Below are 72,089 nucleotides of genomic sequence, written 5' to 3' on the forward strand. Positions count from 1 at the left end.
ATCTGATTTCAGAATAGATTTCCGCACAAATATCTGCATTTAGCGCTGTCAGCCACAAGGTGGAGGCAAAGATATTTTTATTTGAAGCAGGCATGTCATCCCGAGGTTTTTCATGGTGCAGCATACAGGCTTGCAAAGATCCATTTTCTGGGATTGTAGCATGAGAAAAGACACCTAATTCATTGTTGGAAACTTTTTTACTGGGCAGAAGCAATATAGGGATTCCAAACCCCTCATCTGTGGATGGGTAAGTAGGTACCATTGTTAATTGCCAACTAGAATTTGCTGAAAAGCATTAGCTATAAAATGAGGAGACTTGTGGTGGTGCGTGTAGTGGAAGGAATAGTTGGGTACTTTCTTGGCCTAATGGGGAAACTATCTCAGATCCTGGAAGAAATGGACAAGGAAGAAATAGCCTCTGGGAAAGGTCATCTTTTGACTTGATTTTCTATGACTGGGTTTTCTTTAATGGGAGACAAAAATTTCATTCCACAATTGACAGCATTTTCACAATGCAATGGCAGACTGAGAGAAAGTGATGTTAAAAATTCACCCTTGCCCAGTAACCATTTAGCCATCAGGTCCTTTATTGGTTGATTTCTGTTGCTTCTCTTTTTCTAATTTGGGTGAGGGTGCCAAGCCTTTTTTTTTTTTTAAGTTTTTATTTATTTGAGAGAGAGAGCGTGACAGTGAACAGAGGGAGAGTGAGAGGGAGAAGCAGACCCCTGCTGAGCAGACACTCCCCTGCTCCCCACCCCCCCTTGATCCCAGGACCCTGAGATCATGACCGGAGCAGAAGGCAAATGCTTAATCCACTGGTCACCCAGGTGCCCCAGGCGCCAAGCTTCTAAAGCAGTGAATTAGAGGCTTTTGCACAATAGGTTCCATTCAAGACTGATTAAACCCCAATCTCTGAGAATCGCTGGTCTATAGATTCGGTGAAGGTGAGGCTTTGGTGGTGGGGAGAGGTACACAGAAGGAAGACCGGAGTCATAAAAACACAAGCTTCTAAGTCTTCTTGTTTATTTTTAGCTATTTGAAAACTGGGTAAACGGTCAAGTTGACTCAGTTGTTTCGTTAGAGCATATTGCTGTTGAATTAAATGACGTAATAGAAAGGCTCTCCCCTTATGTTTTTAAATTAAAATCTCCATAAAAAGGAGTGTTGTTTCTTTTACGAATTTCCAGGAAAAGGTATTAATATACTAATCCTGTGTAGACCATTGAAGGTGATGGTTCTCAGGTGATAGTTTAAGAATCACTTGTGGAATGACGTAGGCATCTAGAAAAACACAGGGGGTTAGTACTACAATTTGAAAGACATTCAGTCTTGGAAAGGACAATGCAACTTACAGAAGTTTTGTGTGATGGCTAAACTTTATGAGTCAACTTGACTAGTCTATGGTGGCCATTTGTTCAGTCAAATGTTAGTCTAGATGTTGCTATAAAGGTATTTTGTAGATGTGATTAACATTAACCACCAGCTGACTCTAAGTAAAGGAGATTACTACCCTTGACGATGTGGAGAGTCCTCATCCAATCAAAGGCCTTAAAAGCAAAACTCTACCCAGAGTACATTTCTACCTCGAGGCTGCAACATAGGAACCCTGTGTGAGTTTCCAGACTCTTGGCCTGCCGCGTGGACTTCGGATTCGCCAGCTCCGTGACTGCGTAAGTCAATTCTGTAAAATTTCTCCATTTCTCTATCTCCTTTTAGTCCTATTTGCTTGGAGAACCCTTATTGATACTCTTTGTGAGTGCCATGTTTAGAAACAAAGAATTTTGTTTGTTTCTGTCATGGTGAGTACCTCGTTTTTGGAAGAAGGTGATAGGTAATGCTTAAAAAATGGAGGATTATTTATATATAACAGACACTCAAAAGTAAACTCAGCTACAGTTGACAGTAGATGGAAACTCAAAATCATCTCTTTAATGATGAGAAACACCTAGGAAGTGAGTGTAGATTTTGGCAATATCTTCTCAAAAGATCTCTGCTTCCCATAAAGTGGAGTAAAAGCAGGGATAATTATGTATATAAGTCTAAAATTAAAACTTGTATTAGAATGATGGCATATTTGGGTCAGAGCTCCTTAATATAAAAGAAACTGATGAAAGTTCAGAGTTTGCTGGAAAATATATTCGGGAAACGATGAAAACACTACTTCAACCCATCATGTAATATTTATCGAATACTTAGTGACAAAAAACACTCTGTTCTGCTTGGTCAGGCATAAAAATGCTTGACCAAAACGGGCTCGTTTGTAGCGGTTAATGAACAATTTGTAACTTCTCAAGAACGGAGCAGAATTTTCCAAGATTAATTTTACAGAGCAATATTTCTGGGCGATATCCAAAGAAGAAGGGGTCAGTGTTTCAATTTAGGGAATAGTAAATTGTACACAGTCACTTGTGACTCCGAGGGAGATATATTGTTTCCAGAACTAATTTCATCGGGAAAGCGTTCTCCAGTATGCCCATTAATTTTGTATGGCATACTGGACTTAAAGGCTAAGTTTTTGCTTGGTTCTTCGCTGTTACCATGGGCCTTTTTGGGGTTTCACTCTCATTTTTATCAATGACGTTTACATCTCAGAGTTGGTTTTCAAGCTTCAGCAAGGTACTTTTGGAAGTGAGAAAGAACTTTAAGAAATCTAAAATCCTGCCTGAATATGTAGTATATAGTTGTCTTTCCCACCCCTCCCCCCCTTCATGGTAGCTGAAGAACTTTCTATTTGAGGTTAATTTCCCATTTTGGAATCTTTGTGGGAGGTAAGACTGGAGCCTTCTACAGAAGCTGCAAGGGGACAGGCATTTTATTTCCCGGTTACTGGCAGCTAAAGTCTTGAGCATTTCACCTTGGCTTAGGTAATAAAATTCTTCCTGCTAAGACTTAGAATCTTAAGGCATGACCAGGGATGATTTTGGTTAATGTGACTCCACTTATATTTGCTCTAAAATCCGCTTCATCTCTACCATATAACTCTACATCTACCATGAGATAAATGTACGTTCCTTCAGGCAGTTAGTTATAAATACAGAACGTTTCCTTGGCTTGTATTGGTTTCAGAGAGGCATTTATTCTAAAAGTATGATCATTTTTTTCAAAATAAAACCTGTTGAATTAGAACATTCATTTTTCCCTGAGCAAAGAAAGCACCTAGAAATAGCCTATACAGTGTACACGTGGTAAAATGAATTAAGCTGAAATCAGGTTTTTAGAATTTTCACCCAATAAATAGCTCTGAGTAGTTGTCTTTAGCAAAGAGAAAAACGTTCAGACCACAGAGATTTTTATGCAAGGCAGATGTTACCTACTTAATGCCACACAACCTGCAGCTGGGAGCACAAACGTGTTCTCAGGAAGGTGGCGGCGGTGGTTCTTTAAGAAGGGAGCTCTCCCAGGCTATTGATGACAGAAGTCTGGCTAACTTCTCCTTAATGGTGCCTATTAAGCCTGAGAAGTAATCAAGAAGTGGAGCTTAGTGTGTTGGGAATTTGAAAGTGGATACTTAATACTGTGAATCTTCTAGAAAGAGCAGAGAGCTAGAAAAAAGCAGGGGCTCATGAGCATGGGCCTGCCTATTGCAGCATCTTTGTGAAAATCACAGGGACCGAGCTGAAGATCAATGCTGTAACATTATCCTTGGTAACATTTACGGTCTGCTTCATATTTATTTTTTTTTAGCAAATTATCAATCTTATCATTGTATAAAGATACTGTCGCTGATAAAAAGCAGGGAGTATCCTACTGGTCTCCCCAGGAGCTCTGGTTTTGCTTAGGTTAGGCCATCAGATGTTCCCAGGCGGTTCCAACACCAGATCTAGAAGAGTCATGAAAATAAATGTTAGAAAAACAGCTAATGGGCGACAATCATAATACTGCTCAGCGGATGTTTATAAGGGCCAGTTATCCTTATGTTTAAAGAGAGAGCTGTCTAGCATGACCCATATTATCCACGATGACCTGATGGGTCCAGGATGAAAATGTAAGAAATTCCCAAGACCTGTATATAAGGCCATCACTGTTGTTATGTCAAGGTACATCATAGCTCTTCTTTTTCTCTTTGAATGTATGTTGTGTGTGACTTTGTGCTCAGAGAATGAATGGTTATGGCTGAAACAAAAAAATGCAGCAACCAGTAGCGCATGAGGCTCCCCAGTCATGGGATTGAGATAACAGGTTTTTTGTTTTTTTACTAAAACACTTAGTGTAAGTTTTTATCAAATCCCCCTCTACTTTGTAATGAGGCAAATACACCCCCCACCTTGGTTACCAAACCCGCCAAGACACGACAGCAGAGTTATACCGTACTTCTATTTGCACAGTGCAAGAAATTCCATCTTTCTTGTCCTGAGTTTATGCCTTTGAGGATGAGAGGGAGACCCATTTGTGCTTTCCTCACTGGTTTCTCACATGGTGTAAGCACCTGGCTGTGCTGAGTGTGATTCTGGTACTGTTTTCTAACCAACTTGAATCTGCAGTGGGAGCCTGTTCCTTTATCTGTTGGCGGTCCAGGGAAGACTATTTCCGAAGCTGAAGAACAAAGCTAACTGGCTTCGTGGGATTTATCAGGAGACCATAATTCTCTCTCTAGTGAGGCATGTCACAATCAATTTTGGGGCTTGAAGAAAGAAAGTGGTCCAGGGGACCAATAACGGTCAAGAGGACAACTCAGGTTTATAATATGATTTTAGTTAAGAATGAAATTGCATCACACTGTTGGCTGGAAGCCCTGAATTGTAGGTGTACTTAAGAATGAGGACACCTGGAGACCAAGGCTTCGGCTCCTCTATCTGACGAAACACAGGCTTTCGTCGAGATAGAAGGCATAGGCAACCACAGTCGGTTTAACGGTTTTAGGAACTGCTTCATACTGAGCAGACAGTGCGTGCCCGTTCTGCCGCGGGAGAGCTGACATGCTCTTGTAAGAGAAAACTCAGAAGAAAGTGGATCTATTGCAGAGCAATTTAAAATAAAAGCCTGATCTATCTGGGGGGAAACTTGTTAGAGTTTAGATTCACATTATCTGTAGTAGAAGCAGCTTTGCTGGTATGACTGCCATTTCCTAGGCATTTTCTATACACCCCCCCCCCTTCATCATTACAACAATGCTGAGAGATAGATATTGTAATATTTTCTTCACAAAAAAAGGAAACCGAGCTTTAGGGAGTATAATAACTTGCTCACAAAGATAGATTCTAATGTAGAGTGGGTAATTTCAAAAGTTTCTGGGACCACCCCCATTGTCCGGCCTCTCAGGATGTTAGTTTTCTTTTTTACTGTTTTATATTCAAAGAGTTTATATTGAAAGCCTGGATGTGATGGAATGATTTAATTTCCTTAGTCAATGGTCTTTGCTTCCATATCATTTTGAGGAATGTTGTCAATAAATCAGCAAAATAACCATCTTAGAGCCTTAAAAAGCCTCCATTCAATGAAGGTCTGAAATAAACCAAAATGATTGTTTTCATCATTTTTAATCTCAAGTAATATATTTAAAATGAATACAATTAAATCTGGAGAGAATAATTTTGTTACTGTGCAGAGTTGAGGTCCCCTTCAGTTTAAGGTATGGGGTTCTACTCTATGCTCTTAACATCATTGTGCATTTTTTAATGGGTGAAAGTGTAATATCTAAAATGATAATACTTCAAACATGTTGTTTTAATTTGAAAAATGCTTCTTTCCTCTTAAGAACCCTGTTGTCTTTAAGATTTGATGGACTCTATCTTTAAATGGAGTCTTTAAACTTTGAATGCATAAAAATTCCTGAAATGATCTCCATGTTGTTGTTATCTTAGATGTGAGCTTGTAATGGATATAGTACCAAGCTGGGGACCTGAATTCGAGGCCTAAATAGTCAGAAGTTGGTTGTGTATAGGCGTATAAGCTTCTTAACTTTTCCATATGTTTAATGTTTTCACTATAAAATGAGTTTAAATAGAGGATAGTTAGAAAGGAGACTATTAAAATTCTCGAATTTTAAAAATACAAATCTGGGTTCTTTGCTGCCTCTAAAAACTATACTTACCTAAGACCACACACATGCATCAGGACTATAGCATATTTTTCATTTCAACATCAATCTGAAATGAAAAAATGTCTTCTAAGTCATAAAGTATTTCATAGAGACTTGCAGAAGGTATACACAAATTTGAACCTTGCTTAGGGGAAAAGATTCTTGTCAAAACATAGCTTTATATTAAACTTTTTATTAGCCATCATTCACATTTATTTGTTTTTATACTGTCCTTGCCCTTAGAATTTACAGTGTTCCAGGAAAAATAGGCAAGAAAGAAATGACAATAGTTAGTAAGTGCCAATTACTGGGTGTGCACAGAATAATATAAGGGCTAACGAAGAGCTTGAGCGCCAGGGAAGGATTCCCAAAGGAGGTAGGTGAAGCCTAAATTGAATCCTGAGACTTGACGAAAGATTTAGCCAGGTTGGAGTGAGCATTAGCCAATCTGGGATGAGTCATTATGTGCAAAATCCTTGAGGTAAGAGCAAGCTGAATATACTTGAAAAATTGCAAGTAGTTCAGGAGAACCAAAGCAGGGGGAACAAGAAAATGGTAGATCCGACTGGAAAGGAAGTCAAGGGTCCAAAGTCTCTATTACAAAACAAAACTTTAGATGCAATGGAGATAGAGGAATGTACTATTTTGTGTTTTACAAAGGTTATTTTGACCTCTGTATAGAGATGAGGTTGGGTGTGAGGCATGGAAGGTGGGGGGACTGGAGACGAGAGACCAATTGGGACATTGTAATTCAGGCAAAAGGTTGCCTGAATTTAAGTACCAGTAATGTAGAAGTAAGTGGGGAGATAGAGATACTGAGGTGTTAGAACTGATAGGTTTGGGGATTTGGAGGGGTGTGTGTGTGTGTGTGTGTGTGTATGTGTATACATGTGAAATCAAGGATCACTTGTTATCTTCAACAATGGATGAATGGTGATATTCATAAATTTAGGAAACAAGAGGATGTTGTAAGGGGAAGATTTTGGGCATGTTGAAATTAAATTTCTTGTGGGATGAGAGAGCCCCATGAAAAGTTGGATAAAATGCTTGGTTGGGAAGGAAGAGATCCTGGCTAAAGGAAGAGATTTGGATATTTAAGGCATGTCCATGGCTGAGAACACTCAGGAAAAATGTAATATAATGAAAAAGAGCAAGGAAAAAAAACTCTGGAAAAGAGGAAGTTAAAGGATGGCTAGAAGAGGACAATATGAAATAGAGGAAGGAAAGAATCCTAGAAGGACAAAAGGTAGAAAATGATAATATAGATACCAAAGAAATTGTTCCAAGGGGGAAGGGATAGTTGTGGGTATCAAGTGTTTCTGTAGAGAAGGCTGGTAAGGACTGAGAATTACACTGCTGGTTCTATTTGCTCTTCATTTGAAGATCAGGATGAGGGGTAGGGATAGATCACCACATAATGCAACACTGATTTTGTCTGGTTCAGAAGTGCCTTTTGCCATTCCTCCAGCGGCTGTGCCAAGTATGTTTAGAATGGTAGATAGAGGTGGATCCCTGGATATAAATGACTTGGAGTCAATGTAGTAGATGGGCATTATTTTTAAGGAAAAATCTGTCAAGCAAATAAAGGGCAAGGAGGTTTAATAAATTATATCCCAAATATTACAGGGTGACAGGACAAATATTTACACCAAGCATTGAGAATCAAAGTGAATGTTGTTGTAACGTGAAGTCCCAGAGGCCAGCTCATTAACCCAGCTGTGAGATTAGTGCAGAAAGACCATCTAAAGGGCTAATGCAAACAGCAGAGGGTCTACTCTCCCAGTGCTCCAGACAATCACATGTGCGCAAGTGTCTCAACTCCATCTGTCTCCCTCTTCTCTAGCAATTACTGAAAGATTGGCTATTCAGCAGCACTGTTCTACATTTGCTGGTTATAAAGCAAGAAAATCGTTATAAGCCTGCCTTTTCATCATCGTAATTGAAAATACAACGTTTTTAAATGGCAGTATGTTACAATAAAAAATCTGAAAAGCAGCTCAAAGAAATGAAAAGCATTAGAATTGAAGGAAACATTTGTTGCGTGCAGTTGTTCAATTTGTCTTGTATGATGTCAAAAAGGAAAGTGTGCATATGGATAAGCATAACAAAGAGTAGAAAAGGGTTACAAAACTGATGCTTTTTGACAATGTAAAAAAAAAAATACTTAGTCCTTTTAATAACTGAGTGAGACTCTCAGCAAAATCTGCTAGAAACAACTTCTAGGTGAGGTAGTTTTATTTTTCTGGGATAAAGCAACCTAATTCAGCTGTTGTAGGTCAGTAGTAAAGGAAGGGACTTGTCAGTTGATTTATGCTGAGCGTTTTAGTGCTGAAAATGATCAAAATATTCTAGCAAGCCAGCAAGCCAACTCCTCCGATTTTTATGTTTAGAACCTCACTTGGCCTGAATTTTCGTGAAGGTGAACATGGTCTATTTCTCAGCAGAATTGAAAGAACAGGCTTTCATTCTTCCTCTGGAGTTCTAACCTTATAAATTGCTACAAACAAGATGGGCTAACAGGTTTGGCCCTAGGGTGTGAATGTAGAAATTTGAAGAGAAATCAGAATCTCCCAGGGTATTAAGCAGAAAAACAAGGTGCCGGAGCTCAGTTTGGCAAACTAATTAGGACTTTGTCAGGTGCAATACAGTCAAAAAGAAACAAAACTTCACTAAAATGTTAATACTCAGAGCCCAGACGTGCCTGGCTTTTAAGTTTTTAAATTCCAGTTAACGTGCAGTGTGATATTAGTTTCAGGTGTATGCTACAGTGATTCAGCACTTCCCCACATCACCCAGTGCTCATCACATAGTACTCCTTAATCCCCAACACCTGTTTAACCCATTTCCCCCCCCCCCCAACTCCCCTCTGGTGATTATCAGTTTGTTTGCTAGAGTTAAGAGTCTGTTTCTTAGGGGTGCCTGGGTGGCACAGCGGTTAAGTGTCTGCCTTCGGCTCAGGGCGTGATCCCGGCGTTATGGGATCGAGCCCCACATCAGGCTCCTCTGCTAGGAGCCTGCTTCTTCCTCTCCCACTCCCCCTGCTTGTGTTCCCTCTCTCGCTGGCTGCCTCCATCTCTGTCGAATAAATAAATAAAATCTTTAAAAAAAAAAAAAAAAGAGTCTGTTTCTTGGTTTGCCTCCCCCCAACCTTTGCAAGAGTCTGTTTCTTGGTTTGCCTCCCCCCAACCTTTGCTCATTTGCTTTATTTCTTAAATTCAATATCGTGAATTTAGCTCCAACATGTTGTTGCAAATGGCAAGATTTCATTCTTTTTTTATGGCTCTTACCTCTGAATCACAATAGAGAGGAGGTGCGTTGATGGAACAGCACTTGGAGGCAAAATCTGAGCGCCTGTCGATCAGCCCTTGGAGATCCATGGAGCTGGCATCAGGCAATTGAGCTCTTAATCGCTCTGCTAGTCTGAAAGACCATATCTATGTAAGGTTTTACTAGATGTATTTTATAAACCTTTCTGATGCAAGATGACAACCCACTTCAAGTCTTTTACAATTAAAAAAAAATGGAAATAGTTGCTCTTAAATATCAGATCTGTGGAGTGATTTTCAGTGACTCAATTTGAGGTAAGATAGTGAAATCTCCATCTCTTTTAAGCTCTTAAAAGTAAAATTAAAATTTGCTGGATTTGAATTCCCATCTTCCCCCTTTCATTTGTTCAATTATATTTATATGGACCACTTCCTCTCCTATTCCTGACTGTTCATCTTCTCTCCAGTGCTAGATTTCAAGCTCCTTAAAGAGTATTTCCCTCATGGGACTTGGTCACCTTGATCCTTTTTCTCTTCTCTCATTTTATGCAATTTCCCCCTCAGTGTGCCTCCTTCTCAACTGGCTATGTTGGAAAACACAAGGTTAGAAACTTTGGCTCTTGTTTTTAGCTCTACTATAAGTTAACTTTCCATCTAACTTTCAAGATAATTCTAGGACTTGTTCTCTGTATTCCCTCCCAATTTGAATGGTCTATATTATCTTGGTATCTCTCTATGCTTATAATGGGCAACTCAGCCTGTTTTTATGACCTTCTCCAGGAACTACTTGCCAGCCTACTTGTGGGCAATGAGAGGTGGTAGAAACCCAAATTTATCTCGGGGGAAGGTAGATGCTGGGAAAAGACGAGAGGGTGAGAGGGACTAGTTTGCTCATAAAAACATTACTGAAAGGAGCAGGTCCCAGTTGGAAGGGGAGGCAAGTCAGACCAGAAGGAACTCAGAGAACGGAGAAAGAACAAGTGTGGGTATGTGTATGTGCAGGATTTCAAATACCTGGATGCAGTTGTTAGGGATTTGATTTCATAACCGCAAATGTCAATTCTATTCCATTGCTATTCTTAATGTATTGAGATTCTATAAATTGTCAGTTGCCCAATGCAACACTGGAGTACAAAACTTGTGTTATCTGCTTAATATTATTGTATACTGTTCTCTGATAATTGGGAAATAAACATTTTGACTTAAGGCTTTCACAATTTTTCATTTTCTTATAGAGCTTTGCTAAACTAGGCTTCATGGGCGTCACTGAAGGAAGTGACCTACTTTTGGGATTCTTAGGTCTCTCTGTGGAGTTCTATTCGTGCTTGCCTTTGGCTCATGCTGATCAAGATGATTTGGAATGGATCTAAGAAATCTACTTACTGAAGTTGGGAATGCCATGGGTGTTTAGGAACCCAGTAAAATTTGTTTCACTAGTATGGCCTTTCTTCTCGTGCTTGAGAAACATGACTATTGACTGTTGTACAACATTACTAATGACGAGTTATTTTCGGTTTATAGAGAACTCATGCTGGTCGTGGGTGGTACTACACTTGATTGAAAGTTTGGCTTGTCTTGTCAGACACAGTATGCAATGAAGTTAGGTAACCTTTTTTGGCAGTTTTACAGTTCCCCGTTATGTGTAGCGACATTTACATAAGCTTTAGGGCACGAATGTTGATGAACTCTGGGCTAATTTGGTATTTTTTGAATCAAGTTCCTGCAGGTCTTGTAATTTGTACTTCTGTGGCTGTGTCCTAATTGACCTCTCACCTGATACACATGACCTTTTTCCCCTCTGAAAAGGACTCCATTTCTTCCTACATAGGTACTGGATTCCACTTTTTAAAGCTCTTGATAGCACCTCTTCTTTCTATTGCTCACTTAGCACATCTTAATCTTCAACTGTACTTGCAAATCACAATACCAAACTATTATTGATAAAATGTAGAGAAAACAGCCAGAAAAGTGCCTTACTTTTTCTTATACTCAGTAAAAGTGTTTTCTGAATAATCTGCACATAGTTTTTGTCCTTTGTCAATGAAAGAAGATAACTCCTTTTTCAGTTGAGGGCCCTGTGAGAAAACAATTACGTACAAAATTATTTGTCTTGAAGCATTGTTCTAGAAGACCTTAAATCAGAATTCCATTTGATGTATTAGTATGTGTGTTTCTTACTTATACCACACATTGGCAAACATTTTCTACATAAGGCCAGATAGTAAATATTTTAGGTTTTGTAAACTATATATAGTCTCTTTTGTAATTACTCAACTCTGCCAATATGGCACAAAAGCAGCTATAAACACTGTGTAAACAAGGAGGAAGGCTGTGTTGTAGTGAAAGTTCATGAACATTGAATTTTGAGTTTCACATTTTTTGTCATAAAATTAAAAACCATTTAAAAATATAAGCCCATTCTTCGCTCACAGGCCACACAAACACAGGCGGTGGGTCAGATTTGGCCCATGAGCTGCAGTTTTCCAACCCTTGGCTTCTACCAAGGTTGGTCAAGAAAATGAAGCGAGTGGTACCTGAGCATTCATACAACCAGTGGAATCTTCAGAGTCACAGCATTCGGAAAGGCTTTTCAGGGTTGGCTCAAGTATTTTACTGAGGAATACTTCTGGAAGATGTGTTCTCCTACTTAGTTCAAATGTATACCTGGCATGAGAGGGAAAGGAGAGAATACTCTTTAACATGAGTAGAGTTGGGTATGTGTGTTGTGTTTGAAATCGGACCTCTGTTTTAAAGGCTAATCACCTGGCTTCTGCCTGGTAGTTAAAAATAATAGATTTAGGTAAAACTGACTCCAAATCAACAGATTTGGGGTTAACATTCTCATCGAAATGCAAATTATTAGTAGTTGCTTTGGAGCTATTCTGATTAATACTGAATTAAAACTCTGTATGTCCTATACATACACATATGTATATATTCTATATAAACATGTCTATTTCAAATGCATATGGAACTAGCTTTTGTGGAACTGTAATACAATGCACCCCACATAAAGCATCAAGTAGGCACCTTGAGTAGCTTTTCCGTGAAAGTAGATTTGTGTAACTCCTTCCATTGTCTTATTCCTTTGTTCTCTCTGCATTTAGGAAAATATTTAGACAAATATAAATTAGTCTAAAGTTAGCCTAAATTCTAATATTGGTAGTTTTCTGACCTGTTAATCCAACTTATTTGTGAAATATTTCTATGCCATGGGTATGCATATGCTTGTAGCTTATGCAGCTCATGGTCTATGAACATATGGCGTATTTTAGTTCTCCATTGGATGAAAACAGATGAATGAGAAGAAATGGTAAACCTTTAATTTCTTTGTCTTTTAATGCTAGTGAATATCAATACTGTCAAGAAAGAATTAGTCCGATCAACTCTACTTACTGATCTATGGCTTTGGTATTCCCTTTCTCACACGCGTCGGTACTTGTGGGCAGCTCAGCGGCTGGAAGCTCAGGCGTGGGAGCAGCTGGCATGAAGTAAGTGCACACAAACACGTCCATGGGGGTTTTTTCTTGACAACAGTCCTTAAACTTAGAGTTCTTTGTGGATAAGTTGTCACAGATTTTTACTGTGTATTCAGGCAGCTATAAAAGCAATTGTGAGTTTGTGCAGCGTTAGTATCTGGTTGGCCTCATTGGAAATAAGGAAGGCTTAGGTAGGCTTACGAGCCCTGGCACGGTGTATATGAAAGGTTCCAAGTCAGGTTGTTGGAAAACGTCTCTAACACAGACCTGTTTTCTTAGTGGAAAAAGACCAGGCACGACAACATACCTATTTCTAAAGAGGTCCACAGACTTGGAGAAACCTTTAGGTAAAGCAACTGTGCAAATTCACATCCACTGGAAAGGATTATTTAAATGAAAAAATGGTGGGGAAAAATTGACCGAGTTATAACAGGTATAAACATGAGCAGTTTCCAATAATCTAATGGTTGCAATATTGTTCAATAGAACTTTGTGATGAAATGATTTGTATCTATACCGTCCAATACTAATGAACATTTGAAACGTGGCTCGTGGGGCACCTGCTGGCTCAGTTGGTACAGCGTGGGGCTCTTGATCTCAGGGTCATGGGTTCCAGCCCCATGCTGGGTATAGAGATGACTTAAATTAATTTTAAAAAGAAATTTAAAAAATGTGGCTGGTGTTACCAAGGAGTTGAAGTTTAAATATTAAGTTTTAGAAAGTATAATTAAGTTAAATAACTTAAGTTTAATTATAATTAAACTGCATTGGGCTGTGCAGGTAGAATAAGGTCTCAGGAGTTAGATGATCTTGGCCTTGTGTGTGTACTTTGCCACTTACTAGTTGTAAGACTTCAAATTATTCACCCTGGTTGATCTTGTTTCCTTATCTATGAAATGGAGTTAGCAATACTCTTAAATGTCACAAGGATTCATTGAGCTGATGTGTGTAAAAAGCAACCTCGAGTGCCTGCCACTCAGTACGTGGTCCAGGTTGAGGATTCTCTTACCTCCTTGGCCATGCAGTCCTCAGAGGGGGACTCACAGCACTTGGAGAGGATTGTGTTGATCTCTTCAGCTAGTGGCAAAACATCCTCCAGTTCAGCAGTTGGCACTTTCTGGGCTAGTTTTATGAGATGGCTAAACAGTTAAAAATGAATTGTTAGCTCAGCCACATTCCATTTTCTTGGTTTCATTATGAACCTACACCCCCTGGAGGAATAATACCATAGTTTCAACTCTTTGTCCTCAATAGCTGCATGGAACACATCTGCTGTGTATATGATGGACCCTATGTGCTAGAGCCGCTATGCACAAGTCAGTCACCCCCAGGAACCATTTTGTATTTTAATACTGATATGGCCCTTTTCTTCTTGCCAGATCTACTACTTGAAGCATGACTTTAAAATGTTCTAAAAGAGCAATGAGGCACTAATGTCCCTATTCATAAGGCCAATGTCCTATTTTTGTGGCCCCTTCATTGTCCTTTCAAAAATGGTTTATAGATTTTAGAATTTAGAAACTACAGATTAAAAAAAATACCTATGGCCCTAGATCACAGAACTGATAAATGTTGATATTTTGCTGTATAACCCTGGAGCATTTTATAAGGGTTATCAAGTATTAAATATTTCATAAGGGATTATACTCTGCCAAGCTATTCATACATTTGCCTTGTTTCCCTTAACGTATCAGGAATAGTTTCTGTAGTATTTTTATATTGTGGCACAATGCTTAACCTTAAGTTTGCCATGTTAACTATTAAAGTGTGTAGTTCAGTAGTGTTAAATTTAGTTACGGTAAGTAAATATCTGTAAATATAACAGACCTCCAGAATCTTCTTATCTTCCTAAACTGGAGCTGTATGCCCATTCAACACTGACAGCCTCCCCCCAAGTCTTTGGCAGCTACCTTTTTACTTTGTTTCTATGATTTTTCACTACTTTAGATACTACACAGAAGTGGAATCATACAGTATTTGTCCTCCTGTGACTGCTTATTTTGCTTAGCATAATGTCCTTAGCATTCATCCCTATTGTAGCACGTGACAGGATCTTTTTCAAGGCTGCATAATATTCCAATTCTATATATACTACATTTGATTTATTCATCTATCAATAGACATTTGGATTTCTTCTACCTCTTGGCTATTGTGAATAATGCTGCAATGAACATGGGTGTGCAAATCTCTCTCGGAGATCCTACTTTGAATGCAAAAGTAGGATTGTTGGATCATAGGATTCTATTTTCAAATATTTGAGGAAAGTCCATACTGTTTTTCATAACGGTGGTATCATTTTCCATTCCCATTAATAGTGCGCAAGAATTTCAAATTCTCCACATTCTTGTCAATATTCATTTTCTGTTTTGGTAGTGGCCATCCTAATAGATGCAAGATGACATCTCTTTGTGGTTTTGGTTTGCATGTCTCTTATGATTAGAGATGGTGAATGTCCTTTCATATGCTTGGCCTTTTATATATCTCTTGGATAATTGTTTAAACAACTCAATGAAACAGAGCTGAATACTTTCTTATTGAGTTATGGAAGTTCCTTACATTCTGGATATTAAACCCTTGTTAGATACACTTGCCAGTATTTTCTCATTCTGTAGGCTGTGTTTTTACACATGGAAGTTTAAGTTTGATGTCCCATTTGTCTATTTTTGCTTTTGTTGTCTATTCTTGTTTTTTTTATAAGAAATCATTGCCAAATCTAATGTTCCAAAGTTTTCCCTTTTGTTGACTTCTGAGAGTCTTACAGTCTTAGGTCTTATGTTTAGGTTTAATCCATTTTGAATTTTAATATATGTATAAGGTAAGGGTTCAATTTCATTCTTGGATATCCAGTTTTCCCAGCATGATTTGTTGAAGACCCTGTCCTTTCCCCATTGTGTAGTCCCAGCACCTTTGTTGAAATTCATTTGGCCAAATATGTAAGAGTGTATTTCTGAGCTCTCTGTTCCATTAGTCTATATGTTTTTTAAATGCCAGTCCCATAGCATCTTGATTGCTATTGCTATGTAGTATGTATTGAAATCCTAAAGTGTGAGGCCTCGAACTTCATTTTTCTTTTTCAAGATTGTTAGGGCTATATAGAGTCCCTTGACATTCTATATGAATTTTAGCATGCTTTTTTCTATTGCTGCAATAAATACCATTGGGATATCAATAGTGATTGTACTAGATCTGTACCTTGCTTTGAATAGTATGAGCATTTTAACAATATTCTTCAATGAGTATAGACCGTCTTTCCATTTATTTGTATCTTCTTCGGTTTCTTTTGCCAATATTTTATAGTTTTCATTAAATATCTTTTTACATAGCATTATACCAAACCATATGGCATTCTCATATGGATATACTATAACTGATAGAAGAATTCTCCATTCTAGGGAAATTTAGAAAGGCTCTAATTTTTTCATATTTAAAAATGGTGCAGCAATAATATATTAGCTAAATCTTTGTTCACATTCAATGCTATTTCCCTGGGATAAATTTCCAGACACTAATGCAAGTATAAATTAATGATTAAGATACCTATATATATTTTATAGGTGGTTTTGTGTTCTAAATCCTTATGTTCTATTTGCCGAATACACCATCTTAATTCAGAAGGAAAATTAAAGAGAAGGTCTAGAGAAAATGTCGTTTAGTATTTGAATATTTCTATTGGAAGATTATTTTTAAAGAACTCAAGAAAGTTGTTTCTATTACCATGAGAGAACCTTAGGACCTGATGCCAGCACAAAATAGTTTTTTTTTTTTTTTTTTTCATTATCATTAGAGGGGGTGGAAAGCTTGTGGATCAGAGTAAAAAGAATTAGACTGTAGATACTGGAAAGATAAATTTGCAAATTCTAGAAGTCTGAGATGTGTTAACACTGTATTCTGACAGTTTCTATGTTAACAGTAGCCACACAAAAATTAAAGTGAAGGTTACAAATTAAGTGATTAGAATACATTCAAAAAGCTTAAGAGATATACATCATATATAGCACAAAACTTCATAGACCAAATAAGAATTTAGGAAGTCACATCCCAAGGGAAAAAAAAAAAAAAAGGCAAAGGAAATAACAGGTGATGAACAAAAAAATTTTTTGTTTTTGTGTTTATAATACATACTAACATGAATACTGAAGAAACAATTTCTAGTGGTCTACCAGTTTTCCCATGAGTATGTGGAAAAGGTTGATTAAAAGCAAATCTCATGTTTTACAACATAGCCTTATTTTTTCATATTTTATGTAGAGAAAAAGAACTAGGCTGTATTTTTGTGAATTATAGGAACAGAAGACTGTAGCATATATATTCTATTACAGATATTTCTTTAGAGAATCCTAATATCATGGGTAGTGTAGAAGCGAACAGCTAAACACACTGCTGGTGCTTAATCTTTACCTGAGCCTTGATTTTTCCTTCCCGTAAGCAGCATACTGTGAACAGATTCTATTTGACATAGTGGTGAGAAGTGATAAATGTTTCATCTGGAGTCTCTAGGAAGTAAGTGAGAGAATCCTATTAGATGGTCAAGATCCATTGAAAGCAGAGTGCAGGAATGGCAAAACAAACAAAAAAACCTATTATTTTTTACTATAAAACTGAATTCTGACCAAATAAACTTACTGATATTCCTTTCCTAGAGGTGGTTATGTTTGTTTTTCCAATGAATGAAATGTAAAGGAGGCATTTTAGAAAGGTTTACTGATTATAGAATCTGAACTCCCACTATTTAAATTGAATGGCATTAATAGAGGAAAAAATAGAACATAACTACATAATAAAACAATACCTACCTCTTTCAAAAAGCATACTGTTGGGCTTGGTGAGGTACAGCACGATCCTACCATAGAGAGATAACTCTTGGTATAACTGACTAAGAGTGATAGAGGGGCTTGTCCATAATTAATGGAATATTCATACATAAATCTGTGGGGGGGAAATAAGATTGGTCAAAACATTTGTGGGAAGCAGAATCTACTTTTTCAGAAGTATTTTGATGGAAAAAGGATGTATTACATTAGCTTAGTTTTATTATATAAAAAGCACTAAGGATTTAAAGAATGGGTTATAATACTAGTCACTTTTAACCAGTATTTTCATTAATTCCTTAAATTTCCATATGGATTACTTGAGAGGAAAGGCTATTTGTCTCTTTGTAGTTAGTGTCTACCAGCTGCATGGCTCATGGTAATTGCTTATTGTTGATCAAATTAAAATGAGATACATTTACCTTTCATGATTTATCACAGTTTATTCTTGACAATTGCTTATTTGCTGAAATCTTTAATTTTTAGGAGCATAAGCCCTTAAGGGTCTGTAGGATACTCTGAAATCTTGGGCAAAATCCTCTCTGAAAATTTTCCAGGATGAGAAAGCCAACGAATTTTTATAAAATCATGACCTGAACTTCAAACTTCTAAAATCAATTTGAGTGACATTGCATTTGACTTTTGCATGTGTATTTTGCCATTATCATAAACAGAATTGTATTGCTGTACACATTTTAAATGTTTAATGTTCAGAAAAGCTTAAGTTCTTTTTTTATTCCTACATCCCTAGAAACAGTTGTGAATGGGACCTGTTATACCACGTAAGTGAACATGTAATTTTGACCATCTCATTGTTTAACATTCATTAGTAGCCAGATTATATATTCTAATATTAGCATTGGAAGATCACAGAAACTTACAAAAATGAGGGGAAAATCTATCTGATGGAGCACGCAAGGATCCCTCGCATAAGGAGAATCCCAATAGCTGTCAAATATTTGAAAATGTCACATAGAGAGGGAATCCACGTGATTCTGCTTCAGACAATAGAACTGTTTGGCAGGTTTAGAAAGTTGACTTCACCTCTGTCTGAGAAAGGTGTTTACAATAATAGCACTGACGGAGATGAGAAGTCTTGGGGAGGAGTAAAGTTCTTACTGGAAATTGTTCAGGTGGCTATAGAAGAGGTGTTTGTATAGAGGAGGGGGTTGGATTCGACCCCCTTCTGGTGTTTTATGCCCTGAAGTTTTACTTAAGATGAAAGCAGCTTACTGCTCAGCAAAGTCTTTGGGATCTTTCCGGAATGCCTCGCAGATTTCATCATTTGTGGGCTCTACGTAGGTAGGAAACTCTTGTGGCTGGTGCTTCAGGGCAGCCATACAGAGTTTCCGTTCAAGGCCCTCTCTGGTACAGCACTCAGCAGTTCCTGGGTGTACTGGGAATGGAGCGTCCTTTTCACAGGACCTAGCAGACAATGCTGAGGTCTAGAATGAGAGAAGAGAAACAAGTCAACTCCTATACGGAAGTTTCCAGGCTCTTAGTTCACCATTCAATATACCTTAGTCTTAAGTTTAAAAATTCTCATTAGTAACAAACCGTCCATGCCAAAAGCTTCATTGAATATCTTGTCTACGTGGCAATTTGCATAGTTACAGGCAAATACAGGGTCTTGCGTTAATAAAGGACTCACTAGGATAAAAACAGAACTTTCATTAACAAGTAGACTGTGTTTGCAGCCGTTAGAGGTTTTATCCTTTGGCTCTGTGTTGCTCGGGGGAGATAGTAAGTGAGGTCATTTGAAAAAGCTCCACTGGTGATTCTGATATGATCTCCCACCCGCTTTCTGCTGCAGATACCCCAGTGAGAAGGAACACCTCCTATTAAATGAGCAGACTCTTGACAGACTCTTAATTCTTCTAATGTAGTCTTCTACATTTGTTGGCATTCTCTTACTCACTGGTTCCTGAGCCTGCTTTTGCACCAGCATCAGAGTATATAAAATTAGGTGCCTGGGCTGTACGATGCAGAAATTCTGATTCATTAAGTCAAAGAGGAGGCTTTTAAGGAGCTGTTTCCCAAAGCCCCAAAGTTTTATTCAGACGTGCACGGCTTGAAAACCACAGGTGCACTGATAACCTGTGGGCAGGTGCAGCCCATGCTAAGGGTACTACCAAAGCAACTTCAACAGCAAAATGTTCTTTTTGGAAAGAATTTGATATTTGGAATAAATGTAGAATTGAAATCATCCCTATATAAAAATTATCTGGGGATTTAATAGGGCAAAAGTGCCTTGACATCTTTATATTTATTTCAGAAGTTAGTCATTTTTTAAAAAACAAAACTTCTAAGGATCTTTCCTATAAATGAAGGAGAGCAACATGATGAATTAGTTACGTAAACCAAAAGTAAACCTCTCCTTCTCTCCCACACCTACTTTCCATCAGGCTCTCAGAACTTAGGAATTCTTAGGAACTCTTTATCCTTATCTCTTTTTCCAGTGAATTCCTTTTCCATTTCTTTCCCTGGCAAATCTCCTTTCCTTCCTTTCCTTCCTTTCCTTCCTTTCCTTCCTTTCCTTCCTTTCCTTCCTTCCCTCCCTTCCTTTCCCTTCCTTTCCCTTCCTTTCCCTTCCTTTCCCTTCCTTTCCCTTCCTTTCCCTTCCTTTCCCTTCCTTTCCCTTCCTTTCCCTTCCTTTCCCTTCCTTTCCCTTCCTTTCCCTTCCTTTCCCTTCCTTTCCCTTCCTTTCCCTTCCTTTCCCTTCCTTTCCCTTCCTTTCCCTTCCTTTCCCTTCCTTTCCCTTCCTTTCCCTTCCTTTCCCTTCCTTTCCCTTCCTTTCCCTTCCTTTCCCTTCCTTTCCCTTCCTTTCCCCTCCTTTCCCCTCCTTTCCCCTCCTTTCCCCTCCTTTCCCTTCCTTTCCCTTCCTTTCCCTTCCTTTCCCTTCCTTTCCCTTCCTTTCCCTTCCTTTCCCTTCCTTTCCCTTCCTTTCCCTTCCTTTCCCTTCCTTTCCCTTCCTTTCCCTTCCTTTCCCTTCCTTTCCCTTCCTTTCCCTTCCTTTCCCTTCCTTTCCCTTCCTTTCCCTTCCTTTCCCTTCCTTTCCCTTCCTTTCCCTTCCTTTCCCTTCCTTTCCCTTCCTTTCCCTTCCTTTCCCTTCCTTTCCCTTCCTTTCCCTTCCTTTCCCTTCCTTTCCCTTCCTTTCCCTTCCTTTCCCTTCCTTTCCCTTCCTTTCCCTTCCTTTCCCTTCCTTTCCCTTCCTTTCCCTTCCTTTCCCTTCCTTTCCCTTCCTTTCCCTTCCTTTCCCTTCCTTTCCCTTCCTTTCCCTTCCTTTCCCTTCCTTTCCCTTCCTTTCCCTTCCTTTCCCTTCCTTTCCCTTCCTTTCCCTTCCTTTCCCTTCCTTTCCCTTCCTTTCCCTTCCCTTCCCTTCCCTTCCCTTCCCCTCCCTTCCCCTCCCTTCCCCTCCCTTCCCCTCCCTTTTCTTTCAAATTACCTCCTTTCAAAAATGTTCGAAGAGTCAACACATTTTTAAAAATGCTTTGAACAAACAGGAGAAAGAAGAAGGTATTTAAAAAGGCAATACCATCTCTGTTTTGTTATGATCTGTCTCTACAAACCTGGAGCTTATCTCTGGTCAAGGGATCACTTACAAATACATGAAATAAAATGTAAATAAAAATGTGTTCTGTTAGTGGTCACGGTAGCTTAAGGTGGTGCAGAAGGTCAGGTCGTAAATGATGGATATTTACAGAGTTGGTGATGGGAGAAAAGGATTACAATTCCTAGAAGGTACATAAGGGCCAGATGAAGCAATTAATGGGTAAGAATTATCATTGTATAGGACATATTCTGATCAGATCTTTGGAGCATGGTTTCTGCAGTCTTTAGCAAGCAGATATTTGTCTGTGGAGGCCTTTATCAAGATGCATCTAAATGTCCTTTGCGTGAGGCCTGATGACTGCATTAGTAAATTGCTAGAAACACCTGTCTTTTAACCTTTTTCAGCTCCCATCTACATTTTGAACCCTGTCACATCAGCATTTTAACTTCTGCATATATACGTCAAGGGAGAACCTGGTATATGGTTATAGGGCAACATTTGAACCTGCAAATAATTTGAGGTGAACACTAAATTATTCTGGGGCTGTTGGTACCAGTCTTAACATGATAAATATGTATGAGTAGGCTTTTAAGAGACACAGAATATATTATGACAAGAGGTTCATGAATTAATATATGTCCCAGTTTTCTCATTTGAACCTTGTAGGACTGGTGGGCAAAACTGATTCATTGTGCTAGAGTAAGTCTGGGCTCTGGAGGTAACAGGCTTCCTAAGTCTCCCAAACTTAGAGTAGGTGGAGTTGCTGTCTAAGATTTCTCCAAAATATGGCATAAAAGCCTATCCTGGCTTCTTTCTCTGGGCCACTGTGGACATGGCCAGCCACGTGAACCTACCCTGAGGTCATAGCATTCGGGGTCGGCCCCTTCAGCACAGCAGGCTTCTGTCAAGGAGACAACTTCATTCACAAGGTGACTGATCTGTTCGAATGTGCTGCTGGGAAACTTTCTGCTGTATAAGACCATTGATCTGAGGAGGAGAAACAGCAGGTCAATATATATAGAATTTTTAAAAATTTCACGTTTGCACAAATTAAAATATGAAATCTGTTCAGTCTTAAACAAGCATATTGCACACCTTGATTAGTGAAAAGAACAGGAGGTTGACTTTTAAAACTTAGTTTTGTTCCAGGCAAACTTCTCTTGTAAAATGGAAGTTGGATTTGGGGTTTTATTCTGAGGAGCCTCCTGTTCTTTCCTCTCTCAAGCTTCCCCAGTAGGACCTGTCCTGTGTTTTGTCTTTGTTTGCCGTGGTCCTTCTATATACTCTTTGCATTCTAATTTACCTTAGAAAACTGTGTTGCTTCTCTTAACTCTATTAATAAACTTACAGCTAACAAATTCTTAGACCCTAATAACAATAATTCAACTGGAATCGTTGGACGTCCTCCACTGGCCTGGTGTCCATGCCCACATCAGCCTTGGGTCCTATCCTTTTACAATGTGCAGAGTGGTTCAGCATGCTGACTTGAAGTTCCCTCCGATGTGGCTTCATCCAAGGTCCAGTAACCAGGAGCATGAGGGAGTACCTCATACTTACAAAGATGTGAAGTCCTCTTTTCCCAGATTGGCAAGTTCCTTGCAAACTTTATCCTTCTCATAATCTCGGCCTAGGGACCAGAAACAGAAAAACCTGTATCTTTTCCTTTTTAATGAATGTTATGTTATATGTATATGCGTTCTGCAGGATTCATCTAAGGTGAAAGTAGCATTTTCCTCTATATACAGTTTCATCTTTGGATGCCTTCCTGGCTGTTTTCTTACAGGTGAATTTTATGGTCTGCTATAAACTGTGGTGGGCAGCAGAGCAAATGCACTGATACTAAAAACACATCAGTCAGATGATGTCAGAACCTATTGATACGGCAATCCTTGTGGGCCCCTTTACATTCATGCTAAGATGGAACTTCCATCCTTCCCTTCTTTGTCTCCATTTCACCAAAGGCGTTGAAAGAAACAACAAAAAAATAAATGGAGAGTATGTCTACATACATACATAGTGGAGAACTAGCCCCACAAATGCAGGACTCTACGGAGGTATGTGAGGTGGTGTTGCCACCATAACTCCATTACCCACTTCCAAATTCTATCCAGGAATGCTAGGAACTCAGCTGAGGGGGGAAAATGGAAATCTGAGCACTTTCTCAAAAAATAATTTGGTGGTGGGTTTGGAGGAATGGGTGGACAGTGCTTCCCCTCATTTCAAGCACAGGGAAAGGCTTAAAGGAAAACACTCAGACCTTGAGAGGTGACTCCTGGAGTTTGGGGTACGATGACAGGTGTCTGATTCAGACTAGAGAATGCTAGAGGGAGAGAGGGCCTGGTGAATATGGCCTGGGGCAACAGAGGAAAGGGCTTCCAGCGGGAAGCCGTAGTGTGACCTGTGGACCTGATGCAGATCAAGCAGGAGAGCAAGGCGGCCTGGAGTTGGCTTAATTTTGGGGGTGGGGTAAGCTATCAACAGGGCAATGGGCTGCCAACAGCGGACATCTCTGTGCAGAGGGGACAACTTGAAAAGTCTTAAGGTGCTGGTTGGATGTAAGAGATCCCAGAAATGATGGGAAAGAGCTCTCCATAGAACCCATAAAGAAAAAATGTCAACTTGGAATATCTCCCATAACCAGTGGAAGCAGTGTCTCACAAAACTGTCCATTGAATTAATGTTCCTGCTGCTTACCCCTCCTGCTAGCTTCTCCCTTCCCTATGTTAACCTTGGAACAGGTTAAAAAGCAGTCTAGAGAATGGGAGGAAGGAGGAGAGAACAGGCAGAGAAGAAAAGTGTACATGTCTCTTATTGCCGCAAAAGGCAACAGGACTGAAACAGGACTGATCTGGGGAGAGTAGTTTCAACTTCAGAAGAACTTACAAATGTTTGACTATTAAACCAGACTGTTAGGAGGTAGTTATTCTGAGGTTCAAAAGGACCAAAGGACCTCTATAAGTGAACAGAAAAATCATCAAACCTACTCTTAGGTCCATTCGAATGGTTGGGAAGAGCTCGTTCCCACGGGAGAAGATGAGTTCTTGACGGATTACGACCCACTTTTCAACATCCCCACTGCATAATACAGCAGGCTGGATGTGTGGAAGCCATCCATGGGGTTATTTCTGAGGCCTCGTTTATGCAAGTAAGTCTAGGAAACAGTCCAACATTTCATGATACAGCTTTTGGGTGAAAAATGTAAGAAGTATATAAATGGCCCAGTTTCTAAGTGTGCTAAGGTTTAGTAAGTTTGTGTTTTGTTTTGTTTTCCTCCTGGATTTTAAAGATTGAGCAACCCATCTCAGGTGATACAATGGCAACTTCCATCATGACTTTGACCCTCCTACATGTCCTGTCTCTCAGTTACAGCTTTGAAAGCATGAACATAAGCCAGGGTAGAAAGTGGTCTTTGATGGTTTGGAGTGGAGGTGGTGGCACTTGGATACAGGCTGGGGAGAAGTTTTTGTTCTCGGTCTTGCTTTTTTTTTTTTTTTTTTTTTTTTGAGCAGGTTCTCTTTAGGATGTGTTAGGCTTAATGGCAAAAACCTTCTGTAGAGGAAGCTGTTGCCCCTGTATCTTTCAGGTGGACTGCTCAAAGTATGAACTGCAGTGGGAAGAGTCAGAATTGAGGGACAAAGATATATATATATTTTTAAGAGAAACATTGTGTTTAATGGTAAAGCTTAGCACACTCCAGCACCAGGCATGGACTGAAGTTGAAGCAGCAGGGATGGGTAGGTGACCCTTATGGAACCTTACATGGCGAAGAGGATGAGGAAGGCAACCATCAAACAGAAGAGCCCCATAGCCTCAGACAGGGCAAAGCCCAAGATGGCATGGGAGAGGAGCTGCTGTTTGAGAGACAGGTTCCTGGCATAGCCAATGATCAAGCTGCCAAACACTGTCCCGATGCAGCCCTTGAACCAGCCACACCAACTGTGGCAACCCCGACACTGATAAACTTGGCTGCTGTGTCGATGTCCCGGAGACAATGGTCTGGAACTCCCATCGGACCACCTGGCGTGGAGAGCTGCTGTAGGATGGCTCTTTAGCTGGGATCTCTGGCCTGCTCAAGAGGAAGGCAGACACAGGCCTGATTACATCCCTGGTACAACTGTGGATCAGAGCCGGAGAAATGAGTAGTGCCCCGGTGGTCTGCATTTTCTCAGTCTCCCAGCTTTAGCTCTAGGTCTAAGCCAACAAGGACATTCCTAAGCAGCCCATTGCTTGAGCCCCTTATTACAAATTCCATCAAAATCCTAAAGGATGGGAAAGAAACAAGATGCTCAAATCTTATGTTATCTTGGAAATCAGGATAAGACAGTAGGATTGATAAAATTAACTGGAGTATATGAAGCTACTTGCAGTGAACGTGTTACAGCCGAGGACCGTCACATCTCGTACATCTTCTGAAATGTATTGACTGGTTTACAAGGTTGGATACTGGCATAGTTTCAAAAGGTCAAAACAGTGCCTAAAACTTCCATTAATGATTAACGGTATTCGATGAGACCAGCGACTAGGGCATGGGGGAAAGAATTTAGGGGAGAGCTGTCCTCCTATAGTGAAGAATGTACCGTTAGGATGTTCATAGAATTGTTTTATGTTGTTCCTAAGGCACAACTAGGAGAAAGAGCTGGCCGTAGATGTTAGTTCAGTGGGTGAGAGCTTTATCACAGCCGTGACTGATAAATGATGAGCCGCTTTTTGAAGAGGTGAGTTTGTTTTGCCCTAGAAACAATCAAGTGGAATTTAAATAATCATGAGTATTAAAGATTCCTGAATTTAGTACAAGATTATATCCTCATGATCTGAGATCACATCCTAAGTTTTATGAAATAATTCCTTTAAGACATAGTAAAAATTTATATGGAGCCCCCCCCACAAGGCTTACTGTGTTTTAAACCACAAAAAAATAGATCCAATAAGAACTTTTCTTTTTAATGCAGAGGAGCTAACTCTGTTTAATAAACTTTCCCTATAAAAATAGAGGTCATTTTTGTTACTTTGGTTGCAAACACTCAATAACATGAAAAGTGAGAGCCTGTATTCAAATGGTGCACCTCTGATGAACATTTAAAGAAATACTTTGTTTCTAGCCTTCCAGATTCAGATTTCTCACTTCACCAAAAAGGAAGTTTCAGTGTTATGGGAATGAGAGTATGTGTGAATGTAGTATAAGTAGATACCACAGACTATCCCCCGTTCAATAGCTTTAATTAAATCAACTAATGTTTGCACTAAAATGCACTAGTTCCGCAGGTGCTGGGTACTGCTTTAATTAGAATGCAAAATAACAATGACAACATGGGGAAACTCGACCAACTAAGGCCTTAAAATGGTTTGGGAACCATTTTTGCTGAAAATTCAGCCTTGGGCTTGACAGAAGCAAGGAAAACAGCTCAAAGAGTCACTGAGAAAGTCTAGAATTAAAATAAGGGTAAAAAGCTCTTAAATAACCTGTAGAGGAAGCTGTTGTACTATGTATCTTTCAGGTAGATTACTCAAAATCTGTTTCTGAATAAAATTTTTTTTTCACTTATTTATCTACAGAGATTTATAGCTTCTAAGCATAAGCAAATATGTTAATCATTTTCTCATGGTCTAAAAAACAAATACTGAAGTTAATTTACAATGTGATCATTACAAATTGATTCCTTATTCCATGGAGTACTGCTGAATGTTTTCATACCGGTTGAACTCCCTTTGATTCATATAATTAAATCCTATCTAGAATAAATTATAAATAACATAGTCTGTTCTTTAATGTTCCATGTGGTTATAAAGAAGGCAATCTGAACTTTGATACAGCCACAGTAAATATTGGCATATTCTCAGTGACTCTGGTGAAATCACTTTCACATCAAGTGACCCTTTGGCACTAAATGTTTACAAATTTCATTAACAGTTTTGCTTTTTGCAATAGCCTGTCCCATTTCTATCTGTATTGTGAAATATTCTGGTAAGTCCTATCTAATTCTAGACTTTTGAAAACTTGATTTATTTTCAGGAAATGTTTATTGCCCCATGTACCTCCTCTCTCTCAGTACAGTGAATAATATTCATACATGCAACAGATGAGTTTTGAAGACCTACTCTGTACCAGGTATTGGGTTCAGTATTGAATATATAATGGAGAGCAAAATAGACCTATTTCTGTCCTCGTGGAACTTTCAATCTAGTGGGGATAGACAATAAGATGCTACCATCTTGGTTAAAAAGTGTATTTTGAATGCTTTAACCACTGTTAGAATATTTCTCTGAAACCATTTTGGCCCCTTATAAAAGCTGTTTGTATACCAGGAGTGATGGCTGTATCCTAAATAACATTGAATCGAATAAATGCTTATATAGAATGCTAGAAACTGTATTACGTTGCTATTTTCCTATTTTGTTCTGGAGAATCATGAGCTTTCAGAACTTGTTGGGCATTCTGTATTTTTGGTAATTTCATTCCTTTGGCATTTTCATTTCTATTGTACATCGATAGACTCATCTGTCAGAAAAGGTCAGTATATTTGGAGTGTGTGTGTGTGTGTGTGTGTGTGTGTGTGTGTGTTTAACTTAAAAATACGGTTTGTAGTGTTTATTCAAACTAGTCAGATTAGATGTTGATTTCAGGGTAGTGGTTTACTTGAGAAATTGAACACTGCTGGACTGGCTTAGGAAGCTGCCCAACTTTTGGAGTTAAAGAAAACTACTGATTTATTACTGAAAACACTGTCAATGAAGAAGTGGCAAAATAATACTTTATTTCATTTTTCAGGCTTTTTATGGTTCTTCTTTCTACTGACATTTTTCATCATAAAGCATTGATCTGGTTTTTCATATTGATAATTATTGGAGATAGGTGTGCAGTTTTCTGGGTTTGAGTCAATAGAAAGAAATTCAATCCATTTATAGATTTATATTTACATACACACACACATACATATAAACTTATATATTAATCCATCTAGAGGAAATTAAATGTACCTCTTAGGATGCCATCAGAGGAACAAGTAAAGCTTCATTTTAGACTTTGAAAATTAAAAAGGCAGTAGGAGATACAGGGTCAGTGAGTCACTTGCCCAAAAACTACAATTGCAGTAGAGAATGACCTCATAGACTCATTCAAATTTAACATCCTTGGGTGTTCACCTTGGGCAGTCACCTACATAGATGCTACACTCACCAAAGTCTTAAAAGAGGCATTCTTCACATATCTCATCCCCCCTCACCTTCCCTTCATAGGTTGGGCCTCTTGTTATCTACAAATGATTTTGCAGGGGTGAAGATCAGGGAGCAACTTTCTTTCTCCTACCTTTGGGATGTATGAGAGTGATATCTACTACATCTTGACTTGGAAATTTAGAATGCATTGTGGGACTTGGTTTTTAAGCAATATAAGAATAAAAAGGTGCTATGCAAGACACTCTGAAGCCACCAGTACCTAAGGAACTGAAGTCTGATAGTAGAGATAAGCCTATAACACTAATAGTGCTCATTGCCATAGAGGAGATTGAAACAAAGCATTACAAAACCTCAGAATGAAGAGGGTTTTTAGAAAACCTCCTGAAAGAAACTATTACTTGAAGTGGATCATGAATAATGGGCAGGATTTTAACAGGAGTAAATAAATTGGGAGATGTATTTTAAGTGGCAAGAACAACTCGAAGAGAGATCCGAAGTTAGAAAATCACAAATAGTATTTGGGAAAAAATGAGTAGTCCAAAAAGGAAACTGAAATGTGGACTTTAACACATGCTTGAGAGCCAAAGTTTTACTTTTTAGGTAATGGGGTATCCCTTGAAATATATTCCTGTAGGGGAATTCAAGGAATAATCATCTTGAAGATAGTCAATTGTACCTTTTTCATAAGGCTGTCCTATGAACTATGCTAATCTAAGTAAAAATGCTTAGCACCTCTCCTGCCTAATGTGATAAACACCCCGTGTGAGCCACTTTTTATAACAAAATCCAATGATCTACATTACCAGATATCTATAAACTTCGATGTGGATATCCTGTGATTTGTTCCAGTCCTTCTTGCAGGTGGTAGGTTAAATTACTTTCTGGTAAGAATATGGAAGTGAAGGTAAAAATAGAAAACTCCCAGAGAGTAGGGAAATGAGTTAACATGTACCCCAGTCATCTCCTGGCCAGCTCTCACTGGATCTGGCAAATAAAATGGTAGCCTGTCAACACTGAGATGTCTTGGCTCAGTGCTCCTTTTCTCTGGGAAGTTTCAACTTGTCACAGGACCCAGAAACCTACTGTACTAGACTTCTATTGCCACTGTAACAAATTACCACAAATTTAGGTTTAATCAATACAAATTTACTACCTTACAGTGCTGGCAGAGGTCTCTTTGGGCTAAAATCAAAGTGTCAGGAGGACTGTGTTCTTCCTGGAGGCTCAAGGAGATCGTCTGTTTCCTTGCCTCTTCCAGCTTCTAGAGGCAGCCTACATTTCTTGGGTCCAGGCCCTCTCCATCTTCAAAGCAAGCAATTTTTATCTCTTTTTCCCCTTAGTCATACCTTCCTCTGACTCTGATCTGATTCTCTTCCACCTTAAAGCACCTTGTGATTACATTGACCCCACCCAGATAACTGTCTTTATTTTTCTATTTGAAAGCCGACTGATTCCTTCTTTTGCCTGCCACCTTAATTTCCTTTTGCAATGTAACCTACCCTATTCACTGGTTCTGGGCCTTAGGATGTAGACCTTTCTGGAAGGCCCTTATTCTGCTCACCATATATTCCTATTTAAGTCTCAAGTCACCATCAGGTGGCTCTAAACAGAGACCAGAACTGGAATGGGTTTGTCCCGGACAGCCTGACCCCTGGAACCCTACCAGCACTTGTACCCACTCAAGCTCATCAGTTCATTAATCTCTCATAGTGATCCTGACTTACGTAGTTCATCTTTTGGAGTCCAGTTACCAGATTATCAGGTTTTGTATTGTATCTTAAAATGAATTGATGGGGGAGATATGGGAGGTAGGGATTTGATTAGGAGGCCACTCAATAGTCAGGTGAAGGGAAACAAGGGTCTGGGCAAAGACAGTATGTGGAGATGTAGCAGATACGAGTTAGTGTTCACAGGCCTTGAGCTAGATACATGTAGGAGGGTAAAGGAGGGAAGCGAAAGGGAATACGGAGGAGCTTTCTATAGCAGAAAGTTCCGTATAAGGCTGTGTATTTTGGGTCTGAAATTGGTAGAATGTGGAAATGATTGACTATAGATAGCAACAATGGATATGATAAAATCCAGGAAGTCTCTACGGGATTGGACATAAATGATTACTGGGAAAGTAGGGAAATTAGAAGACCGAGCCAGATCCGTGGAGTGTGGAGGAGCTAGAGTTTGGATCAGTTACGGATGACCGTAGTAGGCAGCATGGATTTTACTTAATTCCCTCTAAACTTGTGCTAGTGAACTGGATTTCTCTCCTGTTCTTAGATTAGTGAAAGATTGTTCAGGTATCTGTCCCGTGAGAGGCACCAAAGCCGTGATTGTGAGCACTGTCTTTGTAAACCTAACTCGTCTCTAAAAATCTGATTCTGCTACTTACTAGCTTAGTTTTCTTAGGTAAGCTGCTTACCTCTCCCTCCTACAGATTCTCTCACTTTTAAAATGGTGATAAGAGTACTGAGTTGATCAGGGTGTTATAGTGATGAAATAAATCTATTCAAAAGATCTCGAACATGGGGGAACGTTGTGAATATTGTCTATTTTATTCAGTGCATAGATTCTAAAACCAATGTTTCACAGTGGATACTTTATAAATCTTATTTTTATAATTATCTTACAGAGTTTACTACTTCCAGGATGTCTATTAGGTATTCTAATTGAAATTTCATTTTCCTTAAGTACTCAAAACTACCTTCTGAGATCGGTACTCTAACAATCCTAACTTCGTGACTTTACACAAAAAATCTGTCAAACACATACTACATGGCACGTAGTATTCTAAAACTGGGAATTAAGGGGAAAAAATAAACGATCTCATGGAGTTTAGGGTCTACGTTTTACACTTGTTATAATAAACTAATGAACAGCTGGTGACTGAGTAAGGTGATGAGTACTAAAAAGAAAAGCAGGGTAAGGGGATAGAGAAAAATGATCAGTGCTTTTGGAGATAGGTTGGTCAGGGAAGCCTCTTCTGTCCATGAACTTGGAGCAGACACATGAAGGAGGTGAGGAAGGGAGCCACGTGGATATCAGGGGGATCAGTGTTCTAAGAGGAAGGGGGAGGTAGTGCAAGCCCTTGGATGCAGAGCAGGTAGTGTGGAGAGAGTGTGGAGGTCTCTGGCTGAAGCAGAGTCAACTGGGCGAAAACAGAGCAGGGTAGCTGTGGGCAGAATAAAGAGGCTAAGTGGCCGTAGATACCCAGGGAGAAGGGTAATCAGTGCCTCTTAAAGATTCTTCATCTCCTTAATCTCACGGTCTTGAAAAGCATGCACACTTCTCCGTACACTGTACACATGGTGATGAGTGCCTACCTGGTGTTACAACTTACAGCAGTGCGGTGTCACATTGCTGTTGATTTCTAGGGAGCTTCACATTGCCTTTGGTGACGAAGTTAGCTACCTCCCTGACTTCAGCTCCTCCTCCCCCTTCCTGGCTAAGCCTTTTTCATGCTGTGACTCTGGCTGCTTTGTGAACTTGAATCAGGCCGTGCTTGTTCCTAGGACTTTTACACTTCCATTCCTTCAGCTTGAAACACGCTTCTAGATCTTTGCATGGCTGCCTTCTCATCAGGTAGGTCTCCTATCCTAGGTCACCCCCTCAACAACCATTACATAGGTTTTGCAGAGAGGATGTAAAGACCTCTCTGAGAAAATAGGGAAGATATCCACTTCTCCTGCTTTCTGTACAGCTATGTCCCTGAATAAAACTTAGCACAATTTGTTTTTAGTTTGGCTGCTGAGGAAGGGGCAACTTGTAGAGAAGAGAAACAGTGATTCAGTGGTGAGTGGAGAGGTAGGGATAACCCAGATTGTCTAGGGCTGTTCTGACAGGCAAGTGGGAGAAGGAAAACATGCATAATAAATAAATCATAATAAAAAAATCATAATATCCTGTTATTGCCAGAGCTCATACAAAATGCAAAGGTTTATTTCCTGCAGCATTATTTCCTCAGTAATCCTGTGGCTGTGTCAGCAGCCTTCCTGCTGCTTTCCTGCAAACAGGGAAAGATACATTTTCGATTTCAGTTCTGAGGAAAGAAGCCGAGTGGAGAGGCAATCGACACACACAGACTGCTTGCCTCATGGGGTAACTAAAGTGGATGTTTCCTTTTGACTCCATCCAGACCGGCACATGTGGTAAAGCCCTTCTCTCCCAAGATGTACCCGAGGGCTCGGGAACTGAATCTCCAGTGCCATTCGATAGGAGAAGACTGGCCTGACTAGAGCCGATATTCACGTTGAGCTGTAACAGTATCCAACTTAAACCTGACATTTCCCAAAGAACACTTTCTTCCCCAAAGGCATTTTAGGAATGAGCCCATGTGTTTGGGAAACTGGGCTAAATAAGATTTCTTTCTTATATGACTTCTCAGAATCTTTAGGGTAACAAAGACCTTGATTATAAATTGACCAAGAAGGACTGATGTATGGCTTCTTTCTTTCTTTCTATTTTGTTATATTAGTCACCATACAGTACATCCCCAGTTTTTGATGCAGTGTTCCATGATTCATTATTTGCATATAACACCCATGTGTTTAGCCATAAAAAACTTTTCCAAGAGGAGTCTTGAATGAAAAACACTTTCAAAAAGGTGTTCTAGATACATGCTATGGATTGTTGGTCCGCTCTCTAGAACAACAGGCAGAACAGCAACCCAAACCCCTCCCCTACCACCCAAGCCTCCTCTCAATTCCTGTAATCTCTGTGCTTTGTTGCTTTCTTCCAGGAGACTGTACACCTAGCTTCCAGGTAAATCGTTGGCTTGGTCCTTTGGGTCATGCTCATGTACTATAGAATAGAGGACTGATGTGTCAGGACTACTGTTCCCAAATATTGGACATGTATTACTTACAAATGTATTTTATATCTTGGGATATCGTCTGGCCTGTGGCACCTAGGTAATCTGACTGAAGTTGATTGGCAAGTTCAGACCTTTAAGGAAGCTGAATTGTAGTTTTTAGCATCCATTTCACCAGAGCGTGAGACGGTGCGAATGATGTTAAGACAGAGGGTGCCGAATACTGTTTTCCAGAGGACATTTGTAATCCTTTGTGGTGAAGCCAATATACACTTCCTGAGTCAGCAGTTCCAAATGACTCCTGCCCCAAACTATGGCGTCCGCATATAATCCCAGTACCTAGCCACTCCTGGATCCTCTGTGTTTTGAAGATCTTGATCTGAATGTATTTCAGTAGGATTTTTCAGGTTCAGATCTTCCCCAGGGAAGCCTTGGGCAAAGGAGTAAGCTGTCAGGGTTTCTTGGGACTTGGCCTATTCAGAAGTCTTGTAAAGGACACCATTTATCTTATTTATATCCCAGACTTCGTAGTCTAACACAAGGACCCATAGCTTGCTTAAGAATCTATAAGTGAGTAACTTAAAATTTAAAATAACTTCAATGACAAAAGATCAAGGAAAAGTGAATGTAAAAAGAAGGGCAATAAGGTTATTCATGTCACAGTTAGTAACTGACAATTTCTGGGATACACATCTTCTTCTACTGGTTAGATAGGTTACCGACATGGATATTACCCTGTGACTTGGACAAGGCTGTTCACGGAGAACACTAGATGGAAGTTTTAGTTTTCTAAAGCAAGACAAATGCAGATTTCCTTACGAGCATTAAAGAATCAACCAGAAAAGTTAATTGGAACAGAGTATGAATTCTGCAGCTTGGGAACTTCTCATGAAGTCGTATGCTTCACACACTTTAGCTTGTATCACTGGAAAAGGTTTTAAACAGTGCTCAGAGATGAAGATACCATTTGAAGAATATTAATGAAAAATGCAGCTTAATTATTTGATAGTCATGTTTCATATCTACTACATTCTTTCATGTGGGATCTTTTAAAAACTATGGTGCATTTTCAAATATTACACATACACAGAATTCCTGGAAGAGGATCAAGGATCTTAGCTGACTTCATGCATCATTGATACGGTATATTATGCTCTCAAAGACAATAAATCTTTGAAATCTGGGTGGGGAAAATGCTCAGTGACAGATCACAGCTTCCATTTGCGTTATCTTTTAACAACTAAAAAATTTGTAATTTCAAGTGATTCTCTCCAGATCTTGGTTTTCAAAAAAGCAGGGAAGGATAATTGAAAAATTACGGTTTTTTCTTTTATGAGGGTCTTGATTTCTTGACCATTCCAATTCAATGCTATATGCCCCAGTTGAGCTCAGATCGGTGCCTCTTTGAGTCTTCCCTTACTCCTCAACATGTCTACCAACACTCTGTTCTTCACCTTTTGTAGAACTTTTAAAAATGGTAATGCAAAATCAGACTGGTAAGAGTTCTTATAAGTGATCGCACCCCTGGAAGGTCTTACCTCTTTCTAGAGCATGCACAAATGCTACAGCAAGCAGAAGAACCAGGGTCCTCTTCATTTCTCTGCCGGCAAGTTCTGCAGCACCCCGTCTCCTGTACGTGACCCGGTACAAAGTAGCAGCCCAAAGTAACCAATTTCCTTTTACTAAGATTCCTGACTGTGAACTCATCAATTATTAATCTCTACACAGAAGCAAGGGCAGTCATCCTTGGCCCACAAGAGATAAAATAATATCAATCAAGGCAAATAGACACTCTGGGGGAAAATGTAGGAGATTTTAATCATTAACTTTGCCAAACTGCAAAAGAGGGAATTACATAGAACTTTTTTCCCCCCACTGCTGCTTTTTTCTAAAATTTACTTGACGTATTAATTGGCCCATATCCCTTCTCCCCCCACCCCCGCCTTATAGGGTTATGTGTCTTTGGACCCTCCCTACCCTTCTCATATAAAATGGAAACCTGGGGCTTTCTCCCTATTGGTCTGCTTTTCTTTCTTCAAATTTACTACAAATAAAGATTACCTTAAAATATTGAAGACTAGATATTTTGAAGTCCTAAGGTACAAGGGGGCGAGAAGCCAATTTATTACAGTTGCCCAGTTCCATAACCGTAATGTTCCAAAATTTTACTGAAGATGGTGGGATAGTACTTCATGGGCTATATTACACTTTTTGAAGCACTGACATATTGTAATATGTATTTTTAAAGATATTTATTTATGAGAGAGACAGAGTGAGCATGAGAGGGGGAAGCAGACTCTGCACTGAGTGAGGAAACTAAATGTGGGACTCTGTCCCAGGACCCCAAGATGATGACCTGAGCTGAAGTCAGACACTGAACTGACTAAAGCCACCCAGGTGCCCCTATTTTAGTACATATTAAAAATAACCCTTGAAGTGAGGCAAATAACTAGGGTGGTGGTAGGAAATGACTTGCCCCAAATCACAAAAGCTAGTTGCAAATCTTGGACTCCCCGGAGCTCATTAAAGTTCTTTCTGTGGGCGTGCCTGGGTCCTTTGGTTTGTTGTATCTGCCTTAGACTCAGGTCATGATCAGGGTCTTGGGATTGAGCCCTGCGGCGGGGAGGGGGAGGGTTAGGTCCCTGCTCAGTGGGGAGTCTGCTTCTCCTTCCTCCTCTGCCCTTCCCCCTGGCTTGTGTTCTCTCTCTCTCTCTCTCTCTCTCTCTCTCTCTCTCTCTCTCAAATTTTTAAAAATTTCTTTCTATGAATTCTATAGAATTAGTATATTTTGGGATAGTATAGCTTGAGAGCTCACAGTGGTCTTGTGGAATGCAGAAGAGGGAGCATTTTACGGACGAGGGAACCAAGTTCCACATAGGTTTTGTGCCTTTCCCAGAGAGGCACAGTTATCCTTCATCCCATCATTGGAATCGGGTCAGTGCCTGGGTCTTGCAGTAGCCCTCTTTTCCAGAAACAGGGTCAAGTCAGGATTGGTACACAAGCTCTGAAACCAAATCCTTACTCAGCACTTATTGGGCCTGTAACCTTGGGAAGTTTTGTCTAAGCCTTATTTTTCTCCTATGCAAAGTGGTGATAACGCAAGTACTGTTGTCACGAAATTGTGAGCTTGATGAAGATAATACATGCACAGGGTTTACTGTAATATCAAACACATGATGACATTAACGTTATCTATTACTGTTGTTAATGTTAGTTATTACCCTTATTCTAGTTCACTTTCTTCGCTGGCTCTCCAAACCAAGAAGATCACTGGAACTCAGTAGAATATTTTAAAGCCAGCCCTCTATCCTGGATTTAGGACCATCACAGACAAATGCTGTAGAATTTCAGTATCTGTTTAGCAGCTAAGGATTAATTGCACGGGCAGATTCCATCCAAATCTTAGTAAACTACAATAAGAGGTTACATTTTTAGTCTGATCCTCCATCTGTATTGAAAATAGTGGGGTTTTAGTTTCAGAAAATGGAGCCCAGTTAGTTGGAAAAAGATCTCTGCTTCGATTCTGTTTAGTTACCTAAGGCCAATGGAAATCTATGTGGTAAAGGAGATGAAAAGAGAGTATAAACCTTGCTAGAGGCAGTATGGGAAGATAGTCTTGCGTTTAAGAACCAGCTCTATACTCTTCAAAGATTAACTTTCTGTCTACTAAAAATCTTCTAAACTTTTCCTTTGGCTAAACTAGGAGTTTACTTTGTAAGTTAATTAAAAAATGTTTTAGTCTTATTGTAAATTATTTGGACATCAACTCCAAATGAGGGCCAAAGAATTTAAAAATAAAGAAACCCAGAGCTCAGAATAACGGACAGATTAGTTTCCATTTTTAAGATAACACAACATATGTATTCCTATAGTTTTTAATTTAACAGTATTTTAGTCCTCTTTTGATCAGTTCATTCAAAGCTAGAGTATATTGTTTCCCATTAAATTTGCTACAGGGTTTAAGATCAGCCTGTTCTTCCACTTGAAAAAAAAAAAAAAAGTTATCTCTGCTTTTGCAATAGCCTCTACCATTTCTGTTTAATGACAAACTACATGTAGCAAGAATTGCAACATCTCATTGAGGTGTCCTCTTGAGAAATCTCTACACAAGCTGCCAAATGCATTCTCTTGGTTGAATATCTTTTTCTAACTGAGAATTAGCTCTCACATGCTAATAGCTAAATATATGAAACTTTGCTCCATCGTATTTCTGTAAGTTTCCTTAATCTTTCAAATGTTGATTGCTTACAATGGCTTGAAATCTGGGAAGAAATAATCCTAACTGGCTGAAACGAGAAGTCTCATGTTGCAATGACTGGTACCTGTGAAGTGTTACGGTTGCAGTGATGGCAACTTAAATTTCTTATTGAAATTGATTTTCAAAAAGAATTCTTTATTAAATATTTAAGCAGTAGAATTTTACAGGAGTTGTTTTGCCTGTGAAGAATTGAAATAGTTGTGCCTCTTGGCTGGCTCAGTGGATAGAGCATGCAGCTCTGGATTTCAGGGTTGTAATTTCCTGCCCTATGTTGGGTGTACAGATTACTTAAAAATAAAATCTTAAAAAAAAAAAAAAAAAGAATTAGTCTTCTCTTTACCTTGCCATTGACTTTAGAAGAAATGTAGGGTTTTTACCTAAGCAGGGCCGGTTCTAGGCAAAATTGTGAGACAAAGCCCATCTCTAGTTCTTTCCCTATTATGTTTTCTTCTTTTAGTAACTCTTAGAATGCTCTTTACCAAAGCTGTATTTTGAACACTTCCATGCTGCTATAGGCTGCTTAGAAACTCTTCCATTATAGTGTAACAGCAGAAATTACCTTCAAAATGATTTCATTTGCCAGAATGTTCTTCTCATTCAGATTCTCTTTATGCTATTAAAGTGCAGAGTCAGTACCTTGCCCTGATGAATGACTTGATGAGATGGATGGTAGTAGCATAAAGTATGTATTACCCTTAAAGTTGATGTGCAGAGCAGGAATAGAACATGATCTACGTTGCAGGGACCTTTTTTTTTTTTTTTTTTCAAGATTTTATTTATTTGAGAGAGCTCATGGGCAGGGGGAGAGGCAAAGGGAGAAGGAGAAGCAGACTCCCCACTGAGTGGGGAGCCTGATGTGGGGCTCAATTCCAGGACCCTGAGATCATGACCTGAGCCAAAGTCAGAAGCTTAACTGACTGAGCCACCCAGGCCACCTCTGGTATTTTTTTTTTCCTAATTCTTTTATTTCCAGTATAGTTAACATGTAATGTTATATTAGTTTCAGGTGTACAATATAGTGATTCACACTTCCATACGTTACCCAGTGCCCATCTCCAGAAATGCACTCCTTAATCCCCATCACCTATTTCACCCATCACCCTACCCACTGTCCCTCTGGTGCTATCAGTTTGTTCTTTATAGTTAAAAGTCTGTTTCTTGGTTTGTGTCCCCCCCCCCCCTTTGCTTGTTTCTTTTTTTTTTTTCTTTTTTTATTTTTTTAAGATTTTATTTATTTATTTATTTATTTATTTATTTATTTATTTATTTGACAGAGAGTGAGACAGCCAGCGAGAGAGGGAACATAAGCAGGGGGAATGGGAGAGGAAGAAGCAGACTCCCAGCGGAAGAGCCTGATGTGGGGCTCGATCCCAGGACCCTGGGATCATGCCCTGAGCTGAAGGCAGATGCTTAACAACTGAGCTGCCCAGGCACCCCCCCGCTTTGCTTGTTTCTTAAATTCCACATATGAATGAAATCATAGGATATTTGTCTTTCTCTGATTGACTTATTTTGCTCAGCATTATACTCTCTAGCTCTACCCATTTCCTTACAAATGGCTAGAGTTCATTCTTTTTTATGGCTGAATAATATTCCAATGTATACATCACATCTTCTTTATCCGTCTGTCCATGGATTCTTGGGCTGCTTCCATAATCCAGCTATTGTAAATAATGCTGCTATAAACATAGGGGTACATGTATCCCTTTGAATCAGTGTTTTTGTATTTTGGGAGTAAATATCCACGGGTGCGATTACAGGATTGTAGGGTAATTCTATTTTTAACTTTTCAAGGAAACTCCGTACTGTTTTCCACAGTGGCTTCACCAGTTTACATTCCCACCAACAATGCAAGAGGGTTCCTTTTTCTCCATATCCTTGCCAACACCTGTTGTTTCTTGTGTTTTTTATTTTACACCTTCTGACAGGTGTAAGGTGATATCTCATTGTAATTTTGATTTGCATTTCCCTGATGAAACAGACACTCAACATTACTCATCATGTGTCTGGTGGCCATCTGTAGGTCTTCTTTGGAGAAATACCTGTTCATGTCTTCTGCCCATTTTTTATTTTTATTATATTTTTTTGGTGTTGAGTTTTATAAGTTCTTTATATATTTTGGATACTCTTTATTGGATGTGTCATTTGCAAATATTTTCTCCCATTCAGGAGGTTGCCTTTTAGTTTCATTGATTGTTTCCTTTTCTGTGCGAAAGCTTTTTATTTCGATGTAGTCCCAACAGCTTACTTTTGTTTTTATTTTCTTTGCCTCAGGAGCCATATCTGGGAAAATGTTGCTATGGCTAATGTCAGAAACATTTCTGCCTATGCTCTTTTCTAGGATTTTAATGGTTTTGGGTCTAACATTTAGGTCTTTAATCCATTTTAAGTTTTTGTATACGAAAAGTGGTCCAGTTTCATTCTTTTGCATGTAGCTGTCCAGTTTTCCTGACACCATTTGTTGAAGAGACTGTTTTTCCCATTGGATATTCTTTCCTGCTTTGTCAAAGATTAATTGACCATATAATTGTGGGCTTATTTCTGGGTTTTCTATCTTTTCCATTGATCTATGTGTCTCTGTTTGTGCCAGTACGATACTGTTTTGAACACTACAGCTTTGTAATGTAACTTGAAGTCTAGAATTGATATTTCCAGCTTGGCTTTTTCTTTTTCAAAACTACTTTGGCTATTCTGGTTCTTTTGTGGTTCTACACAAACTTTAGGATTGTTTGTTCTATCTCTGTGAAAAGTGCTGATGGAATTTTGATAGGGATTGCATTAAATGTGTGAATTGCTTTGGGTAGCCTAGACATTTTGACAAGAATCTTTCAATCCGTGAGTGTGGAATGTCTCTCCATTTCTTTATGTCCTCTTCGATTTCTTTCATCAGTGTTTTATAGTTTTCAGAGTATGGGTCTGTCATTGTTTTGTTTAGGTTTATTCCTAGGTATATTATAGTTTTTGGTGCAGTTGTAAGTGGGGTTGTTTTCTTAACTTCTCTGCTGCTTCATTATTGGTGTATAGAAATGCAACAGATTTCTGTACATTGATTTTTATCCTGTGACTTGGCTGAATTTATCAATTCTAGTAGGTTTTTTTTTGGTGGAGTCTTTCGGGTTTTCTATATGTAGTATGGTGTCATCTGTGAATAGTGAAAGTTTTACTTCTTCCTCACTGATTTGGATGCCTTTTATTTCTTTTTGTTGTCTGATTGCTGTGACTGGGACTTCCAGTACTGTGTTGAACAAAAGTGGTGAGAGTGGGCATCCTTGTTTTGTACCTGAACTTAGAGGGGAAGCTCTCTGTTTTTCCTGCAGGGTATTCTCTATAGCCCAACCATTTTTCTGTTCTTGACTTCCATGAGAAATCCCAATATTCTTATAATTTCTCTTTTTATCTAACTTTATTCAGACTGCAGTTCCCTCATTTGCAATTAAAGTCTTTCTAAATAACATACGTTAGACCAATCTTCCTTCTGTTGCTATCTTTTGTCTAAAATGTACATGAGACCATATTATTGCCTCCCTACTCATAAACCTTAGTTAATTGCCTGTGTTTAAAGTTCATGACTACATCTTATGCACTTCTGAAAGGTTCTCTTTGCCTCACATAATAAAATTTAGTATAGCTGAACTGCTTGTGGTTCACTGAACACATGGCATTGCTGGGTCTCCAAAGGTCTTTGTTTCCATGTTTTTCCTTGAAAGAGCTCTTACTCTATTTTGTGTCTGCTCTCTCAGTTTTCAGTAGAAGAAGCCACTTATTTAACATATATTTAATTCATACTACTTTTTGCCAGGTATCATGCAAAGCTATTGGTGTTACCATGGCTTGTAGACCTCTATGGTCCTCATGGACCTTCTAATCTAGTTAGGAAGGCAGATGATGAAAACTAGCAAATGTGTTGAGTGGCGAGTATGTGGAGAATGCAGAAGAGATCAGAGTAGATACAGGGAGGCCAGTTTGAAGCTGCTTCAGGAGTCCAGGCAAAAGGTGACCATTGCTTGGCCTGTGGTACTGGCAACAGGATGGGGAGACTCTATTTAGGAGACAGAATCAGGGGTGATTGACCAGATGTTGGAAGGGAGAAAAAGTCAGAGGTGAGCTCCCAGGTTTCTGGCCTAAGTAAGTAAGTGACAATTAATGCCATTTTCTATGATAGGATACACTGGAGGAGATAGTTTGGGGAAGGTGCTGTGTTAGGAGGAACTCTGAGTAGGCACATGGATCACTACTCCGGAGTACAGAAGAGACATGAATTTCCAGGCTGCACGGAGTCTTCCTGCACTGTGCTCTGTTCACCCGCAGTGCTCTTACTCTAGCTGAGACTTGTTCATCTAAGTGTTCACAACAGCTAGCACAGAAACTCACCATTGTAAATCCTCAATAACAGTGCAATGGAGCAATTTAAATATCTAGTGAGGTTGCCAACCCTGTGTTTAAAATTAAAGACTATGATAGAACTCTATAATTTGTTTTTGCTCATTGAAATACAGGTAAAATATGAACAAGTCAAATCATCTAAATTTTACTTGTACTTTCATGCAAATCTACAAATGACTCATTTTGTATTTTAACAAGAGGCTATTATATATTCTACAGAGTATAAGAGAATACAGAGTATTAGAAAATCTCACAATACATATGGGTTTATTAAGCAAGATGGCTTCATTTATTTTAAAAGGAAATTTTGTGTTGAAATTAGAGATAAATTAACTTCTACCATGGTTCTGTGTACTAAGTCTGTAGTTTAAGAAGTCTTATATACATTGGAAAATAATCATAACTTTCCCAAGAACAATGTTCATAAAGAAATAACCTCACTGAAGAGAACATCAGATATTTAAGAGAAATGCTTATTTAGACTAGAAGTAATCAATTTTGTCTTCTGCATGGAAAAGCAAAGATAAAGAAAATGGAATTTAAAATCTAGGAACAAAGTTCATATGAGATTGCCTCAACCTTAGATAAGTAGCTACAACTCTGTGTGCCTCTGTTACTCAGTGGAATGAGCAATTCTGTGGTCACCACTGCTTTGGCTATAGTTCTAACTAGGGAACTGCCAGCCAATGGAAAGAAGACGGTTTCTTTAGTAAATGGACAGCTATATGCAGAAGAATGAAACTTGGCCATTCTCTTACACCTTACACAAAGGTAAACTCTAAATGGATGAAAGACCTCACTGTAAAATAGGAACCCATCAAAATAATAGAGGAGAACATAGTAACCTCTTCGACATCGGCCACAGCAACTTCTTTCAAGACATGTCTCCAAAGGCAAGGGAAATAAAAATGAAAATGAACTTTTGGGACTTCATCAAGATAGAAAGCTTCTGCTCTGCAAAGGAAACAGTCAACAAAACAAAGAGGCAACCCACAGAATGGGAGAAGATATTTGCAAATGACACTGCAGATAAAAGGTGGGTATCCATGATCTATAAAGAACTTCTCAAACTCAACACCCAAAAAACAATCAAGTCAAAAAATGGGCAGAAGACATGAACAGACACTTCTCCGAAGATATACGAGTGGCTAACAAACACATGAAAAAGTTTTCAACGTCATTAGCCATCAGGGAAATTCAAACCAAAACCACATTGAGATACCACCTTACGCCAGTTAGAATGGCAAAAATTGACAAGGCAAGAAACAACAAATGTTGGAGAGGTTGTGGAGACAGGGGAACACTCTTACACTGTTGGTGGGAATGGAAGTTGGCACGGCCACTTTGGAAAACAGTGTGGAGGTTCCTCAAAAAGCTAAAAATAGAGCTGTCCTATGACCCAGCAATTACACTACTGGGTATTTACCCCAAAGGTACAGATGTAGTGAAAAGGGGCACATGCACCCCAATGTTCATAGCAGCAATGTCCACAATAGCCAAACTGTGGAAGGAACCAAGATGCCCTTCAACAGACAAATGGATAAAGAAGATGTGGTCCATATATACATGATGGAATATTACTCAGCCATCAGAAAGGATGATTACCCAACATTTGCATCAACATGGATGGAACTGGAGGAGATTATGCTAAGTGAAATAAGTCAAGCTGAGAAAGTCAATTATCGTATAGTTTCACTTATTTGTGGAATGTAAGGAATAGTGTGGAGGACATTAGAAGAAGGAAGGGAAAAATGAAGGGGGGGGAAATCGGAGGGGGAGACAAACCACGAGAGACTATGGACTCCGGGAAACAAACTGAGGGTTTTAGAGGGGGATAGGGGTGGGAGGATGTGTTAGCCCAGTGACGGGTATTAAGGAGGGCATGTATTGCATGGAGCCCTAGGTGTTGAAAGCAAACAATGAATCATGGAACACTACATCAAAAACTAATGATGTACTATATGGTGACTAATGTAACATTAAAAAAAAAAAGAAAGAAATCTTTTTAAAAAAATGAAAAAGAAAATAAGCCCTTTTATAGTAAAATATCTATCGTAAACAGTACAGATTGATGTGCCCCAAATGTACATATTTCTTTTCCACATTTTTAAAAGCTTTGTAAGAAAAGAATGAAGTCTTCAAAAATAGAATATGTGTCAATATTCATAGCATGTTCATTAAGGGATTCTAATGTTGCCTTCCAGGCATTCTCTAATAAGCAGGACTCTAAAGAGGCAAGGCTGGCAATATGACTAAATGAAATTCATATTTAAATTGGATTACACAGGCTTAATGTTTCCAGGGTCATATTGTAACAATTAAAAGATAACGTATTTTCCCCAAGTAGAATCTATTAGATTATCTTGGTTTTCATGAATTTCTTTTTAGGGGGGCTATAATGTCGAGAAATAGGAAACTTTTGAGAAACCAATTATAATAGGCAGAATGTAGGCATACCTCTGAGACATTATGGGTTTGTTTCCAGACCCACATCCCAATAAAGCAAATATCAGAATAAGACAAGTCAAATAAGTTCCTCGCAAAGCTTAGAAGAGTAATGTTTACATTATAGTGTAGTCTGTTAAGTGTAGAATAGCATTATGTCTAAAAAATGTACATACCTTAACTAAAACATACTTTATTGCTAAAAAATGCTAACCATCTGAGCTTTCAGCAGGTTATAATCACTGATCATAGCTCACCACAACAAATATAATGATAATGAAAAAGTTTGAAATTGGTGATTATGAGAAATACCAAAATGTGGCACAGAGACACAAAGTGAGAAAATGCCATTTGAAAAATGAGACTGATAGAGTTGCTTGATGCAGGGTTGCCACAAACCTTCAATTTGTGTTTACAGAAAACCAAAACAGCATCTGTGAAGCTCGGTAAAACAAAGCTTAATAAAACAATGTATGTGGGACTTCAGCGAGCTACAAAGCTTCTGCACGGCCAAGGAAACAGTCAAAAAAACTAAGAGGCAGCCCACGGAATGGGAGAAGATATTCGCAAATGATGCTACAGATAAAAGACTGGTATCCAAGATCTACAAAGAACTTCTCAAACTCAATACATGAGAAACAAATAAATCATAAAATGGGCAGAAGATATGAACACTTTTCCAATGATATACAAATGGCTACAGACACATGAAAAAATATTCAAAATCATTAGCCATCAAGGAAATTCAAATCAAAACCACACTGAGATACCACCTTACGCCAGTTAGAATGGCAAAAATTGACAAAGCAAGAAACAACAATTGTTGGAGAGGATGTGGAGAAAGGGGATCCCTCCTACATTGTTGGTGGGAATGCAAGTTGGTACAGCCACTCTGGAAAACAGTGTGGAGGTCCCTTAAAAAGTTAAAAATTGAGCTACCCTATGATCCAGCCATTGCACTACTGGGTATTTACCCCAAAGATACAGATGTAGTGAAGAGAAGGGCCATATACACCCCGATGTTCATAGCAGCATTGTCCACAATAGCTAAATTGTGGAAGGAGCCAAGATGCCCTTCAACAGGTGACTGGATTAAGAAGTTGTGGTCCATATATACAATGGAATATTACTCAGCTATCAGAAAGAACGATTTCTCAACATTTGCTGCATCATGGACGGCACTGGAGGAGATAATGCTAAGTGAAATAAGTCAAGCAAAGAAAGACAATTATCATATGGTTTCTCTCATCTATGGAACATAAGAACTAGGAAGATCAGTAGGGGAAGGAAGGGATAAAGAAAGGGGGGGTAATCAAAAGGGGGAATGAAGCATGAGAGACTATGGACTCTGAGAAACAAACTGAAGGCTTCAGAGGGGAGGGGGGTGGGGGAATGGGATAGACCGGTGATGGGTAATAAGGAGGGCATGTATTGCGTGGTTCACTGGGTGTTATACGCAACTAATGAATCATCAAACTTTACATCAAAAAACCAGGGATGTACTGTATGGTGACTAACATAATAAAAAAAAAATATAAAAAAAATGTATGAGGGGGGCATGCCTGGGTGACTCAGTTAAGCATCTGCCTTCAGCTCAGGTTCTGTTCCCAGGGGCCTGGGATGGAGCCCAGTGTTGTCAGGCTCCCTGCTCAGTGGGGAGCTTGCTTCTCCCTTTCCTGCTCCCCCTGCTTGTGCTTGCACGCTCTATCTGTCCAATAAATAAAATCTTTAAAAATAAATAAAACACAGTATGCCTATAATGCTCCTTTCTCTACCTCCCCACCGCAACGATGCTCACATCCTAATCCTTGGAACCTGTGAACAGGTTATGCTGCATGGGAAGGGGATTTTAAGGTTGTGAATCAGATTACTGTAAAATAAGTAGATTTTTCTGGACTATCTGGGTGGGGCCAATGGATTCACAAAAGTCCCTTAAACATGGAAGAATAAGGCAGAAGGTTAGAAAAGATTAGGAAGAGATGTGAGGAGAAAAGCAGAGATTGGAATGATGTGATTGTTGACTTTCAAAATGGAAAGAGCACATGAGCCCCAAAATGCAAGAAATCAAGTGTGTTACCATCTTCGGTTCTGAGAACTTTTCTATATAGACTTATTACTTCTGATAAATTACCCCTTTCTCAGTATGTCCTTCTTTATGTAATACTTTGTCTTGAAGTCTCTTTTGTTTCATATTAATATAGCCATGACATCTTTCTTATACTTACTCTTTACATGGTTTATCTTTTCCATGTTTTTACTTGGAAACTATTTATGTCTTTGTATTTAAAGTGACTCTCTTGAAAAAGGCATTTAGTTACATACTTTTTAAAAAAAATTAAGACATATCTTCCTTTTAATTGGGGTGTTTAGTTCATTTGTTATTGACATGATTGAGTTTGAATCTACCATCTTATTTGTTTCGTGTGCTTGAATGCATTTTTCATTTTTCTCTTTGATATTTGTTCTGTTTTTGCCTCTTTAATGTCAGCTTAATATTTTTATCATTAAGCTTCTTAGCTATTTTATTTTTTAGTGGTTGCTCTAGGACTAACATTATCTTTAATATATCAAAGCTTATGGTTTTACATCTGACACTTCACACTTCCCATTTATCTCTGATAGTTATTTCCCACTTTCCGACTTCTCATTTCATATTTTCACTTTCCATTTCATACATTTAGAAGCTTACTCAGTATAATACCATTTACCCATACCACCTTTATTACTATTTTTGTCATACTTTATATTTGTTCCTGTTTTATAAGGCTTTCTTTCGAAGTTATTCTTCTTGCCTTATTTAGCACTTTAAACCTGTTTCTCATTAACTTCTTATAAGTAGTCAGCTGTAGTTTTTGCTGCTATCTGGTAAATGGTGTGTCTGATTGCTGTCAGTATTAGAATTTAGCCTTTAGTTTTCACTAGCCTTTGCACCCAGTGTGGTTCTTTCTTTCTTTCTTTCTTTCTTTCTTTCTTTCTTTCTTTCTTTCTTTCTTTCTTTCTTTCTTTCTTTCTCTCTCTCTTTCTCTCTCTCTTTCTTTCTTTCTTTCTTTCTTGCTTGCTTGCTTGCTTGATTTTTTTTTTTTTTATTTGAGAGAGAGAGCCAGAGCATGAGCTGGGAGCTGGAGGCAGAGGGAGGGGAGAAGGAGACACCCCACTAAGCAGGGAGCCCAATATGGAGCTCCTTGCCAGGCCCCTGGGATCATACCTGAGGTGAAGGCAGATGCTTAACCCACTGAGCCACCCAGGCGTCCCCTGTGTGGTTCTTTTTAAATCTCTTAAAGTTTCATTGAACTTACATCTGCAAATCAGTGTTTTTCATCAAACTTGTGAAATGTTTGACCATTATTTTTGAAAGACTTTTCTGCCCTTCTCTTTTCTCTGGGACTATAATCACACATGCTCCTAGTGGTGTGTTAGAGTATCGGATGTTATCCCAGAGCATATGTCCCTGAGGTTCTATTCAGCTTTTTAAACCTCTCTTCCTCAGTTTGGATAATTCTAATTCATTAGCCTCAGGCTCATTACTCTTTTATCTCCAATCTCATTTAAAGAACTTAGCATTTTTTTCAGTTTTAAAATTTCTTTTTATAGTTTCTATTTTGCTACCAAGTTCCTCCGTTTACTTAAGACCATGTTTGCTTTTAATTCTTTAAGCATATTCTTTGAATCTTCCTTCATATTAATATAAGCTGCTTAGTAGTCTGTATACTAAGTGGTCTGTGTGGGCCATCTCAGAGTTGGTTCTATTGACTGATTTTTATCTGGATTACCAGCGACATTTTTCTGTTTCTTTCCATATGTAGTAACTTTTTCACTACATACTGGACCAAAAAAACCCCAAGAACTAAAACCCTGCATTCCATTATATTCCTATAAAGATTTGACCTTTTTTTTCAGTTGGCACTTCAATTACTGGCTAACTTCATCTTAAACCCGTGTGAGCTTAATCTTGTCTTGTCTTAGGGTGGATGAGTGAAAAGCACAAAGTGTTTCCCAAGCCCCTATAACTTGGAAGGACTGAACCCCTCCAAGCTCTGTCTTTTATTGCTCTTGTAAGGACTTGGACATTAGGCTCTGTACAGGTGGGTCTGGAGTAGACCGTACTCTCCAATGAGGTCTGTATATCTAGAGGGTAGTCTTTTTAGCTCTTCTCTGGGTGTTTTGATGTTTAAAAAGGTGGTGATGAAGTCTTTCCACTAGCGGGGTGTGGGACCTGGAAGGTTCTAGCACTGCTTGACCTTTATTCTCTTTTCCCTTCTCAACACAGTAGCCACAGTTTGGTAAGCCTCATATATTCTTTTTTAATGGCAAAATTACTGAGATGTAATCTAAATTCCATAATGTTCATCTGATTAAGGTGTAAGATTGAATTGTTTTTAGTATAGTCAGGCAACCATTACCATATCCAATTTTAGAACATTTTCATCACCCCAAAGAAGAAACCTTGTAGTTCCTTTGGTATGACAGTATGAGGAACACCATGGACTTGCTCCCCCAGGGAAACTAGTGAAAGTCTGTGGAAATGGTTCTACGGGTATATAACAAATGAAGAACCTTTTTTTTTCCCCCAAGGAAATCTAAAGTTGGTAAGGAAAGTGACAGTCTGTGGTATTTGAAATAAGACCCACTCACTCTTCACACCCAGGTCAGGAAGACGAGTATAACTAAATACATAGGGCTCCCTTTCCCCTCATCTCTCAGTTGGTAGGGCTCCCCACCAGAGGGCCAGGATGTCAGCATTTCTCCTCCTACCTTTATCTGCCTGTTACTGAGGCTAAGCTCCAGGTATGGCTGAAAAGTAAGTGCCCCTTTTCTGCCCAGCTCCCACTCATGGGATATAGATTCAACCTTGGGCATGGCATCACTGAGGAAACTTGAACCCTAACTGCCCTTGCTTTGGCTTGTGGGCGGGAGGTCAAGGACAAGAGAGACACACCAAGGAGACCCGGGGCTGATGTCTGTTCCCTCCACTGAGTGCTCAGTTCTATTTCACTATTAATTTCTTAGGAGAAAGTATGGGGGTAATCTTCATGATAATGGATTCCTAGGTATGACACCAGAATGATAACAAAAGAGAAAACAGATAAACGGACTTCATCAAAACTAATGTCATTTGTAGTACAAGGGTTTTTACCAAGAGCTTGAAAAGACAACCCTTAGAGTAGGAGAAAATATTTGCAAATCATATCTGATAAGGGTCTTGTATCCAAAATATATAGAAAGAACTCTTACAACTCAACAACAAAAGACAACTGAGTTTTAAAAGGGGAGGGGGAGCAGATAAAGAATCTGAATAGACATTTCTCCAAGGAAAGTATATAAGCTGCCAATAAGCACATCAAAGATGCTCGACTTCATCAGTCATCAGGGAAATGCAAACCAAAACCACAGTAAGGCACCACTTCATACCCACTTGGATGACTACAATATCAAAGTTGGATAATTGTTGATAAGGGTTTTAATTTCTCCACATTCTCAACTGCTTGTGGGGGATATAAAATGGTGCAGCCACTTTGAAAAATGGTCTGGGAATTCCTCAAATGGTTAAACATAGTTACTGTGTGACCCAGGAGTTCCACTCCTAGATTTCTTCCCAAGAGAAATGAAAACTTATGTCTATACAAAAACTTTTAAACATTTATAGCAGCACAACTCATAATAGCCAAATAGTACAAATAACTCAATGGTGGAAACAACTCAATTGCCCATCAGCTGATGAATGGGGTAAACAAAATGTGATATATCCATACAGAATACTGGGAATGAAGTATGGATACATGCTTAACGTGGATGAACCTTGAAACCCTTATGCTAAATGACCACCTATTACATGATTGTATTCATGTGGAATATTCAGAATAAGCAAAACTATGGAGACAAAATAGCTTAGTGGTTGCCTAGGTTTAGGGAAATGGGGGAATCAATGGGGTGATAGCTAAAGGGTAGAGCATTTCTTTCTTTCCTTTTTTTTTTTTTTTCCTTAAGATTTACTTATTTTCGAAAATGCACATGCACACAGATGGAGGGGAGTGAATCTTAAGCAGATTCTCCGCTGAGTGTGGCACCTGAGGCTGGGCTTGATCCCATGACCCCAAGATCATGACCTGAGCTGAAACCAAGAGTTGGTCACTCAACCAGCTGAGCCACCCAGGCATCCCACTGTTTCTTTTTGAGGTGATGAAAAGGTGCTAAAATTGACTGTGCTGATGATTGCATGTATCTGTGGATAAACTAATATTTTAAATAGATGAACTGCATGGTGTGTGAATTTTATTTTAATAAAGCTGATATATCAAAAAGAAAAATTATAAGCAAGGCTTATATGTGTTTGCCCTGTGCATGAACAGCCCAGTCTTTGTCCTAGATCATACGGGGAAGCTCATAGTCTCCTGAGCACATTTCCTACCTCCATGCGTATTCTCCACCACCACCCCCATTCCCTGTGCTGCAAATTCCTCAGTTCAGTGGGACCACTGTGCTCTGCATGGATTGCAGCTTGTTACAGTTGAGGTCAGCACATTTTCTACAAATAGAGAGCCAGGGAAACCTTGGGGCTTACCTTCTGAGGTTCCTCATTCAGAGGGATTCAAACTTAACTATTGTCTAATGCCTGAAAGCGGGTACCTCATTAATGGTTTCTTAGAGCAGGAACTCTAGTGTGGTATTTGATTTTCCTGTTATTCCTTCATACCTGGAAGAGGAAATGCTCTTTACACATAAACAGAGTTACAAATACCTAAAATATAAGAGCTTTGCCTATAAGTGTTGACAATAATTATTTAAGAATATCACTGTCATATTTTTAAATGATTAGTCTTTAATTTTTAGGTATTTGTATTCAACTTTCCCATAACTTCATGGTAGTTTCTTCTTTTTACCTGTTCTCAAAGTTGATTTTCAGATGAAAATTAATCTTAGATTAGAAAAACTAAGTGTTTGAAAATACCAACTTAATTTTTAATTTGTAGAAGTGAGCAAAATATTTTTTTGAACTAATTGATTTTATTGTAGTCTTGAATAACGCCTTTCTTTGGAAAGTAGATTTTATTTGTCTTGACTAAGTATTGGATATAAGCCTTTATTGTAAACCTCCACACACTTAATTATTTTTCACTCTTACCTCTTCCAATGAACACGTCACTGTTTCAAAAGTCTTAGGTTCTCTAGTGCTTTTAAATATTGCAATTAATGTTTGTTTGAAGTTTGAGATATATATATATATAATTTCTAGCATTATTCACATGCAAGGTCACGTTGGCATTCTGCATACAGCCGTGCCTACACTGATTAGGTTAGGTCAATATGTTCTTTAACAGAAAAACAAGACCCTTAGCGTAGTCTAATTAGCACTTGAGAAGTTACAGGGAATTAAAAAATCAAACCGTACAGAACTGTCAAGTTGTTTTCACATTGTTGTTCTCATCCTTGATATCCCAGAGTTTAATTAGTGCTGTTCAGATGTCCTTTTGATTGAATTGATTGGATAGCAGCCAAATTGCGGCCCAGGTTAGTGAAACCAGCATTTGGAATACTCAGATGTGGGACTAAGATGGAAAGATCTGACGAACCCAGTTTGATGTCATACCTGAACTCTAATTTGGTTGAGGATAAAAGGCACTAGCAAAGAAAAGTTTTCTAGTAACAGAAATTTATTCTCATTCTATTTCCGAACCAATCTGTTTTGTTTTGTTTTGTTTTTTTTAGGCATCTGATTACCTATTAGAAAGTTCCCTTCTGATTTCACATCAAATATGGAGACTTTCAACAGGTTAATGTGTAATGAATGGTGATAAATTACCCATTTCTGTTCTGCTTTATTCAAAGTACTGCCATGTGAATTCTTTATGAGATGTGCTCTGAAAAAGGAGTCCAGTTAAACATAAAGGAATATGCAGGATACAAACACTGGCTATCTCTGTTATTCTATTTTTTTGTTCCCTTCAGATATCAGGACTCCATTCCCCCAAATAAAATTTGGTGTAAAATCATAGCTCTTAAAAAGCAAACAAACCAACCAACCTTTGACATATGAGTGAATATAGATAAGTGCTGACACCAGCCATATCATATGCTTCGATGGCGTTAGAGGTTGTAAATCACTTTCCTATACTTCTTATTTCATTTGCTCTGGACAACAGTTTATGCATTGGTAGTCAGATTATAAATAACTTTACAAAAAAGAAAGCTGAGGCTCAGAGTAGCAATGGTACTTGAAATTCTTTGAGGTTAAAATACAAAACTTGACTCCAGACCAGAGAGCTTCTTGCTAATTGGATTAGTCCAGATCATCACCATTGGCGGATGAGATAGATGGCTTTCTGCTGATGGAGTAAGCAATGTCTTAGAACAGTGCAAAGAGCATGAACTTTGGTTGTTATAGACAAAGAGTTGTGTGCAAGCTTTACTAATAACCTTGATTAGTACAATAATACAAGTTGAATGATAACAGCTAAAATGGAAAAATTAAGACATCTGACCAAACCTAAACATTTGAATTCAGAACACATAATATAACTTCTGTTTCTTAGACTACATAATTTTTCAATCACGGCTAATTTATAAGGAGTGTTTAAGTTTTTGATTCTACAAATGTTGACTGATATAACAAGTCAGAGGAAGAAATAAAAAAAACCCACCTTTTTAACCTCTAGTCATGTGGCAAAATAATAACCTATTATTCCTAACATACTGTTATATTGTTAATTATAGTAATTTGACTAGCATTAGTAACACATTACTTCATTCAAAGAAACTTTTATTGATCCAGGCACTGTTCTAAACAGGGTAAGATCAAATTCAGACAAAAATATTTGCCTTCATGGAATGTAATTCTAGTGGAATAGAAAAGATAATTACATTTTAATAAATAGTTACATGTTAGATAGTGATAATTGTTTTCTGATGTAAAAGTTTTTAGTGAACCCTCCTCATGCAGATAATTTACACTGGGAGAAACCTGGGGAGCCCAAGTCCTTTTAAATTGTTTGTGGCAGGGCACCTGAGTGGCTCAGTTAAGTGTCTGACTCTTGATTGCAGCTCAGGTCATGATCTCAGGGTTGTGAGTTCAAGCCCTGTGTTGGGCTAAAGAAAGAAAAATTGTGTGTGGCATATCTATTCTGGTATGCAGTCTTCTAGTAGATACAAATATATAATTTTAAGGGTGTTTGAGCCACTATAACCCAAGATAATTTGTTTTATAATGAACGGCCCATCCTAATACCATTTGTTGTTTAAAGCTTCGTATCTTTTTTATTAAAAACATCACTGAATACCAAGGAGAATTAAACTTGAGATTCTGCTGTGTTCATTTTTACCTTGAAGTCAATAAAAAATATTTCTAACTTAATCACACAAATAAAAAGTAGAACAGCTATGGGCAACAAAAAAATCACACAGGGATTGTGCAGCATACAGAACAACGGGATTACCACAAAGTGTATAAACAACAAGCAACCCCTCTTTCTTGGAGAGATGAGAGGGTGCTACTAGTAGGAGAAAACACTTAACCATTTTCTCTTGCTATTAACTTCCTTCTTTCATCTGTTGTATAGCCTTCATAATGTACTATCTATGATGTGTACAATATTTAAGAAATTGACATTTTCAGAGTTATCTAAAAGAAGGGTCGTTCTATGCATTGGTAGGCAGAACATTGTGTGTTAACTTCACAAATAAGGAATCTGGAATTCTTACTAAGATTACTGATTCGTAGTATAACTGGAGAAGTGGTGAGGATTATTCTCAAAGACAATTTTCCTTTTAATTATCAACTCATGTTTTGGGTCATTCTTAAATTTATTCTGAAGTTGTCAAATGCCAATAAAATCTATTGGCATTTAAATAACTTCCCAATGAGGTAACCAAGAAATTCTCAAGACTGTATAGACACTTACTAGTAATATCTCTATACTGTAGCTATCTATGTGGTCTCATTGTTCATTGCTCAGTAACCTGGCCTGGTTAGATTAATTAATAAAAGTGATTTTCACAATTTTTTGGGGGGGGAGTGATCAATATCATTGTAAAAGAAAAAAAAAGTAGGTTCATATGCATGCTACTAAAAATGTTAACATGAAGTGAGCTTAACTTTTCTCTTACTGTTAGCACCCTCTCCCCTCAAATGCTATGCTGAACAGTTTACATCAATTTCCTCATTTAATCTTTATGACAGTAATGAAGTAAGTCCTCATTCTTTTTTATAGATCAGAAAATTGTGCTTTAGAGAGTTTTCTAGTAAGCAAGCAGACTCTGATGATCAAGTCAAGTATTTTGACCCAGAGTTACCCCTCAATCAGTGCTCTACTATCAACAAGCAAGCAGTGACTTACTACTACTGCTACTTTCAATTGTATTTAGCACTTGTCTGACTATCGAAATGCAATTTCACTTAACCGAATTAAGAGTAGTATAGCAGTAGAAGATATTGATACCTTTTTTGATAGTTAAAAAGGGTCTGCATACTTGAAGTTGGAAGCCATAATAGTATAAATTGGCAGTATTTTGGGGTCCCTGGCTCAGAACTTAAGCCTTTAGTACTATTCTCATGAAAAATTCTTTATGGCCATAGTTTCGTCATAACTGGCCATCTTAGATGGGCAGGCTTTTGTCTTAAAAGGGAGAAATCGGAGCATAGTAATGGGAATGGCAACTCAAATCATTTGCAAAATGAAATGAATTGTGAAATATTTCCACGTGAAAGGCAGCTCTTTATAATCGAGAGCAAGCTGAAACCTTATTATCTTCCTCTTTCTGTCTCCCTCTCTGTAAATCCACAAAACACCTGAAAATATACGTATGAGGTAGGGCTCTGGAGAAAGCTGTGTGGCACTTGGGTTATGGTAGACCAGCACATCACTTTGCTATCAGAGAGAGCAGAGCATAGTTCTCAAAACCACAATGGAACCTGACTACATATGCGTCCCTTGGTGAGCTGCCTTAAGCTCTACTTCATCTCAAGTATCTTTCATGCTAACTTGGGTTAAAGAACAGTCACTGAGTCATTTAATTTCTCATGTTCTGTAAGTATGGATTGATTGAGCCTATAGGAACGTGAGTCTGCCTTTTGCAGAGCTCTGTTTGCTCTTAAGACATGATGGATACTGAGTGCCTGATAATATGTATTTTATGAAGCATTATCAAAAGTTTCAGTGCACTGTTACTTAAGAGGAGTCCTCTATACGTATAGTAGGTTTCAAATTTTCTTCCATTTCCAATGCAGTGATAAGCAGCAGTGTTCACTTATTCTTTTAACCATTTACTCGACAGATATTTGAGCACTTACTATGAGAAGTAAGACACATCCTGTCCTTGGCCTCGTGGAGTGCGAGACGGTGCTCCTAAATATGTATTTAATGGGGTCTATGGTACACCACACTGGTGTCTACCAGGATTTCCAGACTTTCTTTCCTACCAGGAACGTGGCAGGCTCTGCTTGTGACTTACCTCATACCCTCTCAGCCCATTCCCACCACCCCCCACCACCTCAGACATTGCTGTAAAGAGTTGGTGTGGGTGGGTATAGCCTGACAACACTTCATTTCAGCTACATCGGAGACTTCATTTTCTACCTCTGCGCTTCTCTGGCATACCTGCATGGGTCACCTGTGAAAATCCTCGGTCATCGCGATGAATGTTCAAAGCTGGGAGGATGAGGTAGTTATCATCCCATGAGATAGGCAAGACAACGGGGACAGGAGTTGGTAGATAAATACTACTCTTTTCTATCCATAGGCAGAGAATTTTAGGGATCTTAATGGTTTCTCTGAGGGAACCATTCTTGAGGCTGAGCATATCCCAAAATACATATATGCAAGCCCTGTCTCAGTCTCTGCTTATAGGAAAAGCCCAGGCTAGAATAGTTGGTACTCTAAATAACTCTAGCATTTAAAAAAAAAAATTATTGTTTTTTATTTTTAGCAGACCTCAAGATGGGACTCTAGAAGTGGTAATTCTCTGATCACTGTGTGGTAGGGTGATATGACCCCTGACATGCGGGAGTACCATTGGTATAATTAAGGCTTTGATGATGGATTGAGAAGAATACTGGAGATAAGTCATTGGCTTATATGGTAACAGTGTTGATTAATATTGTGATAATTACAGAGTTGGCTGTTTTTTGTTAACTGCTTTAAAAACTTTGAAAAACAGAATGATGGGCTCTGTTTTGCCACTTATCAATTCAAACCACACTGTGAAATCCAGAAAGCCCAGACTTCAGAAAGGCAGAATTTAGAGAGCTGTATCTCTTATAGTCACTGTATAATCACTATCTGGTCTCAGGGTTATGTTAACTCTCCTGTTCTTCATAATACTATAGTCTGTGGACGATGTTTATATTCTGTGGAATATCACGCTAGTTCACTAATATTATTGACATCAGGCTAATTGGATACGTTAAATAGAAATTAGGATGTACTCTGATGTCCAGAGTGGCAGAGAGAGACTCTGGGAGGGTTCAGGAGCCTGTCTACAAGTAAAGTGTTTAGAGTCCTGTAAAAAAGACTTTGTAAGCCTCTGAATTTTTGAAGTGATATATTATGCAGTTGGGAAACTTTTTGATTCATTTATTAGTGACTTGAAAGTTTGCTAGATTTGAATGGGGCCCAGAGCAAAAGAGGACTTTGAGAAGCAGCCAGCTCACAGCACAGCACTGGTTTGTGGGTTATCCTTCAGAATGCACTATACACACTAAAACAGTGGTTTACAGACTGTGATATATGAAGCTGTATCCTCGACAACTAAAACATATAGAAATGGGAACCAAAGTTTACAGGGAAGGTTGACCCCCACTTTATATTCCCCCCCAAGTGTCCCTCTTTTGGAATTTGTGCTTCTGTCCCTTGGCTCTGCTAGAATAGAGGTCCTGGATCCCACCAGGGAAATATTTCTATCAGAGGTGAGGGTTCAAATTACCTGAAGCCCCACTACTGTTGGCTCATTTTAACTCCTAATGCTGTTGAACCTTTAAAGGAGTTACTGTATGGGTGGGAGTGGTTGATCCTGAACATCTCTATCATAATAGAGATGTTATAAACTGGGGACAAGAAGTACGTCTAAAATCCAGGAAAGCATCTTGGTGCTTCTATGCCTAGTCATGACTATAGATTGGTAATTGTTGCAGCAATCATGGGTAAACCACATGAAGTAGCTGAAGGCTTTGACTTCCCACAGAGGTCTGCATTATCTCACTACATAAGAAATCTGGAGATCCTGGACTGTTGCCCAAAGATTTGGGAAATCTAAAATGTGTGGTGAAGACAAATATCAGTGTTAGTCTTGAGATGAGTTACAGCAGTGAGGACAGTAGGTTGTTTCTCTGTGACCTATTGGATTTGATAAAGGGCACAAGTAGATCTGAGTGGTGTAAGTGGTGGACTGACTCTCTTGGATGACTGCCCATCTTTCAGCACACTTTCTATTCCAGCTATTACTGTGGTAGTCCACTACTTAGAGGTGAAACTAGACGGCACCTGGCTTCAGCCGTACTGTGTATCTCTTGCTGTTTGCCCTCGTGTTTTCTTGTGAAGCAGTGTAGAACATTCGCAAGAACCAGCTCAGCCATTTTGATACATATACCAACCAGAAAGTGTTAGTTACTGCGTGGAGGCAAGTTTTGGCCAATAAGGTTAGAAGAATATGAATAAATACTCCAAAATCACTCAAATAGGCAATTCTCAGATGCATCTATGACTCCCGTGAGACTTTGAAGCATGACTGAGCCTGAGAATCAGCTTGCCAGTAAACCCTAGAATTGCCTTTTCCTCTTTCCCTGTATTTTAATACCCATTATCCTGTTGTTTCTAGGATTACTTTACAAAATAAATTGTTTACAAGCACGTCCTTGACTCTGGATCTGCTTCTTTAGGGGAGGATGATACACGCTAAGGCACCTCCCCTTAAAATGAGGGATGGTGTGCGACATTCGGCCATGCTTAGAAGCTCCTGAGATCCCTTGCATGATTAATCATTCCTGATTTTTCTTAGTCGTGGTAATTGTATAAACCTGTGTTGATATGAAGCCGTCTGGAATGTGGAGCCACTTCAAGGAAGCCAGCTGCTCTGCAAAAATGAAAATTGAACTTTTGTCTAGTTATGTGATAAACATTTCGGGATTTGTTAGTGAAGCATAGCCTAGCTCATTCTGTCTAGTTATGGTGGGAAGAACAAGGAGTACAACAGGGTGTGCGCTATGAAGAAGGAACGTCGTAGCACTAACCTCACCTAACCCTTTTCCTCACCTCCAGGAAAGAGGTCTCAATTTTGTTTCCTGTATTATTTTGAACACGCTGAGCAGGATAGAGAATCTAATTAAAATCCAAGTACATGTCACATAATAATACACTCAAAGCACTTCATCCTAATCACACTTTCCTACCTCTGATGTACCAGCATCGTATTTTTTTTTGCCTTTTTTCACTCCAGTGAATATCTTCATATTTTTATTCTAACTGAATGATTTACTAAACAGTATTTTGCATGCTTCTATAACGTAGTCAACACTGAGCTACTTTTTGCAATGTGTCTTTTTCCTCAAAAATAATGATTTTAACATAACAGTAACTCCATTTTCACCGCTATGTAACAATTACATGGATATGCTATATTTTCTTTATCCATCCTCCTGTCAGTAGATACTTAGGTTGTTTACAGAGTTGAGTGAAGGTCTGAGTTGTTCTTATACCATCCTCTCCTTCCCAGGGAAAATAGCTTTGTGGTTTATGACCATTATGGGGGATTAAAACTATTTACCTTTGTGAGAGCTGCTTCTCTCACCTATTGGGACAGAGGCCAAACTGCTCTTGGGGTCTGAGTAAGCAGGATGTAAGGGAGGGAGAATGGCCTGGTAGTATCTGAGTTAACATATTTGTGGGGTTCTAGATGTGTGTTTTAGGAGGATCCTTGGCCAAATATTAGGCGAAAGCTCTCTTCTTTATATTTTCATAAAGCACAGACTGTATTTTAAGAAGGTTCAAAACTCTAAGAGCCATCTATCAATGGGTTTGTAACAGTTTTGTTTTCCATTAAAGACAGCATTGAATAACCATCCAATATTACTTTCATTGGATTCTCAGGCTCTGTTATAGGGTCTCTTTGTTTGAATTGTTTCAATGATTTGAGTATAAATGGAAATTCCTACCCCCTTAACCCACTCTTAGGACAAAAAAAAAAAAAAATAGAAATAAGATTTTTATTTCATCAAACTTTGTGGACATGGCCTGGTCAGTGCTTCTCAACAAGAAGTAACCAGTCTTCATCTTTTATTATCTATATTGGCAGGAATGATTTCTGTTACAACTTTTCTTTTTCTTACGTGGGACACTGATAGGTTATCAAATGAGTGAAATCCACCTATCTGACAAGGGAGCAAGCATGGATATAATCCCCTGATACAATGCAATTTACAAGGAGTAAAAAGTAACCTCCTATGCTTTTCTCCCCTCTGTTTGGTAACCCCACATAAATGATCTCCTCGGTGTAAAAGGACCTAGGACTTGCTAGAACCTGTTTACCAAGGTGCTCTGTTTAACAAGGCCGTAAGTTCATAGATGAAGCCATATGTCACATGGTGAATGATCACAAAGCCCCCACTTCCTGCTTCCACAGTATTGATCTGAGTCCCCAGACAATTAGGAATTGGTGGTGGTTTTACGCATAAACTAAATGTAAGTAAAAAAGAATAGTAGTGTTTTTTGAAAAGTGAGCACAGGGAGGAAATAGACTGTGGTGTTTAGGATAGAGGAGCTACGAAGGGTTGTCTAGAGATACTCTCAGGAACTGAGAAAGGTCCTCAGATTATATAGGACACCTCATGCATAGGATTCAGCAATCTGTTTCCATGCAGCATGCAGGGAAGTAGGAGAACTTCAGATGGGAGTTAAAACCGTTTACCAGGGACCTGACTCCCCTACTTGGTGACGATCATGGTGTCCAAGATGCCCAACGAAACAGCAGTGTTCTCTGCTTCCTATTGACCATAGAGCTTTTCCAGTGTAGACGGATGAAATGTCCTTTTTGAAGGTTTTGGAATAAATAAGACCCTGGAGCTCTTACATAACCTTAGAGAAGGACCCTACAAATCCTAATGAGATTGAATTTCTAGCTGGTCATGAGGGGAGATTGAGAAGGGATTTAATTTAGAGATTAGACTTACAGAAATAATTTAAAAATATGTATATCCTCTCTTTGTCTCTGAGAGATGAGTAAGCAACTTTATACCTGCTATAGTTGAAAAAGTTGATGTAATAAACATGTCAGTAAAAATCTGAATATGCACTCTGAAACTGTGACATAGAATAAAACTGATGGCCCTTACTCCACTAGCCTCTACCCACAGGTTGGTACAACATCTGATAAGCATTCAGCACATAGATCATAGTTTTTAAAAAGCTGTTAATAAGTCCTGTCACTTCCACTTCCAAGACGATCATTCTAATAGTGATGACAATAGATAACCTTAATAAGCTCTCTGCCAAGGATTCTTCTAATCACTTTACACACACTTATTAAGTGTGACTGAAGTGTTATAAGAAAAATTGTTAGTATCCCAATCTTCCAGAAGAGAAAATCAGGGCTCTGAAAGAAACTTGCCCACCTCTAATCCATATATTCCACTTGATATTCTTTGCCTCCATCTTAATCTGTGCTCAGTCATTTCTTTCTTTGATAACTACAACAGCCTTCAATGGCTTCCCTGTATACTCTCTTGCCTGTCCTTTTCCATTTCCCACAGGACAACCAGAGTGAATCCTTAGAAAGTACATTACATTCTACCATTTTCCTGATCCTTTGGAGACTTCCCATTGCTTTCCTGTTACCATGGTGTTCTGGACCCAGTTTATATCCCCAGTGTATATCATCAGTGTGTAGTCCTCCTGTAGTATTTCTTCCCATTCTTGCTAATTTTCTGCTGAACTGGTCTTTTGATTTGGGAAAACACTTTCTCAGGACTTTTGTACACACTGTCACATCTGTTTTGCCCATACTGGTTAAGATTAGATTTAACAGGGGTGCCTGGGTGGCATAGCGGTTAAGCGTCTGCCTGCAGCTCAGGGCGTGATCCCGGCATTGTGGGATCGAGCCCCACATCAGGCTCCTCCGCTATGAGCCTGCTTCTTCCTCTCCCACTCCCCCTGCTTGTGTTCCCTCTCTCGCTGGCTGTCTCTATCTCTGTCGAATAAATAAATAAAATCTTAAAAAAAAATTAGATTTAACAACTGACAGAAAACTCCTACTAACAGTAGCTTAAATTAGACAGGAGTCTATTCACCTCACGTGAAATTTCCGTAGATCTGTTTTCCCATGGCGTCATGGTAAAGTTCCTTCTGTCTTGTTACTTGGCTGTGTGCAGCCTTCCTTCATAATCAAAGTTGGCAGCATCCGTGTTCCTGGTAGCAAGATGAAGGAAGGCACGGAGAGGTTAAGCACAGCCCAGAAAATCTCTCCACGAAGGTAGAAGACAAAAGCCATTATTGAGTAAGCATTAAATCAGAATGTGATGTGCACCACAGGCAATCTGTTTAAGAAATCATAAAGACTGAGAAATCTCACCACCTTCTATAGGCGGGCAGATACAATCCATTACATAGATGTTTTTAAGATAAATACTAACTACTCCCTAAGCGAAAGGACTTGGCAGCACCATTGGTCACGTATGGTTTACCCTAAGTTCCTGGTTTTTTGTCCGTTTCCTTGCCCTTTCTTCCTTCCCTCACCTCCCATAAAATTTTCCAAGTGAGTCTAATATGCAGCTGAGTTGAGAAACACTCAGAGTGGGGAGAACAGGAAATGGGTACTTGTGTAGAGCAAACATAAAGAAGAAGAATAAACAATGTCCAAGAATAGGCAGGAATGCAAATGTTCCTGTTCTAAAATGTTCACGAGTCCCCATGGTTTAAAGAAGAGTTCATGAAAGATAAAGTAACAAGACGATTGGCCACATTCAGGGAAATGAATGAAAACCCTCTTTTAATCTTAAAGCCTCAAAGGATTTTGAGAGGACTCATTAAAATTGAGTAGAATAAGAAAAAAGAACATAGCATACCTACTATATATGGAGCAGAGGGAGAATATTTACTCTATGTCTAATCAATGCAGTGATTATACCCTACTTCAAATTCTATCTTGATCTATTATGTCCTAAGGAGTGAATACATTCTCAGAACAAGAACTGAAGTGACTGTCCAGGGAATCCAATTAAGTACATGAATTTTAAACAACAAAAATGTACTTAATGTCTGAATCGCATTACATTTCTGTAAGATTTTCTGGGCAAATTTCAAGTAGCAAATACTAACTTTGGATCTTAATAACACTCTTGGTAAAGCTTCTTCCATCCATCAACCTATTTAACTGTGATAACTCCTGGTAGACAAAGTTGCAGTTTCTCTTCCGTATCAACCTCAAGTTGTACCAATCAATTGAGAAGATTCTTTTTTCAATCTGTCCTAAAGGGAAAAATGGGGAGGGAAAGTAAATGTTTAATCACCTACAACTTTGAGAAATCTAAGTTGGTTCCATCTTGATTATTAGTTATATCTCATGTAATATATTGTTACCAGCATCTGCCCCCCCCCTCCCCCCCCCCCCCCCCCCAGCCATTGCACAGCAACTGGTATGTTCAGGTAAGATTTGTCCCATATCTGGTAAACCCTGTCTGGAGACAATCTATTAGCATAATTCCCACATTGCCACAGTTTAATCTCCTATCCATGGTGACTCAGGAAAAGGTATGTAACCTAAATTAAACTAATCAAAGTAAGGCCTTGAAGAAATGGCCTGAAGAGATGCTTTATGGATGACAGGTCAGGAAGTATTTTAGCCTTTGTTACCAGGAAGCTCTTATTTGGTAATGGTCAGAGCCAAGCAAATTGAATTGGAATCCTAATTAAAAACATGCTTGAGCCTGTTAACTCTGTTTTTAGTTACATGTACTAGTAAGTTACTCTTCTTTAGCCCAGTTTGAGTTATTTGTAACCAAAAGTATCTTTTCTGATAGAAAGCTATCATCTTAACTGATACGATAGCTACCATTCAATATGCTAGGCATTGTGCAAATGACTCGTTGTTCACATTGTGAAGGTTTATCTTTTTACTTGGATCCTATCTCTTAGAATTTCTACAGAAATTACATTCATCCTTATAGATTCAATCTCACCTCTTCAACTGTGTTTCTCAGTGGCTTTGTACACAGTCAGGTGTCTTCCATTGAAAACAACACTCTCATTGTCAGGTTTTTGTTAGTTTCTCTGACATATAACATTGTATTAGTTTTCGATGTACCATATGATTTGACAGGGAAGCATCATAATAGAATGATCACTTTGTTTTTCATGGTGAAACCAAGTATAATCAAAGTATGTACTTTTAAATATTGAGATTAGTGAATCTGCTAAAGAGAAGTGTGGCCTATATGCAGGGATATACCTCTTTGGTCTTTGCAATTAGGATGAGATTAAGCACATATTTTCCCTTAGGGACAGCTGAAAACTGGATGGTAGCTGTTATGCATTAAATGTTATGTAAAAGAAACCATTTGCAGAAGAATAATTGCAAATATAGCTCTTAATCTCATGTGGACCATTAGTTAACTCGCCATGAAGAAACCAGCAACCCAGCTATCCTTTATCATGAACTCACCTTTATTTTTTGTTTATGTAGAGGTAACTGAAATCAGGTTTATTTTATTTTCTTTTTTTAACATTTGGTTTCAACCAAGGCATTTCTCCTCAACAGCAAAGTTCAACAACAGATTTTCAAGGTGACTGATGACAAGTTAATGAGTATTTGGGAATTTAATAGAATTGAAATGAGAGAAAGTTGTTGGGAGAAAATTTCATATCTCATAAGTGTCATTTGATTGAGAACATATTTTTATAGTGAAGGTAGGAGATATATTTTTTAATTATCTGGATATGAGAAAATATTTTTGACCTCTGAATAAACTTGTAACATAAAGGTGAGTCAAGAAAATAAGGCACATGGAATAAGTTAAAATCTCTGGAAAAATTAAAAGTCATCTAGGAAACGATAGTCTGAGTTCAGAGAGTTGAATTTTAAGATACTCCTACCTCTTCTGAGGATTAACTTTTTGCCTAGATAAGGAATGTCAGAATGGCAGAAGGGAAATTTGCAAAAGGGAAATTAAAAACTTGATACATGCACAGTTGTGTAGAAAGGTTATGTTGAGTTGCCAATATTAAGAACTGTTACCTGATTAAAGTAGCATAAAACATATTCATTTTTTTTCCTTTTAACTGCTATAGTCTGTGGTTATTAGTTTCCAGTCTAATGATAAATGTTACAAATGCCTAAAAATGAATGGTTGTGTTAAAAGTTGTTTTTTTCCTTAAGTGTCTTTCAATTGATGTAAAGATAAGATAGAAGAAGATAGCCAATAGTCACTTCACTGAACATTCAATTATTAAAATGCTAATGAGGAAACTTGTTAACTTTTCAGCAGATAGTATACAGGACCATGCTTAAGTTTGGCTAAGAGAAAGCCAATTCAACTCACTTAGGTGTTAACAGAAAGCACTCTATTTTTTGCTAAACAGAAAAAAATATGTTTAATTTGATTGCATTTATTTCACGCATTTCATAGAAGACTTCCTTATCCTGTCTCTAGAGAGGCATTATGAATAATTGAAGGGGGTCTTTTCCATGTGAGCAGGAAACGTGATCTAACAAATGGAGCTTTAAAAATTTTTAGCATCTGTCCTAAGTTTTGTTATCCAAAATCCTAGAGGGAAAGGTTTCTAATTTTACGGTGTATCCTAGAGTACTAGGGACTGGCGAAAATCCAACAAAACCTCATTATAGAAGGGATGAGTGTTTTTTTAAAAGCCTAGCAAAATTAAAGTACTTAGCTTTGGGGAGAAGGAATAGATATCAAGAGGAGGAAATAATGTTTTAAATCTTTTAGCCACTTTTAAGATTTATCTGCGTAAGTACAGATTTGCTACCATTTCTTATACCTTCCCAAATCAATACCTACAATTCCATACAATAAAATTTCATAACAACTTTGAAATTGTGAAAAATAAAACACAGTGGACAGTTAAGGACGTAGTTTTATTCAAGCAATTGCAATAGAGAATATATGTAATAATGAGTAATGTTAAAGAGAAATTTCATGAGATGGAATTAAATCGGCAAGGAAGACTTTGTTTAAGACTGTTTCAATGGGAGAGAAAGACTATTGCAATAGAGCAGAGACGTTGAACTCAAATCCACCCAGACAAAAAGTGGGAGTTTAAGTGCTGAGATGAGCAAGCAGAAAAGTATAGGAGGACCTTGGGGAGAGGGGAGGTTGATCAATGGGATTAGACCAACACTCTTAGGAAACTGGTACTTTTCCGATTAGGCTTCTACCTCCCACAGAGACTGGGCTATGAGTGCTATTGTGTGTGTGTGTGTGTGTGTGTGTGCGCGCGCGCGCGCTGCGCGCGCGCGCGCACAGTTTCCCCCCGCCCCCCCCCCCCCCCCCCCCCCCCGCCCCTTTGGAAAGCTCAACAATTAACTCTGCATTTTTTTAATTGTATCATTTTTTTGAAAACTTATTTAAATTCAATTAATTACCATGTAATGTATTATTAGTTTCAGAGGTGGAGGTTAGTGATTCATCATTCTTATATAATACCCAGTGCTCATTTCATCATGCCCTCCTTAATGTCCATCACCCAGTTACCCTATCCCCTCACTCCCCTCCACTTTCTTGATGGTTACATTTTAAAGGAATGGCCCTCAATTCCTTGACATTCTAGGTTATAAAACTAGCAAGAGGCTAGGAAACGATAAACACCTTGAAGGGGCATGGAATGATTTTTTAATTGCAAGATTTCTTAAGTGCTCTAAGAAAAGGGTAATCAGGGGCCTATAGTCAGGAAGAAATGTCTAACATTTAGTTGAGTTAAGGGTGTTTTGATTAGGTAAGTCTGAAAAGAGAATTTGGGGTTTTATACCAAAAAAGACTCATTGAGGGGGAGTGGGGATGTACATTAACTGATTGAGGAAAGGTGGAGATGTGATCTATTTCAGAACATGTAATGGCCATCTCTCAGGACCCAAAAAGATGGGGGAAGGACTTTTTTTTTTTTTTTTTAATCCTTTTTACTCTTTATTCTAAACTACCCCATTCAAGGAACATAGGGCTCACGTCAAGTTCAACATTGTTAAACCAATACAAGACCCCTTTTCATCAAAGGATGATGCAATTAGCTTTAGAATAGTGTTTTCTTTTCTTTTTTTTTTTTTTTTTAAGATTTTATTTATTTATTTGACAGAGATAGAGACAGCCAGCAAGAGAGGGAACACAAGCAGGGGGAGTGGGAGAGGAAGAAGCAGGCTCATAGCGGAGGAGCCTGATGTGGGGCTCGATCCCAGAATGCCGGGATCATGCCCTGAGCTGAAGGCAGACGCTTAATGGCTTAACGACTGAGCCACCCAGGCGCCCCAAGAATAGTGTGTTTTCTAAGTGGGAAACTTTCACAGGATTCTTGTTTGTTTTGTTTTAAATTCAAGTTAGTTGGCCTATAGTGTAGTGTTGGTTTTAGAAGTAGAATTTAGTGATTAATCACTTATATATAATACCCAGTGCTCATCCTAACAAGGGCCCTCCTTAATGCTCATCACCCATTTAACCCATCTACTCACTCACCTTCCCTCCAGTAGCCCTCTGTTTGTTCTCTGTAGATAAGAATCTGTTTCCTGATTTGCCTCTTTCCCCCCATGTTCATCTGTTTCATTTCTTAAATTCCACATGTGAGTGAAATCATATGGTATTTGTCTTTCCTGACTGACTTATTTCACTTAGCATAATAGTGTCTATCTCCATCTACGTTATTGCAAATGGCAAGATTTCATTCTTTTTTATGGCTGAGTAATAGTCCATTCTATATATATACCAAATCTTCTTTATCCGTTCATCAGTCAATGGACTTTTGGGCTCTTTCCATAATTTGGTTATTGTTAATGCTGCTATAAACATCAAGGTGCATGTGTCCCTTTGAATCAGTATTTTTGTATCATTTGGGTAATTGCAATTGCTAGATCATAGAGTAATTCTATTTTTAACTTTCTGAGAACCTCCATATTGTTTTTGAGAGTGGCTGAACCACTTTGCATTCCCAACAGTGCAAAAGGGTTCCCCTTTTCGGCATCCTTACCATCTTTTGTTTCCTTTGTTAATTTTAGCCATTTCTGACAGGTGTGAGGTGATATCTCATTACAGTTTTGATTTGTATTTCCCTGATGAGTGTTGAGCATCTTTTCATGTGTCTGTTAGCTATTTGGATATGTTCTTTGGACAATGTCTATTCATGTCTTCTGCCCATTTCCTAACTGGATTATTTTTGGGGTGTTCAGTTTTATAAGTTACTTATATATTTTGGATACTAACCTTTTATCAGATATGTCATTTGTAAATACTTTCTCCCATTCTGTAGGTTGCCTTTTAGTTCTATTGATTGTTTCCTTCACTGTGCAGAAGCTTTTTATCTTGATGAGGTCCCAGTGGTTCATTTTTACTTTTGTTCCCTTGCCTCTGGAGACATGTTGCTGCACCCAAGGTCACAGAGGTTGCTGCCTGTTTTCTCCTCTAGGATTTTGATGGTTTCTTGTCTTACATTTAGGTCTTACATTCATTTTGAATTTATTTTTGTGTATAGTGTAAGAAAGTGGTCCAGTTTCATTCTTCTGCATGTTGCTGTTCAGTTTTCCCAACACCATTTATTAAAGAGACTTTTTTTTTCCATTGGATATTCTTTCCTGCTTTGTCAAAGATTAGTTGGCCATACATCTGTGGGTCCATTTCTGGGTTCTACATTCTATTCCATTGATCTGTGTTTTTGTGCCAGTTCCACACTCTCTTGAGGGCTACAGCTTTGTAATATAGCTTAAAGTCTGGAATTGTGTTGCCTCTCTCTTTGCTTTTCTTTTTCAACGTTACTTTGGTTACTCACAGCCTTTTGTGGTTCCTTACAAATTTTACAATTGTTTGTACTAGCTCTGTGAAAAATGCTGGTATTATTTTTATAGGGATTGCATTGAATGTGTAGATTCCTTTGGGTAGTAGAGACATTTTATCAGTATTTGTTCTTCCAATCCATGAGCATGGAATGTTTTTCCATTTCTTTGTGTCCTCCTCAATTTCTTTCATCAGTGTTCTATGGTATTCAATGTACAGATCTTTGACCCCTTTGGTTAGGTTTATTTGTAGGTATCTCTGGGTTTTGGTGCGATTGTAAATGGGATTGATTCCCAGATTTCTCTTTATGCTGCTTCGTTATTGGTACACACAAATGCTACAGATTTCTGTACATTGATTTTCATATCCTGCAAATTTGTTGAATTCATGTATCTGTTCCAGCAATTTTTTGGTGAAGTCTTTCAGGTTTTCTACATGGAGTATCAAATTGTCTGCAAATAGTGAAAGTTCGACCTCTTCCTTGCTGATTGGGATGCCTTCTCTTTCTTTTTGTTGTCTGCTTGCTGAGGCTAAGACTTCTAGTACTATGTTAAATAACAGTGGTGAGAGTAAACATCCTTGTCTTGTTCCTGACTATAGGGGAAAGGCTCTCAGTTTTTCCCCACTGAGGTTGATATTAGCTGTGGATCTTTCATATAGGGTCTTTATGATGTTGAGGTATGTTTCTTCTATCCCTACTTTGTTGAGGGTTTTTATCAAGAAAAGATGCTGTATTTTGTCAAATGTTTTTCTGCATCTATTTAGAGAATCATATGGTTTTTATCGTTTTATTAATGCGGTATACCATAGTGGTTGATTTGCAGGTATTGAACCACTCCTGTAGCCCAGGAATAAATCCCACTTGACCATAGTGAATAGTCCTTTTAATGTACTATTAGATTGAATTAGCTAGTATCTTGTTAAGAACTTTTGCATTCATGTTCATCAAGGATATTTGTCTGTAATTCTCCACTTTCGTGGTGTCTTTGTCTGGTTTTGGGATCAGAGTAATGCTGGCTTGTAGAATGAGTTTGGAAATTTTCCTTCCATTTCTTTCCTTCCATTTCCTTCCATATTTTGGAACAGCTTCAGCAGAATAGATATTAATTGTTTTTTAAATGTCTAGTAGAATTCCCCTGGGAAGCCATTTGGCCCTGGACCCTTATTTGTTGGGAGATTTTTGATTACTGATTCAATTTATTTGCTGGTTATGGGTCTGTTCAAATTTTCTATTCCTTCCAGTTTTAGTTTGGTAGTTCATATCTTTCTAGGAATTTATCCATTTCTTTCAGATTGCCCAATTTGTTGGCATATAATTCTTCCTAATGTTCTCTTATAATTATTTGTATTTCAGTGGTATCAGGTGTGATATCTCCTCTTTCATTTGTGATTTTATTTATTTGGGTCTTTCTCTTTTCTTTTTGATAAGTGTGGCAAGGAGTTTATCAATTTTGTTAATTCTTCCAAAGAACCAGCTCCTAGTTTTGTTGATCTGTTCTACTGTTTTTTATTCCTATATCATTTATTTCTGCCCTAATCTTAATTATTTCCCTTCTTCTACTGATTTTAGGCTTTATTTGCTGTTCTTTTTCCAGTTCCTTTAGATGTGAGGTTAGGTTGTGTATTTGAGACTTTTCTTGCTTCTTGAGGAAGGCCTGTATTACTGTATACTTCCCTTTTAGGACCACCTTTGCTGTGTCCCAAAGGTTTTGGACTGTTGTGTTTTCATTTGCTTCCATGTATTTTTTTCCTTTAATTTCCTGATTAACCCAGTCATTCTTTAGTAGGGTACTCTTTAACCTCTCTGTCTTTGCGGGCTTTTGCAGGATTCTAATCATGGTGATGACTTCATTGATAAGTGTGTAACAGAGTCAACCTAATCTAGGCAAAATATTCTATTCCCAAAGCATTCTTTTAATCAAAATAGCAGTTTTACTGCAAGTCACAAAGAATTCTTCTGTTGATGACTTTTTCTTTTTTTTTAAAAAAATGTTTTGACTTTTCTCCTATGATTGTTGATTAGTTTCTGTTTGTTACAATTCCATGCTTATTCCTTAGAATACTAATCCCTCAGATTTGTTTTGTGCTCTACAAAGTCTGGAACTTTTGTTTATATTATCTCATCTGATAATTGCCCCAGTATCCTGTGGCGTAGTCAAGAGCAGGAATCTGCAAACTTTTTCTGTAAAGGACCAGATGGTAAAGATTTTAGGCTTTCTGTACCATGAGGTCTCTGTGACAACTACTTAGCTCTGATTTTGTAGCACAAAACAACCATATTCAATATGTAAATGCGTGAACATGAATGTGTTTCAGTAAAATGTTCAAGGACCCTAAAACTTGAATTTCATATACTTTTTCCTGATTCATGATATATTAATCCTATGATTCCCCCCCCCCCCCCAACTATCCTTAGTTTGTTCACCATACAAAACCAAGTGGCAGGCCAGATATGGCCTCTGAGCTACAGTTTGCTGATTATAGGGTAAAATAATGTGAAGGTTTGGATTTTGTCTCTACTACTTACTAACACTAAAGTCTTTGGGTAAATAACTTTGTCTCGAGTTGCCACTTCCATGTTTTCACAGTACAAATAAAAATGCCTGCTTCACAGTTCCATGAGAATAAAATGACATTAATAAGATAAAATACTAAGTTTCTAGAATTGTAGTTTCTCAATTACTTTTCTGTTCCTTATATTATGCGTTGGGTGAGGGATCTAGTCTCAAAAGTTAAGTGATCTGCTCAGGACCGTAGAGTCTACAGTGGTAAAGCTGGGACTTTGAATCCAAGTCTCTTGCACATTTGTTGAACTCTAACCAAGCTTCTCCCTTTTGCATGGCACTTGAACACAGTGGGTCCCTTTCCCCATCTTGGACCTTGCTCAGACGTGCAGCTCACTTCCACTTGCTGTCATCTTCATCACTTAGTTCTTATTATTCTAAACAATTAAAAAAAAAATCCAAGCAAAACCTAGAAATAGGGCTTGCTAATTCTAACTACTACTCCCCTAAGCTTCTACTCACTAGAGACCACCAGGTTTCTTCAAGTGGAAAAGCTCATTTGCATCACCTTTATATATTGTGCTTTTTGTTTTATATTACATGAAGGTGCTCCTCTGGACTTTATAATGGACAGACGGAAGTGGAAAATTTGAGAGAATTAAGACATTATATCAGACTATAAGATTGATGGGGTTTTGGGGCATAGGTGAGGTTTGGTGGGGTGAGGTCCGGAGCCGACAACGAAGAAGGAATTCTTGGGACGTCTTTGATGCAAAGAGGTGGTTTATTAAAGCACGGGGACAGGACCCATGGGCAGAAAGAGCTGCCACCAGGGGTGTGAGGGGTGGCTGATTATATACTTGGGAGTTGGGGGAGGTAAGGAAAAGGGAGGTTTCAGAAGGATTTTCATATGTTAAAGACGACTCCCAGGACACTGAGGCCTTGCCATAGTCAAGTTCAGGATATTTTTCCTTCTAGCAAGACATTAACAATAAGATAGTTGGGAGATTCCTGGAAGAATGTCACACATATCCCAAGGGGGGGGTTGGGGGGGTTGTTTCCAGGGTGTCAGCTTGTGCTTTGTCCTTAGCTAGACTTCTTCCTCATCAAAATGCACTTGTATTTGTAAATACAATGTGCTGTTTTCACTGAAATATGAAAAAGCAGTTGGTTACATTCACAGTGGAACTAGCTTAAAAAATCAAAGACCTGATAAAGATAAAACATAGAATCTTTTTTTCTAGGCAGAATACATTGAAGGTTTAAAAAAAAAAACCATAAAGAAAAAACTTTTTGTTTCTTGTGAAGAGCAGACTGGTAATTTAAGAAAACTTTGTCCTTTTAACAGAAAACCAAATCTTAATTTTGGGTCAGTGTACTTTTGATATTACAGTCCCCCCTCCTTTGTTTTTTAATGTGTGTAGTGTTTTGGTTATCT

General features: G+C 38.5%; 1 protein-coding gene and 1 pseudogene across 2 annotated transcripts; both read right to left on the reverse strand.

The window, feature by feature from the left end:
* Window positions 1-3,056: 3,056 nt before the first annotated feature.
* Window positions 3,057-34,977, reverse strand: GC (GC vitamin D binding protein). Of its 2 annotated transcripts, XM_026509998.4 has the most exons (13): window positions 34,638-34,977; window positions 22,683-22,752; window positions 21,980-22,112; window positions 18,806-19,017; window positions 17,558-17,690; window positions 17,163-17,257; window positions 13,774-13,903; window positions 12,682-12,884; window positions 11,820-11,949; window positions 11,263-11,360; window positions 9,307-9,439; window positions 6,032-6,086; window positions 3,057-3,820 (listed from the first exon to the last, which is right to left on the reverse strand). In XM_026509998.4, the coding sequence occupies exons 1-12, from the start codon at window positions 34,804-34,806 to the stop codon at window positions 6,057-6,059; spliced, it is 1,536 nt and encodes a 511-aa protein (XP_026365783.3). In that variant the 5' UTR covers window positions 34,807-34,977; the 3' UTR covers window positions 3,057-3,820; window positions 6,032-6,056. The 2 variants fall into 2 exon arrangements, with proteins under 2 accessions (XP_026365783.3, XP_057165660.1); XM_057309677.1 differs by having other exon boundaries at window positions 3,057-6,086; window positions 34,638-34,871.
* On the reverse strand, window positions 24,381-34,638 carry LOC123001637 (ATP synthase F(0) complex subunit C1, mitochondrial-like; annotated as a pseudogene).
* Window positions 34,978-72,089: the final 37,112 nt, after the last annotated feature.

The sequence above is a fragment of the Ursus arctos genome, unplaced genomic scaffold, assembly GCF_023065955.2.
Source record: "Ursus arctos isolate Adak ecotype North America unplaced genomic scaffold, UrsArc2.0 scaffold_9, whole genome shotgun sequence".
NCBI classification, from domain to species: Eukaryota; Metazoa; Chordata; class Mammalia; order Carnivora; family Ursidae; genus Ursus; species Ursus arctos.

Coding starts and splice junctions, on each gene's coding strand:
- GC (XM_026509998.4), bottom strand. CDS start 34,806: ATGAGTTCACAGTCAGGAATCTTAGTAAAAGGAAATTGGTTACTTTGG. Junction 12,885..13,773: donor AGGACTGCATGGCCAAGGAG/GTAAGAGAATCC, acceptor TTGCTTTTATAG/CTGCCTGAATACACAGTAAA. Junction 6,087..9,306: donor CTCTCTATTGTGATTCAGAG/GTAAGAGCCATA, acceptor TTTTCATTTCAG/ATTGATGTTGAAATGAAAAA.